Here is a 72089-nt window from a genome sequence, read left to right as displayed (position 1 = left end):
TGAGGAGAGATTGGCAACATTAAATTTAATCTCTAGTGACAAAATAGCTCACTATACACTTTTTAAGTTATACTTTTGACCACATAAGTCTTTCACTAGAAAAGTTTTTGAGGGGTGCTAAATCAGTAGAAAATATGTAATGATTCATGTATGTAGATGTCTCTTGTGTACTAATCTTGTATCCTGTGGAGAGAAGGTACTACATAACCATATCAAACTAAATGTCTAGTAATGAATCAAAGTCCTTAAATAACCATTATTATTTTGGACTGAGTGATAATTTTTTTCGACAGGAAGAGGTTTGTGTATGTAACTCATTGTCCAGAAGGTCCAGGACTTGAATGCCCCTTGGTAGTAGATACATCAGGAATGTATTTTCGTCCAGAAGGACTAGGAGGCCATTTTCTTCTTGGAGGAAGTCCATATGAGGTTTGTCAAATTTTTACATCAAAATATCCCTTTAAGAAAATTTGCTGATGCTAGAGTAAAACACAGGGAGTTCTAAGCAGAACAATGGCCAGTATGTCAGAATCATGTCATGGGTGGCAATTTCTCTGTACATGCTGAAATAAGCATACTGAAAACATACTTAGGTATCCCTGGTAAATACTACACTCAATAAACCACTTGGCTAGAGAGATCTTCTCTTTAGCAGCGTAATTTTAACAGAATATACATTTTGAACAAGTAACGCAATGATGCATTTCTGCATTCACAATAATTGCCATCTGATTCTCAACCTTATGAAATTTCAGTCATCTCGATCATATTACAGCACTGTATCTCTAGAACTCTAGCTCTGAAATAATATTGCTAAGATATGTACGTTTTCAGTATATGTAGATTACCAACACAACATAGCTGAAATACTGATGATTTACCTACATTTTTCCTTTGGTTTCAAGGATAAAGAACCTGATGCGAGTAATTTAGAAGTGGACTATAACTTTTTTGAAGAGGAGGTGTGGCCACCTTTGGCTCACAGGGTGCCTTCCTTTGAAAAGTTGAAGGTAACTTAGATAGATATTCCTACCATTTCAAAGACAACTGAAATCAAAGATTCCTGCATAACTTTAGTATAAACTATAAAATAGAAATATTTCCTGATAACCTCCCAGTTTTTGACTGGCATGTTAACAGAAACATGGGTATCTTTTAATGCTTGATTTTGTTTTCAGGTTAAGAGTGCATGGGCTGGATACTATGACCATAACACCTTTGATCAGAACTTGGTGATAGGTCCTCATCCTATTCACAGAAACTTTTACTTTGCCAATGGCATGAGTGGACATGGGGTACAGCATGCACTGTGTATTGGGCATGCTTTGATGGAGCTTATCCTTTATGATGAGTATAAGTTTATTGACTTGGATCTGTTCAAATTTGAACGAACCGAACCAGTGTTAGAGCTTGGTATTGTGTGAGGTGATGATCATGTGAGGATATGAATGAACACTTATTTATATACTGATTTAATTATATATTTGATATATATACAGTAAAAATTTGATCTTATTTTAGCTCAGGAAGTATTAAGCTGAGATATGATTGAGATAATTGCAGTTTCTCTGTGGTGTGGTGCACCAAATTAAGTATGTTTACAATATGTGAATCTTATCACATGTTTTGCTAAGGTAAAATATATAGGATCTTGAATGAGTTTCCATTTTTGCATGAGATTTTGTGAATTAAGTCTTGGAATTTTTTATTTCTTTGGGCCTTGGCTAGCAAGAATTTAAACTTTGAGCTGATTTTTAAAATTTCTTATGAAATCAAATCAAATTTTTAGATACTTTCTATCACATAACTCTGAAAAGTTACATTTTGACTAGTTTAAATTCAATTTGGAAGATGAAGATAAACAAAAGTGATCATTTTGTTGTTCCATTTTTAGTTATGATAATGATAAAAACTCCTAGGTGTATTACAATAGTGACATATAAAAGCAATATTAACAGGCGGGTTACGTAATTAAATGATTTGTATTCATTGATAACATACCTTGTTAATCTGACAACATTCCCATGTCAGGTAATAAGTTAGTACTATTTCAGTGTGCTATGATAAGCCAAGACTGACTGCAAATCAGAGATGGTGTTCTGTTATAAGCTCACTTCCAGACTCCGAGTAACAAGTAAAGTGTTGGCCTCCTGGTGTCCTGTGGTAAGCCCACCCCTTGACTCTTGAGTAGTAAGTAATGTGTAGGCCTGTTGGTGTCCTGTGGTAAGCCCACCCCCTCACTCTGAGTAGTAAGTAATGTGTTGGCCTTCTGGTGTCCTGTGGTAAACCAACCCCCTGACTCTGATTAAGAAGTAATGTGTTGGCCACTTGGTGTCCTGTGGTAAGCCCACCCCTTGACTCTGAGTAACAAGTAATGTGTAGGCCTCATGGTGTCCTATGGTAAGCCCACCCCTTGACTCTGAGTAACAAGCAATGTGTAGGCCTCTTGGTGTCCTGTGCTAAGCCTACCCCTTGACTCTGAGTAACAATTAATGTGTAGGCCTCTTGGTGTCCTGTGGAAAGCCTACCCCTTGACTCTGAGTAACAATTAATGTGTAGGCCTCTTGGTGTCCTATGGTAAGCCCACTCCAAGGCTCAGAGTAACAAGTAATGTGTTGGCCCCTTGTCTCTTAGTAGTAAGTAATGTGTTGGCCTCTTGGTGTCCTGTGGTAAGCCCACCCCTTGACTCTGAGTATTAAGTAATGTGTTGGCTTCTTGGTGTCCTGTGTTTATCCCAACCTTAGACTCTGAGTAACAAGTAATGTGTTGGCCTTCTGGTTTGGTAAACCAATCCCCTGACTCTGATTAAGAAGTAATGTGTTGGCCTCATGTGGTCATGTGATAAACTTGGTTTCTAGTTGCTTTTTTGTAAGTGCTTCGAATGGCCCCTTGTCCAGTTTCTTAGCTTATTTTAGAACAAAATGTTTGAAGAATTAACCAATCTAAATACATGGTGCTTTCTTTACACTATACATAAACATTGTTGATTTTCTGTCCATTGGCTGATAAAAAGAATGTTGAATTAATGGTTATTTGCTATATACAATGCTGATTTTATGTCAGTTCAGAATTGATGCTACTTGCACTGGCCATTTCAATATAGTGCAGTCCTATTGTCAAAGTCATTGCTTTATCATGTCAAGGAATATACTATTGATTCTTCCATTCTTTTGCCAAATATTTTCCTTTAAAAGATGTAATGATTTTCATAAAAGTATCATATACACTGCAATATTTCAATCATATGAGAGAAAATACATCTGTATACTGTTACAGATATTTCTGTTAGTATTATTTTTGTGTTGTGTTCTTAATTTTGTCTGTGATGTTTTTTACCCATCCTTATTCCAGTTAAACATTATAATCAGTTGTTTATAAATGTCCTGTTATAGTAATGGAATTGTAAAATCTTTGATTTCTTTGCATGTTTTTTCCTAGAGTTTATATTATGAACCTTGATAAGTGTACTCACAATGAAATCATTGCTTATTCTTAGTTATATAAAAGAAGTCAGAACATTATTTTATATAACAAATTTTAACTTTTTATTTGACAGCAGACACATACACAAGTACAAGCATATATGTATATGGTTCTGATGGCTAAGTGTCATGCTGTAAAACCTGCCTTTAAAAATGATTATTTTTTGTTGGGTGCAATTTTAATCTTCTTTTTTTGTTACTTTTTTGTTTCTAAATACCATTTTGTGAATATTTGATTTCATGTATGAAGAATAGCCCAATAAATCATCTTAATTTTTAACATTAATTAGACACATGTATTTGTGTATTATGGGTACCCATGAAATTGGGCCATGGTAGGCGAGTATTAAGGCCTTCGACTGTCTTTATCACTAGCCCTTCACCTCAGGGTCATGGGTTCAAGACCTACATGGGGCAGTTTCCAGGTACTAGCTGAAGGTCAGGGATTTTGATGAGGAAACTCTGGTTTTTGTCCACCCCTCCAAACCTAGCATGTCCTTACATTACAGTGATAATAGGATGTAAAGCAATAATAAACTCAACCATGAAATAAACGAAAATAATTCCCTCTCAGGAAAATAATGATTTTACAGTTGTTGGTTATCTATAGATATTACCTCCATAAAATAAAAGGACGGCATTAAAATCATGTTTAAGTCATTACATTTAATATGGAAAACTTTTCAAGAAGGCATTAATGATCATGGTTAAAAAATTATAATCTGAATTTATTTTAAACAAAATAGCCTGCTTTAATTTATACTGTAGCTGTTTATTATGCATATAGGAATTTCTCAGTGATATTTATATATGTACATCCAGGTATAGTCACATTTATTGTGCAGCTACAATTATGTGTGTACTATTTAAAATGGCATTAAGATACAACTAAGTATAATCACATCAATGTATCTAAACATACCTTGAAATTTGAGCTATTGGAATAAATACATACATTATGTGTATGTTATTCATAATTTTGTGTACAATATGTCTTTTGAGTGTTACTAGTAATGTTAATTTTGAGTGCTAGAGGGATGCATTTTGTAATGTTTTAAGTCCTGCAATAATACCTAACCCTATGAATGCTGTTTTTCGAGGTCAAAGACTTTTGCAGTTTTACAAAAGGTTGATGCTAAAGAGATGTGTTTTGTCCATGAATTCATGAAACAAACTGTGAATCTCTCAATTTTATTTTTTAGAATATCAATTACATTTATGTGATATGCTCATAATATTAAACTTTCGTTTGTGAATTGGTTGTCGATGATATATAAACAAATCTCTTGATTTGTAAAATGAAATTTTTCTTCTTACTTTCTATGGTCTTTCAACTCATCCACTTCATAGGCTTTTCAAGTTTCCTAAAACTAGATTAAAATCAATACATGAGGCTCATTGGGCATTTGTTCTTGAAATTTCTTGTTCTACTGAATCAAAATGCTACAGAGGAAATACTCACATGACATTAAAGATGGACGTCATTCCTACCATCTTGAAAATCATGTCTTCATTACTTCTTTGCTGAATGGAAATACATTTCAGGAAAGGATTTTTATTTATAGTTTTTTATGTATATTATAATATATATTCCAATGTATATTTCTCTTTTACGTCAAAAGGAATTTATAAGTATGGAGAAGGGAAAGAGAGGATTTTGATAGATAACTTTAACCATGAGGGTCTTAAAACTAAGACATTTATTTGTGATAGATCTGAAACATTTTATAGAATAAATGGCTAATACAGGTACAATGCTTTAAAGTATGTAAAACGGAGATAAATAATACAAAAAATGGACAGTTTATTTTGTTGACTGAATTGTTCTTCATCGTCCTTATGAATATATGCATGCACATGACTGCCACGCCTTATTTACAATATACAAAGTATCAGTATTGCCAGATATACAGTGCCTTATTGAAGCACCTCCATCATGGTTTGTGTTGCGTTGTCGTACACCAAGGTATGTCAAACCACTGGGTAAGAATATCAAAGTCCACCAAATAAGACACTTATCTACTTTTTTTCTGGCCTCTCTGTGGCTAAAAAAGATAAAAGAAAAGAATCATCAATTTTTAAACATTCAGTGAGAATTTGGCATTACTTGTTAAAATCTGTTATCAGATATCTAGGTTAAAATTGGTTACAGAATCATCTACACTTTACCATTATCATAATTATATATGTATAAACAATGTTTACAATACCATTTTCACTGATGAAATATATTTATACACTGTCCTCCATAAATATCAAACACTTTTTAAAGAAATATAAAAAAATTCAGGAAAACAAATATGATAGTCTGATACTGTGTTTTTCATGATAATGCGTTTAAACTTACTAGTAGTGTTTGATATGCATATGTAGCTTAGAGAGATATAAAAATGTATCTCAAATATAATTTTTCTGTAATATTACATGTTATATGTCATTTCAGAAATTTATTGAAATTTGGAACAAACAACAGGATGGATGACGCTAAAATTTGTTGAAATTTTCAGAAGATACTTGTATATTTTAATACAACTTAATGACTCAAATAAATACATAAAGTGATAGAAGCTGAGATAATGAGATTAATATTGCTCTCTGTAAGGTAACATATCTTCAACATACAAATAGTTATGTAATGGTATATATAAATTCACAAACATATCCTCTTTGCAAAGTGTTTTTGTGACAGATATCTGCCACCCTCTTGTTTTTGTTTATAATTTGGAAATTCAAAATTACTTGCTATAAGTATGCATTAAGAATGACAACATCCCATAATACCAATTAATTAACCATTTCATGTGTAAACACTTAAAATTAAAATGATAATGATGAAAATTTAAATGATCAAAGAGAAAAAAAATTCTTTATTTTTGAAAACAAAATCATATTTAATTGAGATCAGAGCAGGAAGTATGTGCAGACTGGCTGTGAGGATACAGATAATTCACCAGGATGTTGAGGGAAGTGGGGAAGATGTGACACATCAGGGGAAATACATGCAAAACCATTGCAAGAGCATGATGTTTGTTGCTCATGACACCATGAGAGAGATGAAGGACAGCATAAAGTTTGTGTCATTTGATCTACATGTGTTTGCAGTTTCCTATGATCAACTTTGTTTTATTCTAGCTTGTTCCCTTGATATACATTTGAAAGTAATAATCTGATGAGAAAACCATCACAACAAATGGATATTTTATGTGTTATACTCTGATGGTTACTTTACTCACAATAATGAACAATTCCTCACAATCATCAATATTACTTACTGATAACTTTTTTTAAAAAAATACTCAGAAACATTACACTCTGTAAAACTAGATATTCCTAGGGCTATGTAATTTGCCCAGAATGTAGCAAATTCCTCATTGTAGAATCTATTTGTTAAACATTACATTGTGTTGTCAGAAAAGTCCACATTGAAATGTCAAGTTTTAGGCAGAGTGCATGTTACCCTGGTAGTTAAAATCTTGGATCACATGTCTTGGATTATGATTAAGGTTAGATTAAACAAAATGTTAATTAAAATTTAGATTTTGTCTCTTGATAATGTGTTATTTAGAGCTAATAGTTTACAAGTACAACAACAAATAGTCATTCAATTAGACTACAATGTACTAAAATTGTCTTGTCATACAACATTGATCAGCAACACAACTACGTCAGTTACATATATAAATATTGGGTGGATAAATCTCCGAACTGCATGAGCTTCTACTTCAGCAACTGGCTATTATCAGTCACAGTTATTATAATAACATATTTGTTTAAATTAATTAGATTGTACTTCATTATTACAATGACACGAAAACAGATAACAAGAGTCCATCATGTTTAAAGAACACTACTTGTGCTAATCATAATGCATTCAACACTAGATTCAGTCACCCATTACCAGCCAATACATGCAGTAACACAAGCCTGACCAGTGGTACACCATTGATTATACAAATATGACAGAAATTAGACAAATTTCAACCACTTACATCAAGCCATGATTTTGCACAAAAAAAATTCTCAGCTTTTCCTTGCAAATATTGTAATCTTTCTTTTTTGCAATAAATCTGTTTTTTTTCAATTTTGATCAATGAAAAAAATTGTGATTTTTCTAAAATTCAAGTTAAGGAGTGATAATTGCTTCAATTTATCAATTAGAGATTCATAATGATATTTCACAATTTCAATAAACATTTTTTGCAATTTGTTTTTAATCAGCTCTGTTTAAATCTGCTTCAAATCTACATCTCCATATCAATTATATATTTACTATGAAATCATTGTAATATTGACACATTAGATTATGAAAACACACATTAAAACAGTACAATGTTATGCTGTGTTGCGCTTGTATACAAACGATGAGTTTATGAACCACACTAGATAATGTAGTACAATGCCACAAATGCAGACATTCAATAGTTACTTACTGTTTCCACTGTAGAGAAAGAAATACAACATTAATTTCTATCAATGTTTAACTTTGCCTTTTACTTTCTCATTCAAAATAAAATATGTACACAGTGGTGTATTTCACATACTAAAACTGTTCAATTTGCCAAAGAGGTCTGGGCTTTTTTGGTTTTTTTTATGATTTAATAAAGCAGGATGTTTTGCTCTTCTTGAAATACATTTTCACATACCTTTTGCTTATTGTAACTGTAGAAGTGTGAAACATCAGAGAAAATGTTCTTTACAGTATTAATTTTTTGTATCAAATAGGATATCTTACTGACTAATGATAACACAAGAAAACCAACCTAGACATTTTATGACATTAACCACATATTGTTAGTATATATTGTAACAGTATAATAATGATCCAATGCTGATTTTTCACTTTCCATTTAAATCTGATACAATTTTATCAATAAATCGAGGTCCTTGGTCTTACCTGCTTGAATTCAATATTTTTGATGGACTTAGTTTACTCTACCTTGATTTCATTATCATGTATTCATTTTTTAATTACCTGGTTCTGATAATTTCTGGTAGATCGGGGCAAGGATTTCATCAAAAGCCTGTTTCTGTACAAGGAAGTCCTGTGTTGTAGCATCAACTGTATTATCAACCCATTCAGTCTTTTCCTTACAGGTGTTCAGAGTCAGGTTCTGTACAGTGAAAAAAACAAAACTAACAAACTGACACATTATACAATACACTTGTAAAGCAGACTGATAAGGCACAAATAAATGTTTAAATATCTAGTATGGAATAAAGTTAGTACAATATACAATTTCTTTTAACCATACTCCTAGCTGTTTCATTCTTATATTCATTTCAGTACAAGTACACTGTACAATACATTTCTCTTTCCAACATAACTGTTCCAACCCAGAGTACTTTTTCCCCACACCATTTGTAAATGGGAATATGTACTAAATCCCATATAAACAATAATGTGTATATATGTATTATTTTACCTTGTCATCTTTAGTGAGTCTGCCTTGAACTTTCTCAGGATCTGCAATGGTCTCCTGGGCATTACGTATAGCATCCTGTAGAGCTACTTTAGCTTCTATAACAACACAGCATTATTATTATCAGACAAATGATTAAAGAATTTGAATACAATACATGCATAACAAAACATCAGATGAGCACTGTGAGTTTATCATCCTGCCACCTTATTTACAGTTTGCAGGTCCATTATTAAGCATCCTGTTTTTTTCACGTTAATGAATTTGACTTGGTATTATCCCTGCATATGAAATAAACGAGATAATAGGACACACATATAATTTTACTGTGATGCTATCTGCTACAGACTAGAATAATTAATATGTTACTTTTCTTATGAAATAATTTTGATAAAAACTGACCTGCCCAGTCTAAGTAATCTACACATTCTGTTTGATTATATCGTAGAGCAGTCTCTCTGGGACGTTCATTATTTGTATTCCTATGCTGTAGTCCAGCCTGAGCTTCAATGAGAACTTTCAGTACACCAATACGTCCCCACGCACTGGCATGATGAAGGGCACAATATCCTGAAGGTCAAAATATTTCAATATATAAATATATAATACATGTAATAGCTACCTATATGTAGTCAAGACTATTTTGTTATAGCTACAAAATGTAATTGGTTTCCATAATGACAAAGTTATGTTCTGCAAATTCAGTCTGTAATTAAAATAAAAATTATTGCATTTGATTCAACAATATTTAATCAATATATAAATATATAATACATGTAATAGCTAGAAACATAAACTATAAAATGTAGTCAACACAGACTATTTTGTTATAGCTACAAAATGTAATTGGTTTCCATAACTGCATTTTTGGCAGAAGAAATCTAAGGTCTTGAACGCTATCTGGATATCTTAATTTTGATACCTTTTGTTGTCACAGAATTAACATCAGCTCCTCTCGTAATGAGTTCTTTAGCAATGTCTACACGGTCTAACGTGGCTGCAATGTCGAGCGGTGCCTTTCCATCATCATCGCGCTGGTTTATTAGCTCGCCAACTGTCTCTTTATATGGGTCCTCGTCGCTCTCAAAACATTGCACAAGTCTTTCAACATCGTTTTTCAAAACACAGTGTGTTACAATAGTAGTATTTGGAAGTAAAACCTCTACTTCTTCTACTGGTTCCTCTTCTCCTGATTGGCCCTCATTTGTCGGTGTTTCGTTCGTCATCTTTTTCTCACAAAGTTCACTCTGCGTTTGTTTCCATCCAAACAAATGACGTTTCTGACATGGTCTTTGTGACGTTTGCAGAGAAAGGAAGTGTATTCAGCGTAAAGCGTCTATACGACAATAATGGGATACACTAATTTTAAAACTAACGGTGTCGATACGGTTAAATAATTCCGGCTCTCAACTGGTTTTAGTTTAGCATTATATCTAAGTCCGTGATTTCATTTTGAATTACAACAATATATAACAAATGAATAGAATTTTATATGGTCTGGGAAAATAGCATTAACCATAACATCTAACGGAGTCTAATATCAATTGATTGATGTTTTCACATATGGAGTATATGTTTAATTTCAAGGCCAATGTAGGGTAGTATTATTCCGGAACATGAACAATCAATTGTCCCAAATCACCGACTTAGGTAATGAATTAAAAACTGTTTGCAATTTAATTAAATTATCATGCCTTTTCTTTTTAATGTCTGAAATAAGATTATATCGCTACTTAATATTACACAATGAATTATTTAAGAAAATTATTTAAGTTATCTATAAAGTACAAATGCAGAAAATGAGAATTATTATTTTATTTTTGAATTTCTGCATTGTGATGTACATTAGGCCTGAAAGTAACAATCATCTAGCTGCGAATTATTTTTTAACAATTGATGAAACAAGATTGAAATGTGTGCGTCGTCTTTTGGAGGATACTGAAAGTAAGTAAATTTGTAGACAAGGATTTGTATAAATTATTTTTGTATGTCGCAATAAAAGAAAGCCTCAACACAAATGTATCTTTTTTTCACACTCCGAAGATGATAACTTATATGTATCAATGTGTTTGTCAATTAACACATGAATGAACAGTAATGCAATTATTAATGATTAGAAAAAGTGAGTTCACATCAACATTTGGGGAATTTGTCAGTTAGATATACAACGGTCATCTTACGACAAAAGTATTTCTTACAATTACACACGACATTAGGTACCATCATATATATCATATCAGAGAGCGTTGTTATTTACTTTTTTATTTATTTGAAAGGTCACACTAGGTGCAATATATAATAAATATGTAAAAAGGTGTTTCTGATACAAAGTCAATAAATGCAATAAATAAATAAATAAGTTACAATAAGAATCAATTCTATAAGATAAATGATCTTTGTTTCATTGAAAATGCATGGTTATCAATTGGCAGATTTAATCTACCAAAAGTTAAATGTTCTTGTATTCATTGAGAACATCATTTTGAAATAATATTTTCGGGAGAACCGATTTATTTTCTGCATAAGCAAAGTAAGCATCTTTCTCTTTACTATTTTTATTACTATTACCTTGTTTGCCATGAATTATGAAAAACACATAAGAAAACAGTAATACACATCTATTAAGATATAAAACTAAATTTTCTTACTGTCCTTGACTTATGTTCTCATTTGATTAACAAATAATCTAACAATAAAATGACAATTAAACTACTCAAAACATTTACACAATATGCATTTTACAATGCACTTGGTACTGGTTTGTTTTGATATTTTCGAATGATTAAATAAAATAATAAAAATAATTGGAAACCGGTTTATAGCTGAATCAAAATTGAAATATCATGTTTTATCCATATATAGTAATTATTCCATGAAATTTCCTCTCCTTGTACTTTGAAGGAGAGGTTTTAATATGTGAAATATTCAGTTATTGGATACGTTTATCATTCGTTGAAAATATGTAAAATTTGCATTATATATAGTGTCGTTTCGTTGCTCTTTGCAAAGTGATGCTGTGACAAAGTCATTATCATTGTCGATGTCCGAAAACAATTTATCAGAAACTTGAAATCCTCCAAAACACAAATATTTGTCATTGGTGTCCATATTGGACCGAAAACTCGGTTCGAGCCTGTTCTTTTATGCGGAACGAAACCGTGCCAACTGCGTGTCGTTACGACAGCGCCCCAGCTAACAAAAGGTGTGAATTTGCAGTTGCAAATCTCAGACCACCATGTCACCTATTGACGACGCATAGCATAGAGAAAATTATTTCAACCTAATTCCAAACGGCCAATCGGTTGAAATTATATCGTCACCTGAGACCATGGATTGTATACCCGCGATGGCTACCACAAGCATGTAGGTTTCTCTCTATTAGTAAGAAGGTTATATCGCTTGTCTAAGGACCGTGAGCAAGACAACAACCTAAATATCTCATTTGACATCGTGACATCAAATCATATTGCGGACAACCGTAATCCAATAATCGGACTAATAAAAACACACACCAAGCAATACCTCCAGTATAATTACGGTACGCTTTTGTACAAGCTATATAAGGTGCAAGATACGTCAATTGACTCATCAATGTCGTCTGTGTAACCGTAAACTATTACATAAACCTACAGCAAAGTTATGACATCCATACTTTACAAGAGTGAAAATAAAACATTATGTTAACTTCAATTTTGATTGACTAGTTCAAGTTCATTAGTATTCAAACCTATGATGTACACATACCTTTGTGGACAGTGTATTGAAATGCTTATAGACCTGTCATTAATGACAGCGGTGTCTGTTAACTCCGCCCCAAATACAGGTACAGCATCACTCACCATGTAACATGTAGAGCTCAATAGACTCATCATACGATGATGAACCTAATGGACGCAATAATCATGAAGTGGATGAAGGTGTTCCTGTTTATGGTAAGTCTGTTATTTTACACCTGTAAACTTTAGACACTCGATCCAGTGTTACTTCACACCTGTAAAGACACACTGTAGACAATCCCAGAAACACGCATTACAAAAGTGTCGTCACCTTGTTCATGTAACATTTATCAACGTGACTAATAACACAGAACTCCGCACATATACACACGTGTGCATATGTAATTATACTAGAAAGAAAAGTTTTACTTCTACAAAACTGAGACAAAATTCTGGAAATTTTCTTCAATAATTGGTATTTTACTAATGTTGAATACATACCGAAATTCTGATATCAATGTGGATCGTAATCTCATAAAGCTCGAGATGTGAAATTGTTAATCAAGTACAGAATGCAGGTATATCAAAACAATATACTATCTGTGAATGAGTACAATGGCTCATTATTCTAACATCACAAATTAGATGTAACCGAACCTCTGTGTCAATCCTTCAATGTTCTTTATCCCGAAGGCCATTCAAAGTTGACTTTACAATGTCTAATTGTTTGACCCTGAAACCGTTTTTAGCTTACGGAGAATATGAATCACTGTTACTCTATATAACGTGTGTAGTATATAATCTTGAAATAAACACGGAGGTGACTTTAATCGCCCGAGAACAATCAGCGACGACATTGTGACATGACATATTCAGATAGCGTAACGCGCGGTTAGTTTTTTGATTGGAATGTAAATTAGTTAGGAGTTTTTAGCTTCATCAACCATTCTGTTTTTAACTACTCCGATGTATACGTTTATACACATTACAGTATACAACTTTGAAAACAAGCTAAAGTAAACTACATGGACATCTCTCTCCAACACTACATGTTCATACGGGAACACCGAATCTGACATATAACAAATTGAGTAATAAACAACATTATCTGACCACAATCAACACAGTTATCTGATTTATTGTACAATTAAATGCTATTGCGCCATACATATCTATGGAATATACATTTGTACATATAAGCAAATCAAGCAATAGACAAAATAGGTTAACAAACAAACAAAAACAAACAAACAAGCAAGAAAAAAACCCGTGTCAAGCACTGGCAGTATGCCACCTAGTTAATACCTCGATTTGTGTGTCTATCTAGGTGGTGTCTTGTTTGCCGTCCAATCAAATACACACTTCCTCTATAATAGTGATGATATGTAAAACGATTTCTTTCAGGAACCAGTGTATTTTGTCGACGCACCAAATTAAATAAAAGTGGGTGGTATTTGAAGCACCTTGAGTGACTACCCATGAAATAGGAATAAAAATTTCAAAAGGTTCGTAAGTCCTGTGCTACGACCCATTTAGTGTCGTGGCCATAGGGGTATGAAAGGGTTCAGTTTTTCATCTGAAAAAAGGATTAAAACCACAGCGCACATTACCAACTGATATACTGTATAATAAACAAGGATCTGTTTGACAATATGATGGTAAATATGTATCAAAATATTGACCAAAAAAATCTTATAGCCTTAAAATTGAAAAAGTATGATTTCAGCTAAGACACTTTTTCATGTACCTCCAGTGTGCGTGCAGCAAAAATCTTTATACATCATTTGGCCCTTTATGTTAAAACATTTGGTGAAAATGTCAGGAAATTGGTAGGGAGACTTTCTTTGCACTTGCATGTCTTACATACAAAGTACAATAGTTTGAGAAAATACTGTTATGATTTTCTGAAGATAATTAACTATAGAAAATTGAAAAAAATTGAATCATGGGATTAGCGCACCTCCTGTTCTAAGTCCTTGCATTTATTTCAGCCTAATTTGACTTGCCTTACTTGCCCTCTAGATTCCCATACTTAAAGTTCCTAGCACCCAAGACATAGGTGGACGAAACTGTGGCATGATGCAGCGTTTTCCATTATTTGGCACATGTACCTACTGTACATGCAAATAACACTTTAGATTTAAGCATATTTATTTTGTCAAATAAGTACAAATGGGATTTTGGCACAAGTTTGCTAACTTATATTAAGCCCTTACCCAAAAACTAAAACAACACACATATTTACAAAATGGCATGTTACATACATATGAATCTAGGAGAGAGGGAGAGGGTGGGATAGAGAGAGAGGGGGGGGGGACAGACAGAGAAGTCGGGGTAATTAAATACACACAAAACTACTTTTTAACACATACAAATATACATACTTATACTTAGAATGAGGACAGTCTCCCTCCGACACCGACAGTAGAAGTTGACACTACACTTCAAAAACTTTCGACTTATCTATTTTTCATCACATCCCGTGCTTTGATTTGCGTGCTCCTTTTCACTCCGTTCGTCCTTTGAAATACGTTTCTCTTGTGCCGTCGGCATCGGAAGGATCGTTGTTTTAAACAAAGTTAAGACTTTTATACTTAATTAAAACAGTTTTCAACTTAACTTGAGAGAGAGAATGTGGCAATATAGATAAAATAATAATAATAATAAATGACTTTATTTAAGAGTCGATAACACTTTGAGTACAAGACTCTTCTAACAAGTGGTCGACAGTAAAATGTACAATATATACTACATTAAGATTACAGCATCACATATGATATAAAAATCACAAATATCACAGTAAACTAGCACAATCATGAAGGACTAAGATGTACATCAATAAAACAAATGTAATGATAAAGGCACATAGAGAAGAGGTATATAAAACGGTTATAGAGTGACTAATAATATAATAAAAGGACTAAATTAGGGAGGTTTTGTAAGGGATACAGGACTGATAATTAAAACAATTAATTGGCAACATTCATAAAGGTACCATATTATCTTAGGGCTAAAATAAGGTAAGGTTCCACATTGTCTGATATTTTCTGGAAGCTGATTCCACAAAGTTGGTCCAGTATCTAGGAAGGAATTTCTAAACTTTTCAGTTTTGTGTTTAGGTATGATATAGTTACCTGCAGTAGATGCCCTAGTTTGTCTACTTTGTACACTGGACACAAGCACATTACAGTCCAAGTAGTTTGGACACAGTTTGTTAGCTACTTTATACATTAGTATACATTCGTTGTAGTTCACCATTTTGCTAAAAGGTAACCATTTGAGTTTGGTGAATAGTTCATCCCCTGATACAGAGTAGTCAGCATCCATAATTATACGTAAAACTCTTTTCTGTATTTTCTCTATTTTTTTTTATATATGTCTGAGAACAATGTCCCCAAATATTTGAACAATAATCTAGGTAAGGTAGAATGAAACAGTTAAAATAAGTGATTCTTGATGAAACAGGTAAGAACTTTTTAATTCTGCATAACTATCATATTTTGAATTGACCTTTTTGATGACATCCTGGACATGTTTGTTCCAAGTAAGGGTATCATCAAAACACACACCTAGGAGTTTTTCATGTTTAACATTTTCCAATGTAAGATCACCAGAATCAGTACATTCAATACATAATTCCTTTGAAGTTTTTTGTTTTTTTTTTCTGTTTACTGCCTACAAGCATAACTTTGGTTTTGTCTGTATTTATAACCATTTTGTTTGTTTTACACAAGTTTTTCACATTTACAAAGTCAGTGCGCAAACATGTTTCAATAACAGTAGCACATTTGTCAGTTTTCTGCATTGTTGTATCATCAGCATACATGTAAAATTCTCAATGTTCACATTAAAAACATCAGTGGCCCAAGTATTGAGCCTTGGGGTACACCAGTTGTAATTTCACAGGGATTACTTAAACTATTTTTGAAGGCAACAGTCTGTAGGCGTTTTGATAAATAGGATGTAAAAAGTAAAAAAATGTATGGCACTGTCTGAACATCCATATAATTTCATTTTTTGTAGAAGAAAGATCAAAGGCTTTTCTAAAATCAATATACATAACACCAATAAGCTTGCCTTTGTCCATTTCTTCGTACCATCTATTTGTCAAGGCTGTTAGAGCAGTCTGACAAGAATGTTTACATCTAAAACCAGACTGATTTTCAATGAGTGGATTGTGTTGGTTTAAAAATCATATAAAGACGAGTGTACATATTTTTCTAAGATTTTTGATAAAACAGGTAAGATAGATATGGGTCTCTAGTTACTAACCAAGCTTTTCTCACCCTTTTTGAAATTGGATTTACTTTGGCATGTTTGAAATTATCAGGGAACAAATTTTGATTAATACACATGTTTCTTGAACAGATAATTCAGTATTACCATGTAGTAAATAACACTAAATTTGAATCTCTGTGTATTTTTAATACGAACGATAATTCATTTTGGTTTGATGAATTATTTTGGTGGTTCATTCTCTCTCTTTGCTTCCCGACTCCTGTAATAATTTTGAATTTCTCTTCAAGAATTATATCGTTGATCAAAATATATATCTTTCTCGTTTTTATTTCTCATATCTGAATTTCTAATATATTGAACAAATGTCTATTTGGTCATATAGCTGTCTGAAATAAAAGGAAGTTGTATATTTTCTATTGATTGCAATGTATAAACAGGATGTTAACGCCGCCGTAGGACGAAGTCTGTATATAAAAATGCATGTTAATTAGTCACGTTATATCTTTTGAAGTAACCGTCACAGGTTGCGAAACGGCTAGCTGCGCAGTAATTCTAAAAACGTGTTAAGGATATGTCCATTTTGTGTGAAATTGTAAATCACATTTTAATTAAAAGCGGTTTAAATGTCTCATTGAAATATCTGCCTTTGTAATATTATTCATTAATTTTCCGTATTTTGTTTTTTGTTATCACTGTTATAACTGTTTTGTTAATATCAAATCATCGAATCGATATGTTTTTCGACAGTCACATCCATATTCAAAAGATTATATAACATGCATGGTGTTTATGGCTCGACAGCTTGAAATCCTCCGAGCGACAGCATATGCATGTTTATAAGCATTCCCGTGCCTTTGAGGAAATGCACGATTTTATATGCATGAGGTGATGACAGATGAAATATCGACTTCCTTGTATGTAATATATTCGCTGCCTTTGGACAGCACGGAAATTTGATACACGTTGATTAGCTCTCTTGCATATTCCAAAACGTTTACTTGGAATTTGAATTGTGAATGTCTCAATGGATACTATATAAGCTCTAACCTCGTTTTGTTCTATTGTCATATTGTGTTCAATATGGGCAGTGACATACAGAAAGGAATCCTTTTTTGTTGCTATGCGCTCTTTATTTTTAAAGAAGCGACATACATGTAGTTATAAGCGTGTTATTTTAGAGCATGTTTCAGACACACGTAAATTGATAATACATACAAAAATATGAAAACGATTCCTAAACCTCAATTTTGAAATTTTTGGCTCTCGGTACATCCATTAGACCCTATTGTCTCATTCTTTTCTATAAATTGAAAGAACTTACCGGGTCCTGTAACTTAAAAAAATCATGTTTGTATACATTATATCAAATGACATTCAGTTATAGCTAGTGGTTCTTGTTGGTATTAAGTTAGAATAAACATGTGTGTAAAGTATTACTGACCATGTCGAGAAGATGTAATCTTCTAAACAGAAAACCGTTGTAATTTATAAAAGTGCACACAAAACAACCACGTGAAGAGCACCTCTCCATGTAAAAATAGACATAATTTAGGGCTAAATAATGAAGCACACCGCATCATACAGCTGTGAGGCTTTTTGTGCACTACATGAAACAGTGGTTGCCCATTTACATAAATACTCTGCAAATACTAAAAAAATATTTAATTGTTTGGTTTTGATGGTTTTGCGGTTTTCTGTAAAAAAATATTTTACCACGGATGTAATGAAGTAACCTGACTTATGTGAAGTTATTACTATTTCTAAAGTGTTATTTGTCACGATTTGACCTTTTAAAGTAGTGTTAATATGATAACATAGGCCATGAGTATTTAAAATAATACAAGGTACAATTGATGATTAGCTTAACCTACCTACCTAAATATGTCATTGTTTCTGATATTCAGGTGTCGTTTACTTGGTAGACAGATTGGTCTCGTTAATTCCGTACAGCAGTCATATTGGAAAGGCGCCCGCGGATAAAAAAAAAACTTCTTATAAATCGGATCTATTAGTGTAAACATTTGAAACTAATTTCAACACGCAACAGATAGCGTTGTCAGGAAATTCTATTTTAATGGATGTCAGAAACACGATGTTCTTCTATAATGTCATTTTCGTTCCTAATTGAAACTAAATAAAATATTAATTTTTTTCAATTAATCCTTTAAGATGATGTGAATGAAAATGAATCGCAAATCGCAAAGATAAACGAAATCCTCCCACACATAATTAATGTAATTAATATGATTGGAAATACCACTATGAGGTATATAAATGAAATTAGTATTTGGTGTTTGTTGTGTACCTGAGATGATTGAAAATATCCCTTGTTTGCCCTCGATTTGAACAATATCTTTTGCCAGGCTAATGTTTATCGAATGCGATTAATAACTTGCTCCTACCTTAGACAGGTACTGTGTACGCTTCCTGTCCCCATGAAGATCCTGCACTAAGACCATGGTCCAGTCCCTCGAGCTGGCCCAGCGGATCGGTAGGTCTTCTATGCGAGCTCAGACCCTGACACCTGTGTCAGGATTCTGTCAGGTCATTATGACGTTTGGTTTCAGTAATATTCAAAATGATGACAACATGCTTTTTAAAATTTCATTCAAGAGATCCTGAAGATGTGTGTAGATGTACAATTATTAATTCTGACAAATACTTCCATTGAAATATTTCCAAACTTCATTAGTGATGATATTTTTTGGTTTATGATATTGTTATACTATTTCTTGTTTCTATCACTTATCTGTGCTGATAAGATGAACTAATATTCTGTATGAAATGTATCATATTTATCATTTTGCTAATGTGATTTACAAACCTATCTAATGCTTTTCTTTATAGACCCCTGGCTTCATGGAAGAGGTGAAGATTCATACAGCGATTTTGTTGGACATCACCCCGCCAGCATTAAAAAGCGTGACAATTACTCATGGTGGCCGGCTGGTATGGAAACCGACTGGAAGTGTAAACCTGACCTTGGGTTTCCTTCTGATAAAGGGACGGATGGATATTGGGGCTGAGGACTGCAAGTATGGTGGTCAGGCCGTTATCACTTTCACAGGTTGGTCACAACACAGACGAGTTTTGGACTTATTCTATATCAGTAGTTGAAATCTTTCTGTAATTATCTTTTAAATTTTAAAGTAACACGTGGCTTTATCAAGACAAGAACTTACATTTATTTGAAATATTATTTCGCGTTTATCAGTTACAATCGATTGAGATGCAGATCACAGCGTTTGTTTTGCCAGGCTCATATTTTACATTTAACAATCGGAATATCCAATTTCTGCCATGTCATACTTTCGCCATCAAAGTACAAAAACTAAAATACATGTATGTGATTTCATTCTTAAGTTTAATTTATCAATTAAAACCGCAAATATTGAAAATTTGGTACCGATAAAACATCCTCGTTTTATGATATTTATCATCAAGCATTTTCTTTTAAGTTATTGATGCACACTATGTATGCCACACGAGATATTTGACACCAAACCATGAAATACACATAAAGCTTACATTACAATTTGTTCAAACTTTTTAAAAAGTCATTAAACGTGACATATTTACAGGCAAGCGCGGTGAATATGATATCATTGGTTTTGGAGAGAAATTTATCGGTGTGGACACTGGAGGCATTCTTGAACTTCATGGACGGGAAAAGTTGTCATGGACAAAGCTTAACAGGACTGTTCCTAAACTAACACAGGGACACGGATACATATACAGTCACAAGGTAACTAGGAGTGACAACAGAATGGAAGATATTCATTAAATGTGTAACCAACAGCTAAGGGCAGGACTACAATTGTATTGATGTCTTTTAGTTCGCTTGTTGTTTCTGTTGTTGTATACCCTGTTCTCATTTGAGGACGTGACCTTATATGCATGGCTCCACCTAGATTTACATGGCGGGTGTCGTCAATGAAACAGAAGAGGCTTACTCTTCCGGAACACCTGTTCTTATTCTCCTTGTACTTTTTCGGGAGTCTGAATAAATCTTTCTTTTGTTCATATTTTCACGCAGTTTTATTGAGGTTGGAATAACATGTCCAGCTTCATATCGCAGAATCCTGGTAGGTATATGCGATGGACATGGTCAATACATTCCTCGTTATCTAAAAAGAAGTCATCAATATACCTGAAGGGAAACGACATTGTGTAAAGTTTGATACATCATTTGTAAGGTGTCTTATTCATGTAAAACAAATTATTGTCACAGCAGGCAACCGTTCGTATTTTCTCTAAATGTGTTAATGAGAAGCGTTGGCATTTGTTAATTAGACAAATTATATAGACTTTGACCAGCTCCGTAGTCATAGTACCTTCATACACATGTCACTGCATTGTTATACGTTATTATGTTATATAAAAGAGGTTTCAAGCAAATGCTATTTGATGGAAAATTTGATATCACAATTATTCATGTTTAAAGGAAAGTCAGTTGTGGAAGAAGGAAGATTGGATGGAAGGGTTTGCTGCCTATGTGGTTGACCCTACGACGGATGAAGTGGATAAATTCCGCATGTTTTATCTGAGTGGCAGAAATACAAAAATGACGAATTATCACATTAAGGATGTCCAACCTTTCTTGAAAAGTACGCATTTTGATTTTTTTTTCATAATGACATGATAAATACTGCTGACGGAATAAATGTTAAACCGCAAGAAAGATATTGTTTATTTTTTAAAAATTCTCTCTTTTAGATATTACTCCCGGAAAACTCCTCTTCCTCTCTGTACAACATTCCCTCGTAAGCTCTTCAAACTTATCTTGGGTCTTTGATGAGCTTGAGGAATTTGCGTTAGGCTCTGTCACCGGGCAGGGGTTGTTCCGAACAGTACAGGATGGTGACGCATATGTTATGATTGCGAAAGCAGGTAAGTGACCGTTAGCCATTCATCCTCTTTATTTTGGATTGTAAACAATTTCCTTTATAACAATATGTAGCATTCATTTGCGTTTAGTTCTTCTGAATACTCCGAATTTACGTATGCTTCAAAGAAACCAAAATAGTAAGATGTGTTTGAAGAATTTCGCATTTAGAATATCAGTGAAACATGCACCAAACTCATAAACGTAATAATTATATCGACATTTTTAACAATGTCATAAAAATAATTCAAGGTGTTCACGCTTTCGTCACGCGTGTCTAGTAAGTTAAAAATATATATTGTTTCACGTTATCAGAATAAATTTCGAATTCATAGCAAAACAGGAAATACCAACATTCAACAAAAGCCTAACCAAGATTAAAATGAAAGAAAACTATGGAAAAATATATGAACAAATAAAGTTTACACGAATACTCCTGAAAAAGTAAAAGGATGATAAGACCAGGTGTTCAGGAAAAGTAAACGTCTTCTGCTCAATTTTGATATGTTATCATGTACAATGTATGTAACTGAGAACCACACTCATGAAGTAGCTTGCACGTTTTGGACATTTCTGCACCCAATTACACCAAATAATTTTCCATTAAACTTGAAAAACTTAGTTGTTGGAGAAAACGCCAAATGAAACATGTTGAAAAACGAAATTCGATTAACATTAACTTTCATGAATTAAATCACGTTTTGAAATAAAAACCAAAGCGGAAGCAGCAAGTAACGGTTTATGAGATAGAATATTTAATTCTTGGTTGTGGATGTAAATTGTATATAGCCCAATACTGAAGTATTTGCATTTGTGTTACTATGTAAGGAGAGTCCGTTTATGAAATGAGTATGAATACGAGCATGATATCAATTTAAACACCTTATATCCTTGTTTTGACGAGAAGTTGTAGAAACTGTTATGACAGCGGGTGTCATAGAAGAAGCAGAAGGCGATTACTATTCCGGAACACATGATCTTATTCTCCTTGTTCTTGTTAAGGAATCTCCGTGTAAATCTTTGTTCATATTTTGCCTAATTTCATGGAATTTGAGTGTGGACTATGTTTCTGTTGACATGTTGGTGTTTTCTTATTATTTTTTATTCGTGTTTTGGACGAAATCAATTCAGCTTGTTTATAAACTCTCGGTGTTCGCTGTTATGCAAAAACTGCGGAAAGATCAAGTCTGAAAAAAACGCACTCGGTACTCTTTTTTACAATGGAGTCGACCAGCAATATCATACCTCTTAAGTCTTGAACGGATTACTTTTAACACTTGTTTAATTAATTTTAACAGAAACGTCAACTTTGACTGTTGTTACAGTCTCATTACTCAGCTTTTAAATGGCCGCAATGTGACATAATAAAAACACGATGTCGTTTATAATGACAATCATCATTAGTGTGGTCTTACTGAAATTTGAAACAAGGAAAGTACTAAAAATGGAAAGATTTGCAATGTTTCTTGATAAAATTCTTTTTACGATGACTGTTTTCCATTAACTATAAACGTGCGACAAGTTCTCGTCCTAGGACAGAAAGAGAAAGTAATGGACGGGTGCCACCAATTCAACATTTCGAAGGCTCTTTCTTGATGTTTTAAATTTTATTTTCAGTCGTACTTATTTTTTGTGTACAGTAAGGATTGGAAATGCAAATGTAGGGTATTATGACATTCTATTTCAGAAAGTAATGTAATGCTTTAATATGTGAGATTAAAATCATTTATTATTTCAGGAGATCCCTCTTTCACAATAGAACGTAAACACAACGGTACAATGAGCAAGATATCTGCAGTATCAGCGAAATGTACGAACTGGAACAGGCGAAGGAAGTACATCGTAGAAAGTTATATCGACAAGTCAGAGAAATGGAAGTCACATATTGACCTTCGTATCTTAGATACTGATTACGCTTACCCAAAACTGGATGTCATTGATGACGTCACTTCCTGGGATGTTGGTAAGAAAAACTGATATTGCAATTGCGAGATTTTCGATTAACAATATACCGTTCTGAAACAACATCTCTGATGTTGGATGTTTAATGTTTTGACAGGCGATTCCGTGGTGCTGACTTCAACTGATTTTAATTGGAAACAAGCTGAGGAGGCGACGGTGGTACCGTGTTTGGAGTGTAATGCTCATCAGCTGAGAGTTGATTGTATGCACCCCTCTTGTATCTTAAACTTTATAGAGTATCTGTCAGATTTTATGACATTCGCAAATTTAGCGCCCCTATCCAATTTGCAAAATTTAAATCTTAAAATTCATCTGTGTCTTTTATATATCACCGTATTTAAAGACCATTTTGAGTTCCCGTGTATTGATCCAGTTTATTTATATTTAAATCAATTTTAAATGATCAAATGCTATTTACTGCTGTCCGTACTTCTTATATGCTAAAGTTTATGTATGTGTTTGTAGTAGAAACGAAGTACACACATTGGGGAGAAATTATAAACAATGTGGACTGCCGGGGGGAAGTGGCAATGTTGTCTCGTAATATTGTCCTGCAAGGACAAGTAGAAGAGGATTGTCCTCCAGAGAATGGGAACTGCGAGGCATACCCCTACGACACATTTGGAGCACATATGAGAGTAAGCAATAGAAATATGTATCAAAATTGAGGTCATTTCGTACGATCTGTTGTATTGAAATTGAAGATGTATTTCTTAAAGTTAAGTATATTACGTATAAATATTGTAGTATATGCATTTACCTAACGGCATAAATTTCTTTTTCTCTTCAAAGCGTTGACCAATTATAGGTAAACTGAAAATATTTCATCACGACTTGATGGTATTTTGTAGTATATTATACGCTTGCTTTGAAAGCAAAATATTTTGTAAATACCTGAGGGGTAAGCGGTTGTGTGATCAAGTGCCACTAATGAAATGATAAAGGTACACTTTTTTGAAGATTCAACCTAATTTCTGGAGTGTCCATCTACAAGGATTGGAATTGAAACATTTTGGATCACAAACTGACATAAGTAAGTATTTCTCAGTATATATACAATTATTGTTTCGAAGAGAATACGTTAGAAATTCCTTCATTTCAGATGAATTCTAGGCAATCATTACTTACATTATTTATGCGTATATATAGTAAAATGCAAGATTTTAGCAGTGCTATTATTTTGAGAATTGTGTTTGGGTAGACACCTGTATAACTATGCAAATTTATAAAATAATAATGGATATTTGTCTGCAAGGAAGATATCCTATCCATTTCCACATGTCCGGCGATGTGGACGATCAAGTGAGGTACCCACATCCGCCTTATGTAGTCAACAACTCCATTCATCATACCTTTGCGAGATGTATTGTCGTTCATGCTACACACGGCTTACAGGTAGGAACAAATCATACATCATATAGGTTAATAAAACTTTCGAGACTTTTCAAGAAAATCTCACAGATACGAGTGGAATTTTTATAACAAAATATCTGCAGCATTTTGTATTTGTTAAAGGCTGGTATTGGTTTTATGATGCATTATTCTGTCTATCAGATAATCAGAGGTTTGCTGCACAAAAGATGAATATATATTAAGTTTGTTCATTAGACCGATTCCATAGATGACATTACATTGAAGTAGTACCGCGAGTTGGTAGTAAAAGGTTATACAGAACAGTTTGGTAACAAAGGGAAAAAACTTTGCGATTATACAGGTCAAAGACAATGTATGTTATGACTGCCTGGGACATGCATTTTATATTGAGGATGGAGGGGAGAAGAGGACAGTATTGGATGGTAACCTTGGAGCTAGCACCAAGAAAGGATCTCTGATCCCAGCAGATACGTAAGATAGATAAAGAAATATAAGCATGGTTGAACTTATCGATGACTTATTCCAGTATGCCATTCAACAGCTTGGATAATGATTTCAATTTCTTTGTCAGAACTCCATCGACATTCTGGATCACCAACCCGCTAACTTTTGTACGCAACAATGTTGCAGCTGGAAGTGAGGTAGGATGTATTTTTTTCGTTGCCTTTATATACTTGAATATACAACATGTCCATTAGAGGAGAGTTTCAAATTTGGCTATCGGCCGTTACGTTTAACTATAAGTTGGCAATAGGAGAGACAAAACAAATGTGGATATCCCAAACATTAGGTTGGGTGGAATATAAAGTTAAAGAGAAACTCAAAATCGCAAGATAAAATATTATGTTATGAAAACATGAAAAGCGTTAAGTGATCATTGATTAAAACGTAATTTATATGAGATGTTAAAATGTTTAATTGAAATAATCAATGAAATGATATTGGAGAAATGTGAATACGTGAACAGTTATCAAATCAAGGAAGCAATAAAAGTATCAGGATAATAACAAATGCTTCAGAGCTTCAGAAGAGAAATATAAGATACAAGAACATATCCTTTCAAGAGGAAAGGTTGATACTGACCTGTAAATGATCGCTGCATCACAATACATTGTATGTTGGAACCGACTTAGTCGATAATCTACTTACAGCATACTGGTTTCTGGTTTGTTTTCCCGGATTCTCCAATAGGACTTTCACAAGGACTTGGTTTCATGGCCAAGGATGAGGCGAGAAGAACAGCTTTAGCTGATTTTTTTAACAACGTAGCTCACTCAAACTACGTGGTAACTATGTACACCACACAGTTGAAACACAATCACACACATACTAACATTTAATCATAAGACATATCATTTTTTATTCGTAACAAGGCTGTTATGTGCATGTAAGGTTACATATGATAGAATAACCAGACAAAATATCATGTTCACGTTCTAATTGGATTAATTACTAGAAAATCAAAATGATTAGCTCTCCATAAGTAAAACTATGTAAATCCGTCATCGATACAATGTAATGATACTAATTGCACAACAGATATGATAATTTCACATCAGTTATAACAAATAAAAAAGTAAATATTAACAGAGCTATTAAAAAAAATCAGCTGTTAGCATACAGCAGTTTTATCAAATGAAAATTTTCACATAATACCATTACGAGTAAAATTTCATTTATAGTTTTAACAAATAATCATACTGGTGTTTATACAAAAAATCTAAAAAGTAATAAGAAAATTTATGAAACAATAGCACTGCTTGTATAGAGTTACAGAACTACCTTTTCATAATTGTACACGAACATCGTAGCTTTTCATATATCACGGCTTCATTTTATAACAGCATGGAGTAAACATTGATCAAAAGCTGCTGGCTAATTTTTCCATCGGTTCCACCAATGCATATGAGCCGAAAGAGGACCCTCTGAATGAGATGTCGCCCGACAAGGAAGTAATTATTGATAGACTTACCTGTACGTTGGTTTTAATGGATCATATAAAAAAGTATTGATGAATTAATCGACAGGAGACTATGTTTTGAACAGATTGATTTTTATATGAATAAATGTTGTTCTGTATAATGTAACACATGCACAGGAAAAATATATTCGTGGTTTTTCATGTAAGTAGGTTTGGAACGGTAAAATATTAATACAAATAATATATCTATACATTATCGGATATCGATGTTTACACTATAAAACATATCTAAATAGCTTCAAACCACAATTACCTATGCATATTCATTGATCAGAATAAGCATGAAAGGAATTTGAGAAAAACTATATGTCAATGCAATATGTAATAAACACCTTTAGATAATGCATATTTTGTAGACCACACTATCTCTGCATATCTTATGAAATTGCTTTCCATTATTTTTTTTCACTTACATATAACGTGTTGCAGGTTTTAAGAATAACATGCATAATGCCTGGATACGGGGAGGTCAAATACGTATAAAAAGATCATCGTAAGTTATTTAATACATGCGAAAAGAAATGATTATTGTTTCTCTGTGAAAGCATCTGTATTAATAATATTACTTATAATATAAAAAGTACTATTTTAAACAGGATTTATTAACAGTACAGTAAACATCGAAGGTCATTACATACCAGCGCATTGGTAGTATAACAATGTATCTCTTCTATATTCATTACCACGAAAGATTTTATATATTGTAAAAGGTGTTTTATTATGCATTCAAATTAATTTCAAGGTTTGCAGATAGCGCTAAGGCATTAACATTTGCTAGAAATGGAGAACAAGTGCAATTTTTAACGGACACAGTAATCATAGGGGAAAGTGCCAACATTGGTGATGACACAAAGTTGTACAATATGTCCAGTAAGACATGGTTTTCGATGCCGCGCTCGATGCCTATTCCATGGGATATGTAAGTATACATTGTTTCTCCATTTAAAACAATGCATCTATTCATGTAAAACGTACATTTTTCAGAGGTCATATAATTTTAGAGCGTTTCTCGCAAAAATATGAGTTAGCCAATTGCAGCCTCTATATGTCTTTCATATATAAATTACTGTAAAAATTAGGATAAAATTGATATTGCTGAAATTTTATTATGCTAAAGTAGGTACGCTTACAATAGCCAATTAGTCTATCTATTGGATCTCTTCAAATATTATGCCAATAGAGCGTTCTGTTGTAATGTGTTTCTTATTCTAGTGAAATTTTACACAATTCTTATCGTTAAATATGTATATATTTATCTATATATAAATCAGTTTTCACATTGTCCAGTTTAAATTATTTTCAAAAAAAGTTCATACGACGAAGTTTTCGTAAAGCATTAGCGCTTTCAGTATTCATCTTCAAATGCTCAACATTACATATTTACAATGTAATAAGACAATACGTTTTGACGTCATAGATTTGATTACGTCACAGTATGCAAAGGGAGGTGAATCTTACATAGGACTATTTAGTTTAGGTTAGAACAATTTGATATAACACATTTCTTACTTCTTTTCTTTCTAAAACAGTGTCCTTATACACTATATAGAAAGGAATGATTTAAAACTTTTTTGTCCACATACATTAAGATATTAACCTAGCTTGATTTTGCTATATTGAGGAGAATGTATGTGTTCTTTATGTACTCAGACTCTACTTCTCAATTACTTATCAGTGTCTGCTATATAGCATTCATTACAACCTGGTCACATTATTACATATTGTACATTTTATGTATTGCATGTCATTGACGAATTTAAAAAAGAGTTTTTTTATTCTTTAAATATGGCTTGTACTATAAATTCACATGTGGAGTCCTTACATTTTCTGACTCCAAAGTAATCACCTTGTTGTAATTTTGATTTTCATAGTATTCGTTTCAGATTTTTCGTTTGTCTTATGCTGTTATGATGATTTTTCTCTTAACATTTTTCATTTTCTGGTCGTTACTAAATATGTTAATAAAGTTGTTCACTGTTCGGTATATATTCAAGTTCCTTATTCAAGCACCTCATTGATTTTTAAAATTGAAGTGAATTATGTTGAAATGTAGATGTTTGTACATATCAAAGAATTTGAAGTTTTGAAATGTGTTCACGGAATATGAGTCCATGTACATACATGCAGACATAACAGCAGCACAAAGCGCGATATGTGAATGAATAAATAATATCATTGTTTTGTTCGTTACTTTCCTTTAGACATCATCCTATCATGGGATTCACTGTGTATGACGGTCCTGTTCATCTTAACAACGTATGGTTCGATGGTTTCGGAATTAATCCAAATTATACTTTGAGCGCCATTGGATTTCAGCTCCAGAACAAGTTTCCCAGTTCTCCTGTTACGTCTGTTTCCCGGCTGATGTTTGCCTTCAATGATGAGGTATATTGTAGTTCAAATGCGATTTTAGCTAATAATAATTTTCCAGAGCGAGAACATTTCTTGTTTTGCAGTACAAATTCAGCTGTCCTCAGTGCAAACCATTTTTAGTTAGACACCTGCTATGTTCCTAATATATGAAGGCTAGGCTTAAATCATGGTTAAATTGGGATCAATCAGTCATCATATGCAAAAATGTCGATCTAGCTAAGAAACCCTCACAAGAATCTGATGCATTTTAAATTACTGGCAGGTAAAAACACATTATATAATGAGTTTCGTATTCCATCAGGTACGCGAGTCTAAACTAGGTATGAGATGATATATGAATATGTATACTATAAGAAAACTTAAAGCGACATCTTGACGACCCCTGTATATCTTTATACACACAGACTTTGGTGGGTAAACGGATATATGATGGCAATGCACAGAAAGCAGGCTATGCTACGTATGCTGGTGACCAGGGGGCAACCTGCAGGGACACGGATGGGTCTTTGACCTCTTTACCAGGTACACAGGTGGTGAAACCAGACCCGTTTTACACGACACCGTCCTGTCTTTACCGTAGTAACTGGAACATGGCGATTTGTCCCCACAGATATGGTAAGGTGAATATCCGAATTAATGTTACATTTAGGTACATAACTGCGGAGTTTCAAAGCTTTCAGGATTTACTTTTTTGGTGATGGCACAGATTTGAATATCTGCTACTCCATTGTAAAAAACAAACAAACAACACTAGAGTGATAGTCACTGATTGGTTTCAACGATGTGATCAGTTACATTTCACAAATAGTCTAAAAGAAGGAAGCAAAACTCAGATGTCATAACATCGTATACTCTGTAGATACCATTAAGCAATTGTCAATTTAATACACATATATACCTAGAAAAAGAAATTGCCAAAATTGCCAATATATTTCCAATAGATTGCCATCAACTGGCATCAACTGCCAATAGATTGCTAACAGATTGTCTTGTATTGCCTTTAGTTTCCTATATATTCGCACCATGCCAATAATATCTAATGTGTATAATAAAAGCAATGTACTGCCTTATCTGCAATTAATTCATGTACTGCTGTTAAAACACAACTTAGACATAACTTAGAAGTAAATATACAATTTCAATCTGAAAACAAAAACATATGGGGATATTTTCTTGTTTTAGGCTGATTTGAGAATAGAATATATATATATAATGTATCTATACATACCGTTTAAAATGAATTTTTTTTCAATACACTTTCTAGAAACATCTGGTATTGTACAAGTGTATCGCCAAAGATCAATAGTCACAAAATAGCAGAGCCTTCTTCACTGTTTACATAGAATCACTTACATACACTTATTAAACAGTTTGGCATTGGATGGGAAAGGAACTTTCTCTGTAGGGAGCCTTTCCCTAGATTTCTATATCTGAAGAAAAACGCAGATGTTGGTGCTGACATGTTCTGACACAAAACATTATGGGTAATATTTGGAAAACGAAACCGAAACTGCTACAGCAAAATTGGTCACGAATGATAACAAGTACCATTTACGCAAACAAATTTGCCTTTATTAACAAAGGTTTTGGAGCGTATGTAACTGATTCAACTGTCTGTCCATTTCTCCATTTGTCAGTCTATGATACACAGAATAATCTTCGAACGGTGAGCTGAACATCCAACCTTTTAAAAATCTATATTAAAGTGGTTATTTTAGCCTTGGCTTTGAAAACGTGATTACTTTCTCTGTCAAGTTATTACAGGATCACAAGCTCTTTTTATGATTTACAACTAACCTGTCTAATTATATTCCATCCGACTCCCAGAGAGGCATATTTTAATTCGGGGTGGAGCTATACCATAGTTAGTAATAGGATAAAAAGATATAAGAAACATTATTATCGACATTGCATGATATGTAGCAATTAATTTTGGTTTCACTTTTGTATCTTTTGAACAATCTTCGAAATTGCAAATGGTAGACACTGCTTATGGACTTTTAGTCCTTGAAGTTTGCTATAACCTGCTCACAACATCTTCATTTCCTTCAGTCCCCTCCTAGGTATTAACAATGTAGTCCCTGAGCGTCACTGAGAAGTTCTGGTAGGACGAAACAGCTGTACACATTTATATTGCAGTATAACTTTTTATTTTACTATTTATTATTGTACATATCTAATTCTGTATTTGTATTTAACATTGATATTATCTTGCGTGTGCTTTGTTCAATCTCCGTATTAAACGTTCGTTTTACCATCAGGTATATTTAAATATAATGATAACTCACAAATGACATACCACGCCCTTTATGTTGTTCACAGCTTATGATTCATATTCCAAATGTCGGTGACAAGGATATACATCCCATAATGGTTCGTGACGACTTGCCAGATGTGAGTGAGACCATCAACAAGTTCGCATACAACCCGCAATTTCTAGTGGTTCTTGGCGGGAACTATAGCTACACCTTGCATTGGAACTCCCGTGTACCTCGCAAGTTTGTGTTGGAAGGACTTGGAGTGGAAAAGTATGCTTTTTATGCTCCCCGAAAGGAGAGCCGTCCGTCTGTCTGTCATGATGTTATCCAGAGCTTAACACAAAAATCTATAAGAGGTATCAACGTAAACTTCATTGGTAGATAGATTTCAACAAGGAATAGTGCAGTGCAAACGAACCATTACTCCCTTTTGCATTATATAGGAGTTATTGCCCTTGATTATTTTTCATACTTAATTTTTTTGCAGGATCATTACGCTAAAAGTGTAAGAGGTGTTAACATGAAACTTCATAGATAGATAGATCTCAACAAGGCGAAGTGCGATGCACAGGAACCATCCCTCTCTTTTGCATGATTTAGGAGTTATTGCTCTTTGTCCCATTCGGGGAGCATAACCTGTCTCTGACGGACCTTGTTTTGTTTTGATATAGTTTTGCCCTGGTGAACCAATACCGTTAGGTAAAATTCGAACTTTTGTGTAAAGCAAGGTCTGTACATAGTATATGATGAATTAGAATGCAGAGTCTGGATAACAAAATGGTACATAATGAGTTTAAAAGAAATATGACTCATGACCTGAGCTTAAACTCCGTCATATGTTTTTGGTATGATGCATCGTGCAATTCCCCACCTTCACAATTATACAAGCCACCTTTTGCACAAACCATGTCCTTCATTAGGAGGTAGCATGCTTGTTTTTATAGAAATTCCACAATTGCGTGACCAACTCCACATCTCCGACATAAATATTTCTATGTCTAAGAACATCATTCTAGATTTGTTAGAAAACACAGCATTCTCTAAATGTATCGGCAGTAGTTTTCGGTGAAGCAGAGTAGCACGTACCGCCTGTTATATCCTTCAGACAGACAGTAAAGTCATGAACAAATTACATCGTTAGAAATCAGGGATTGTTGGAAATAAATTCGTTTCGATTTCCATGTTTTTAATTTATTTTTGTTGGTGATATAACATTTAATATTGTATGCAATGTTTTAGGGACCATCCTTTACCACTCGGGGTATGTTTACCAAGGGATGCGACATTTGACTTGAAGTCGTGGGCTCCGGTGTGGCGAGCGGATTTATCACAGTGGATACAGGTCAATAGTACCAGTGTATTATCAAATGAAACAGATGCTGGTCAGTATTACTGGGATAGAGATGTCGGGTAAGTAATCTAACCAGTAAGGAAAGAAAATTTCCTCTTGGTATTTTAAAATCGATTTTCCTCTGTTTGTCATTCTGTGTTTAATCCACACTTTTTTTGCAAAAGCTTGTTAAATGGGATGTATGTAAGCTTCAGCGGTTGTAATATTTGAAATTAAATGACAGCCATACAGGATGACATATGTTTTAGGTATTCATTGCATATACAATTATATACTTCCTGCTTTATTTTGCACTTATTTCAAAATGATTTAGACTAACTAAAAAATTTAACAGTTATTTAAACGACATCTTTAATTTCAAAATAATTGTTTGCTACCATCTCGGTGTGAAAACATATTATGATTATGTAAAGCAGTGATAAGAAAACAGCGTTTAACGTCAATAATTGTACATTAGGATTGGTAATAGCACTTTAAAATACCAATTTAGAATTCAGTATAGTCATATGTAGTTTTGAACAACATCAAATACGGTTTCGTCCATTTAACAATACTGATAGAGACCTCAATATTTGAATTCTAGGAGGCAACTAATGAATATGAAATTTGGCATGACCAAAAATGTTAAAAAAACGTGAGTTGCACCAGTAACAAAATTCTAATCTATATATTTTCTGAATTCTCCATATTTGATTTCAAATTTATGCTAGTATATACTTACTTTAAGATTTCGGGCTAAATGTAATAATGACAAAAGTTAATTCAATCACTCCTTACAAAAACTTTTAATAAGCGATACTAGAACATTAGTAAGATTATTTTACGTCCGTATGATATTGATTTTTTGTCCTTGACTAACAAACAATCCATGAATGAATTAATTTGTAGATTGGCAGACAATTCGCAGACAATTTATTTTTCAGTTCATAGGAACACATTGACATAATGATCATACTACTACAAAACTCCTGTGACAAGACACTTCAACTTACATATACATTTTGATTGGCTAGATTTTAATAGTCTGTGTTGCTTGACTCTGGGGACATCATGGCTAGCGTCGTCATGTTTACCGATTTAACACCTATCAAAGTGTTTCATTAGGAGCGGCTACAATCTTTTCGGATCACGTAAGCTACCTTTAAAAATCTACATGAGGGACACAATCTTTAGCGAGAAAAATTATCGTAATCTACAACTAGTTACTTCATTTATCTGATATCGCGGAGTGTATCATAACCTCCTGTGTACGTCATAGCAGTGTCGTACGCATTCGTAATAAATACTATAACAATTAACCTTACGCTTTAAAATATTAATATGAAAAGTAAATTCTGTGGTAGAGAAAACTATCTACTATTTTAATTTGTATAGATATAAGTCCTAAATACGTTAACAAAAGCGAGTGCGGTATCACATGTGAAATGGGAGTCTTCTTATAATCATTGACATTATTTTTTATTATAAGCGAACCGGTAATAAGTATTTAAAAATTACGTATGAAATATTTAGCTGGATAAGAAATTATTTTTTCTTCAAAGTATCCTAATATTGGCCAATGAGTCCAGTGACACATGATATAGCGGATTTGGGAAACGATTTTGGTTCAGTAAATGATGTGGTACTCACCAGTCGCATAGTAAAACGTATTAGACTCAATGACAAAAATGTAAATGAAAATCAAACAATAAGGTATACTAGCTGAGTTTTGAACTCCATCCATAACCGCGTTCCTTATCTAAAACCGACTGCAGTACCGTAAATCTATCGACAGTTTACTACAAAGTGCATTAGCAACATACCCATAAATAATCCGGTTGTGGATTTCTAATTAAGGAAAAAGTAGGCGATACGAGTCGTTTACTGGCTCTTTCATAGACAGTACATGAGGTAATATTTTAAACAAAATGGTGGCTTTGACGGACCAAGGACACCGGAATTTAATGGGAAATATTTCGGCAAGTAAAACTTGTACATTGTCCCCGTGTGGTCAGATTAAGTCGGTATGTACTCCGATCAGTTGTTGTAAATCGCTAGTCATTAACATAAGAAATAGTATTATTTATAAATACTTAATTACAAGTTCACTGATCTGTGTGCACATTAGTGGGTCTAAAACTGTTTAAAACTATATAGCTAAGGTACCGTAAGGAAAAGTAGTCTCGATTTTGTTTTGAATCTTTGCATTAATGACTCCTTCAAAGAGTCATACCAGCAAATTCATGATGCATTTTTGTTAACATTTGCGGCCTTGAGGAACAGAGGACACTGAAATTTTATGGTAATCATTTCGTCAAGTAAACCTTGTGCAATATTCTCGTTTAGTATGATAATCTAATTTAGTCAATATGTACTCGGATCAGTTGTTGCATACTCGCAATAACATGAAACTTATATACTTATATAAATACTTACATTATCATTATCATTTGTCCGACAAGTGCATTCAAATGAAACTTTGTGTGTAGACTATGCGGAGTTGTGCATTCTTTCGGCTATTTTTTTTTCGAGCAGACACCGAATAGGTAGCCAGACCCTCTGACTAGTTAAGATTTAACAGGCTATAGCTCAAAGGCCGTAGGTTGGATTGAAATGGTGTTGATATTGATGACAAAGTACAAAGTTTGCTGCAGACTTTCTTTATCAACATTCATGATGGCCGCCACAGGAAGTGAAATTTTAATGGGGTCCGTATTTTGATGACAATAAATACATAGATTTTGTTTAATATAAGGAACCAAAAATGTTAAAACTTCGAAACTATAATATTGTTATGAGTGTATTTTTAGGCTTTTCCAGCCCTGACCACTATATAGGTGTATCAGTTATCTATTTTTCAGTGTTGTCTGTTAGAGTCTACTGACTGCCATTGATTTACATGAGACATGCATGACTGATTTTCTGGTCCTGAATATGTACATTTGAGGTCAGGTATCTTGCTCTAATGTAGATGGGCTTAGCTGTTGAGTAGAATTATTTCCTACTTCAATTAGCATTACTTTGCGATTTCAGGGGTAGTTTGGGAGAGTTATGTAACGGTCTCCGTTACAATTAGAACCTGTTTACACGTATTTATTTACGTATATTGAGCAACTTATGTAACCCTGTTATTGAGTTTATATATGTTAAGCCGTTGTATTGAATGTACTAGTGCTTGTTTGTCATTTGCTATTCAGGCTACTATTTATACAACTTCAAAGTTTAACAAGACGTACGGAGACCGTGGTGAAAGACTGTAATGGTCTGTGTCCAGTCGTACAGATAACAGTAATATCAGGCAACCTAAGTGATGCCGACTGCAGGACCAGAGCCTACCCGAAATACCTTAGGTTAATGGTAAGAATGACAATACCGGCTTGCCAACAGAATATTACTCCAATTCATGAAACTAAGGCAAAATATAAAATAGAATGATTTATACAGATAATCCTTGAAAACGTACAATGACAAAAATCAAGAATACCCATCATATTTTGATCGATCAAAAAGTCAGAAATGGCACGTCCCCAAATGAGACAAGAGCGAAACCTCCAGGCATACTTACCGCCATCACTTTATATCGCACAAGGTAATAAAATATTTCCCAATGAGATCATTTTGATGGATGTAAAACGTCCTCTTAATTTTCCCCAACCCGCATGTCTCGAGACCTACTGTTGTAACTTGATATCGCATAGAATGTTAGAGAGATCCTTAAGTAGGAGGTTAACAAAACAGGCCACAAAGACCTTACTAAGTCGTTTTATTTCACTTTCAGGAAAATAACATGAAGTGTATTCACCACGTCTATTGTATATACTCACAATAATTGGAAATCAAAGACACACATATTCATCTACATCAGTCGCTTATCTCGATCTTTTCCTACAACGAAACCAATATGGAAGCTTTCCTTCAATCTGTATGATAAGCGTGATGGTCTCGGTTTCCTCATTGTGAATTTTCCATTTCTAGATAGCAATACCCTACATTCCCAACCTATGGCGTGTACATGTCGCAGTCTACTCCATTTATCACGATTTTCGTACGAGATGTCGTCAACTGACCGTGAACTCGTAGCGCAGGATTTCAAAAGATGCATACTGACAAAAATTATAGGACTGTTCTACGGTCGTCATGATGATCTCGTTGAGAAATATTCTCTTTGTGCTATATGTCGCTGGACGTGTTCTTTAGTTTGACTGTTGGTTCCGTTGTTGTATACCTTGTTCCCATATGAGAGCGTGAATGTGACCGAAGTTTACATTGCGGATGTCATCGATGAAGTGGAAGACGCTTACTCTTCCGAAATGCCCGGTCTAACTTTTACGCAAATCTGTCTTTGGCTCACATTTTGCATTAGTTTGATTGGATTTGAGTTTAGGTTATAATATGTTGACATTTTTATTTATTAGATAAGCTGGAAATGTTTTAAAACTTTGCTGAACTCTTACTGTATTAACAACGCTAGATGTAATAATTATTACATTAAGCTTTGCTACTGTTTCGATTATTGTAATAACGACAAAATTATTACATCAGGCTTATCAGCTGAAACGCTTATTGTAATAAAAAAAAGAAGTTTATTACAATAAGCGTACCTGTCGTAACGCTTTATGTAAAATTATTTCATTTAGCGCTGTTTTTACAATTAGAGTCGCATCAGTGCATTGATTGAATATTTCGGTTCAGTGATCAATCATTGGCCGCCGAATTAATACCTGACAGATAGTCCTATCGCTATCGGTTAGAGCGTGAAATAGAACCAACACCAATCGTGATCTCATAATCATACCTATACAAGGTATAAGATAATTACTTACGAAAACAATAATTATGCATGGAGAAAATTACGAGTCGAATACTTGATAAATTTTCTATCCTACAACTGTCGCTGCCGTATATATATAAATATTGCTCCAGAGACGGAAAAAAGTATATTTTGCAAGACAGAGGTACTTCGGATATTTTGAAATACCAATAGCTGTTTAAATAAGCAGTTTTATTTGTTGTAACAATCAAGATTATTAAAAAAAATAATGAGATTGTTGTTATATCAATTGACGTTTGAGTCGTATACTTCCACGCGGAGCAATTGTTTTGGACAAATTTTCAGGCATGATTCAACGTAATTCTATCGTCAGTCAAAAGGTAAACAAATATTGACCAAGAAGATGTTGAATATATACTGACGACGAGTAAAGAATTAATATCATAAAACATCACGAGTAATAGATCAGTAAAAGTAATTTTTGATATGATCTTATTACAAATATTTAGTTCATCCCATGTAGACTTTTGTAGCTGCGTGTAATGTATGTCACGTTATACACACATGATTATTGTCAAAATAATAAAATTGTATTACAGACGGAAAAACAGAAAGGACCATTCGAAACGACATTAGAAGGGACACATCTCAAGCCCCCAATAGTAAGTGTTGTAATAATGCTTTGAACACCCAGCATCACATTTATTCGTTTAAGTTTCATAAAATATCTTAAAATACTCTATTTGTCTTGACATATTCATCATTTGCAAATTTCCTGACAAGTTGCCTTACATAGCTTTGCATCGTGAATCCATGAAATCATATGCTTCTTTAATGCCTCTTAAGCCATAGAAGAATTGAAAATAAATGAAGATATAATTGTTCCAATTGAAAGTGAAATAACACCAAAGCATTTTTAACTGCCCCATATATCAATTGGATAATAACTAATTCCGAAAAATGTAATCTTTTCTAATATGCTGTGATATAATCTAAAGCTAAATCTAAAGATGTTATCTAATTTAGGGCTGGCTTCTTGAATTTCCATTTAAACAATTCAGAAACTTCTATAAAGACCTTCATGTTTACATTCTTTCATCCACAGAATGTCGGTGCGGGTGCATCAAAACCTTTTCCGTCAAGAATGTCGGGATTTGGGAGAAATTGCTGCATGAACAAAAACAGATGTAAGAGCCCATGAGATCTTTTTTTTAAATGAAATATGATATATATAGCATTTATACTTGAGAGCAGATTTATATTAATCTTTTGTCTTGTTGTCAAGCTTGATTCACGATAGGGACAAACTTATTCATGATTTTTTATTTGTTTTTGAGGAAAACCGTTCTATTTTCAAGCTTTCTTTTTCAGAAAATACCAGAAATGTTTGAAGCAAGCTATTCCTGTGCTATTTCAAAAGTGTTTGCTCAGAAGCAATTGGCTTATAAAATATTTCAAAGGATTCACTCAATTCCAGTGCCTGTTGTGTCGTATTTTTGTTTTTCTTGTAACATAATGTAAACTCAGTCTTCGAATAAAATAAATAAAAAACATCGAATGTAGGTTAATGCTGCTTTTTTGTTTTAATACTCACGAAAATGATACATTTTGAAAACGACTTTCGGATATTTTTCTACTGTTGCTGTTTTCCTAATTTTATCATCATACATGATGTCCAAAACTACTACCTAGATGTATGAAGTAGTCTGTACGTAGCAGTTAGTCACGTGAGACCAACTTAACACTTGGTCGCCAACTCTTGCCGGAGCACCCGGTTATTGACATGTTTCGACAAAAATGATCTTCCTTCAAGCGAATAAAAAGTGCTGTACTGAATATATACATATATCAGCGTTAATATAACGCAGTAGTGCCAACTTTGCCGATATTTTAACACAGCATTTCCACTTTCAAAAACTGTTTTTTATCCAATATGATTCCGTATTTCTTTCAGTAATATATCTGGTGCGATTTATAGAGCAAGTGTTAATATTGATCTGTCAACTTTGGAACTCTTCACTGTTTTCAACATCACAAGACCAATGAAAAAATCAGAACTATCAAATAATCATTGATGGACAAAAGCCTTAAACAGAATTTCTATTGCATTTATCTTAAGATGATATTTGCAACAAAGATGAAATATCGTGAAAATCGCTGAAGGCCTTTGGTTATAATGAGATGTCCGGCGATTTTCGTACAGTAGAATTATACACCGTCTTCACCGTTATCATAGCAGCCGATCACAGCTGCGATCATTGAAGAGGAAGTTGTCGCCTATGTGAAACTTACTTGCCGTATTTCATGAAAGTTACTGTAGTGTTTTTTATTGTTTGATCATACCTGACACCATCCAATGAATTTCGACATAATTACACAAACGTAATGAAAAACACTAAATATAACCAAACTCTCAGCCAGTGCAGTTACTCCTCAGACGATATAAACATTGTGACGGCATCAGAATTTTAAAATGTCAACAATGTATCTTTTACAGGAATTAGATAATTTAGCAACATTATGAGATGCAGCATTAACCTACATGCGATGCTATTTTTCTGCTTTTTATGTTCGTAGTAAAAAAGGAAATACTTAGATCCTAGTCTGACATTACAAAAAAATGATGAAATAAAATCCGTGAGTGTATTCGCCATTTCATTTCCTAACTATAAAGTATAGAAATAAATGGGATATAAATTTCATAATTGGCATCGGATATATTGACGTATTCTTCATCATGCTGAATGAGATCGCGCTTCAACACAAATATGTCTTAGGGATTCATGAATGTATTGTTTGACATAAAAAGTAGGATATAAAACTAGGACATAATTCAATGTAAAATTATTGCTCTAGAATAAAGAGATTTCAATTAGATTTTGAATGAACTATCATCACAAATCGTACATTTGGAATTCGTGATTTCGGACTTGGTGGACTACTTACCTTGATCTTTGATCTTTTAGAGCATGAAAATAAATGTTAAGCTTGATTCATGATCTAGAAAAACTTTGATGTGATGAATTTCTTGTAATGAAGCCCAAAGGCTGGGGACTTGTCAGACTACAAAAAGCATAACACTGACGTTTCATGACACTAAAATACCCAACCAATACGGTTGGGTGTCCCCGGGAAGGACGTCTATCAATAAAGAAACATAAAGTAACTGACAAGCCCATGACACGTTTTTTCCTCCGTCAGCGGCAGAACCTCTTTTCATTTATTTCGTTGGTACATTTAATAATTTTACAAACGACAAACAAGTGAAATAGTACCTTTCAATAATTTATATAATTAGTAGAGCCAAACAATTAATCAAACTGCATTATACAGATGTTTTCTTCTAAGACTCATCATTGATGCTACGGGCCTAAATTTTGAAGCCTAGCAGACGCCTGGGTGTAATTTAAAATGAACGGAAGAAAAGTCAAAATGTAGACAGGGAGCTCTATTATTTAATAAATCCGTAATTTTCATAAATCAGATGATTTTAGAACAGCGCAAAGTACACGTGTATATCCTGGACTGTGCCACTATTCAGTTGAATTGAAACGTGGCATGCAGGTTACGGTAAAAATCTGGGACTTAAAGTCCACCAGCAGTGTCTACCATCACGAATGCATCTGTCCAGGAACTCTTAAACAGAGTATAAGTAGACTTACTGAGTAATATTTATCCACTTCTTCATAAGAAAAATCCTTAATCACTAACCCAGAACTTATTCCGGCCAACAAGATGGTTAATTCCTTATTCCTGTTTTAATACAGATTACTATGAGCCAAAATAACTCCACAAGACTTAGGAAAGCATGTTTCCGTATTGATAGATTGATATTATATTCTTTTACGTTTTATGCAATGGATGACAGTTTGCAGAAAAAAAATGAAGAAAACCTAGGTTCGTTTCATAACCCTCATGAAAATAGTCACCTATGCATTCAAAATGTCGATTTATAAGTTCATATTTCTATACAGTTCACAATATATATTATTGAGCCCGTGTGAACCTAACTTTGCCAATGTTAATTGAATAAAAATTCGTCTAAATCAGATAATCAAATGAATCATATAGATAACACTTGAGAATCATTACCATAGCCGACAAGAATATTGTCGTACACTTTTACACCAGTAATATTTATTTCCACATTATTCGTATAGTTGCAGTTTGCTAGTTACGACAAGATAGACTAATCTTCAAAATCATCTTTGAAGTGTACTATGTAAAGATTTCGAAATTGGGAATTGTGATTTGTAATATGGGAATTGTACAGTTAATTAAATAATCGCGAATTGCGGTCTATTTCAAAGTGAAATGTCAAATAGTGCGATTAAATAGTTCTGACAAATGTCACTATATTTTCATATTATTCATATTCGCCTCTGTGAAACATCTTACCGTACCATTTGTTTTATAAATGGTCGTCTAAATATGAACCACAGCTACAATTTTGTAATAATTAGAGAATCCAAAATGTATTTGGCTTTCTTTTACAAAAGTTATTGAGTCTCTTCATCCAATATCATATCCTATTTCGGTTTTCCTCAGTCACCTCCCAAAGTATCAACGCTTTTGATCTTTAGCAGAAAGGAGTTACAGAAGGATTAATCATCTGTATAATGCAGCTTAAATTATCATTTGGCTATATCAATTCTTTGTAAACAAAAATGCTTGCACGTGTGTATCCTTTTTATAATCATTACAATGTTATTCTGTATTTTGCAGACGACAAAATTTGTTTGAAGAATTTACTAGGCATTTTTTATATAGACGATGAAGTGGTTGTTTTTCCTCTTCTCTTTCATTATGCCACAATTAGGTTTTGCCCTTCATCACATTAGCGTATTCTATATGAACATCCGTTGACAGAGATGTTGGAAGTATTTGAGTGCATGTGATAATCTAATCACTAATGTATGTAAACTGAAGAAATGCCATCGAATTGCATTCCATTTATATCATGATTTCAATTACAGCTTGAATATTGAAATTTTCACAAAATGATAAAATACCAACAAAATGTATATCTTGTTATGACAGCAAAAGGTTTAATTGGAAAACAGGAGCAACGATATAGTAGAAGTGCAAAACAGGAGCATTGTTGGGAGTTCGTGTCAGCCAGTTTGAATCATTTCACTTCTGAAATAGAACAAACATTACTTATGAAATCGACATTAGCATTATGACATACATGTTAATTCACAAAACTCATTTTCATAATACAGCTATCCTAATTAGGATGTACATGTAGATCCATCGTGTACGCCATTTCGCTGAGTACATCGAACAGCTATTAACCAATACTAACAATAAGCAAATGGGAAAAAGTTTTCAAAATTTATGGATGCTAAAAGAAAACTTCCCTCAAGCATTTATCGAAATTTCTGTTATAAAATATATTAAAGGCATGCATTGACCGCAATCTACATAATTATGTAGGCAGATGTAAAAGGTAAAACGGTAGACTAAAAACTACTTACTCTATTTGTCATTAAGAAGGAACAGGAGGAAAGCTGAAATCAAAATGAAAATGTTTTAATAGTGAGAAGTGTTTTAAACTGTTAGATATCTCCAAACCAAAGTGTATCCTCCTTTCCATTCTGCTTCTACTTCAAACCTTAATGATGTCTACGATATTTGTTTTTATTAACGTGTAGAAGTTAGAATTTTAGCTTTAATACAAATAATTAAAACACCATTAGTTAATTTCTTATTTGATTGATTTAACAACGCTCAACTGTAGTGCCAAGAAATGATGAAAATGTTTAAAAAGATATCCAAAAGGTATGAAGATTTATAGCATTATCAAAATAGAGAATTTTATTGATACAACACAATTTCTTTAATAAAGTATATTCTCTATCTCATAAAAATCGAACGACTATTTCATATACTATTTCAAGAGGGTCACATATCAATTAATGATCAATGCTATTGATAAATGTGTGCTTAATTGTGAGTAATTCATTGTACCGTGTACTGATTTCACTTCGTATCATTTCCTTTTTTAAAATGTGTATGCGTAAAAGAAGCATGTAGTGATAATATTTCGCATAACATTCCTGCTTCTTGTCAAATATGTCATATTTAAGTTATTTTGCGTTAAATACATGACTAGAGTCCTGCTCATGCCTTCCGCAGAGGTTAGTTAAGACAGCATATTTAATTTTTCTTTGGTACATATTCTTTTCACTACAAAGCTCGCTACAAAGATCTTGTTCTGATATCCCGATATTCACATATGTGCAATTAAGAATGATTACACGAAACACTTCACAAAAAATTATTACCTTACAAAATGGAAATATCTCCATATATGCTTACTTCAAACTTTCGGTACAGATTCATTATTAATTAGTGCGTCTTAGCGCAAATGAGGACGAGGATAATTTCAGAGGAAAGCGATTCGAGGAAAATAAAGATTTCTGTTAGTAAATACATCTGTATTCTCGGGATATGACTATTTAAGATAAATCACAGTTATATTACATTTTGACAAAAGAAAATTGATATAAAAGTTAAGTTAAGCGGAAAGTTATGTTAAAATATTAAACAATGTAACATTTATGGAATATACAAAACTACAAAGATGTTTACAAATATATATTCAACCGACAACAGATCGTGTTTCATATTTGCCGATTGTTGAATGCTTACCAATGATGAGTAACCACCAGATGAAATTAATTCCAGTGCCGATCCCGGCGCCTACGGCGGATCCTACTCCACCATAATTTCCCCCATATAAGCCACCTGCGTTATATCCGAAGCCACCTGCGTTATATCCGTAGCCACCGCTTCCTGGGTGAATAAGGTATCTTTGCCTGTAAACTCTGTAACCATAAATTGGCCTTTGGTAAGCAGCATATGACCCGTAGTTTCCGTGGCCATAGCCTCCCGCCGAAACAGACTGAGCCAGACAGGCTACAATGGCAGCTGCCAATGCGACGACTACGTACGAACGCATGATCAGAAATGATGATGTATGATGTGATTTCGCGAGCTTATATACACATAACTAGCCAATGAAAAGAAAGGTCAAAAGTCAAAGTTGTCAATATCGTATGAATGTTTGATGTCATGAGTTCTGTTTAAAGGATTGGGCGGGTGTGCCAACCGCACATTTGAAACACTGATCGAACGTAATCCGTTAGAATACTTAGATGTTGTTATCCATACAAAATAGTTTTTAAATGTTTTGAATTAAAACAAAACTACATCAAACTATTGGCAAACTAATGTAGACCACCACATTAAGGTCTTATTGTATTTCAACTGATATAGAAAACACTATTTCGCTGGTTCAGTGACTCGGTGATATGAATTGTTAAACAAGCAGTACATTGAGTATTATCTGAAGTGTAGTTTAATTCATCTGCAAGCAAAACAGCTCCTTTATTTCATTTGACTATTTATTTCTCATCATCAAAGTTCCAATCACTATCAGTTCAAATAACAGTATTATGTTCTATTTCTAACTGTTATTAAGACTTTTACAAGAATGATTAATAATTACACTTACCATTTTAATTGACTTTACAATCTTTGTAATGCTTTATATCATTATTCATAGTTATGACACTACCTCCCGCGCAACGTCGTATGACACACGGGTATTGAATTGTTAAACGTTCAATTAATATATGAGAAGAATCAATTTTTAGTTTTTGTTTGTTTTGTTTTGTTTTGTTTTTTTTTTTGTATTTTGGTATCAGACAGACTGAAAAAATAGACTGTTCTATGATGGTAGTTTTAAGACTAGATAATTAAATGTTTTTTGTTATTTTCGTGTATACATATTTCGGAATGTATTCATTCGAACTTTATCCTAATGAAGAAAAACTGTTAACATAATGATCAACGTACCATTTTGTCTAGTTTGTCCAGGATAACAGTAGTTGAATTTTACAAGGTAGTTTTCCCATTTGCTTGAGTTCAATTGTACTTATTCCAGTAACTCAAACAATATAAAAAGCAAGAAAATATCAACATAACCAAGGCAAAATATGAACAAAAGAATCATGGAAAAGTAGAAGAAGAGTTATGCAAGGTGTACCGGAAGAGTAAGTGCCTTCTGCTTTATCGACGACCCCGCAATATAAGTCTTGGTCAATTTAAGTTAGTTATGTCACGTTCTTAAATGAGAACAAGGTATTCAACAACGGAACCAACTAGGAAACTAACGAGCATTATACACATTACCATATAGCTTCATATCGCACAAAGAAATACAATATCTCTCAATGATGTCACTATGACAACCGTAAAATCTCCTAATAAATTTCATCAACCTGCATCTTTTGAAAAACTGTGTTAAGAGTTTGTCCATCAGTTGATAACTCCAAGCACGCAAATTGTGATAAAGGCAAACGGTTCTTGAATATCGAACTACCTGCGACATGTAAACATCATCGGTTAGGGATGCAGGGATATTGATATCCAGAAATGGAAAAACTCACTGTAGGGAAACTTAAATTATAACACATATCATAAAGAGTGGTGGAAGGCTACAGCTGTTGATTTCGTTGGTAAGATCGAGATAAGCTGCCAATATGTAACGGTGCATGAATTTCAGTGTCATTTGGTTTTGCGTCTAATATGAAAATGTTTACACGTCTACAAAGCAAATAGAAGTCCTTATATATGAGATATGACATCACTTTTTGTGCATTTCAATATTACATTTCTTTTGCTTTCAATCTTGATACTTGTTCTGTAAACATAATGCAAAAGTCACTATTGTAATTCCAGAGAAAGATATAATGCGTTTTACTCCATTGTAATGGAAACATGAACACTTTAATATCTTAGAAATGAAGTTACATCTTATGCTCGGAACCAAGTCCTAGATCTCTTGAAAACTTCTTTAATATGTTCTGGCCACCTCAACAACATAGTTTCATTATGAAGAAGATCAGAATAAATTACTCTCATTCATCAGATGTCATCAATATTTTAAACTGTTTCGGGGCATGAGGATACACAATTGTTGATGTATTTGTTTACAACATTCGTATTATTGTATCATGCTGCAGATTTATCTAACGATGCAGGTTTCAGAGATGTAGGTTGCAGAAAACCATAGGAGTGTGGAGGACGGTGTTAGTCTTAGTTCCGCGCGTGATTTTATTTGAGAATAATCTTTTTTTCTCTCTCTATTTTGTTGTCTTTCTTCGATTTTAAATTAAATTTTTGTATGGATGATCTTGTTGTTTTACAGACATTAGTAATATATATATAAGTTTTTTTCTGATGCAATTTGACGTGTTCATGCTTGTTGCACAACTGCTGGTTCCACTGTTGTTACCATCTTTCCAATTATAGACTGTGACATAAATTATTTCCCTGCGTAGAACATGGTAATAAATTCCACGTTTAAGTGGTCGCCGTGTAAATTCTCATTGGTTAATCGAATTTAATTTTAAAGATTCTGCTTTCAGGTCAGTTTTTTATGCAAAAAGTAACTCACTTACTTTGCATTTAACAAACTACTGTTATAATAAAAATTAATCCTAGAACTGGATAGTCCGGTGGCGAGATGGTATCGAACTCGCCTTCACCTAGACATTCAGGTTTCGATTCTAGGTATGAATGCTGTAAACTAAAATAAAGATCAATTATTAAAACTACTAGCAAGACAATTTAATCGTTTATAAAAGATCTAAAATTTTACATTTCATGAAGAACGCCTGTTACTGCATGTCAGATAGTTTTTCTAGTCTTTTCAAGTCTAAAGTTTGGAGAAAAGTTCAATTGACATACTATGACACTCTCTTTTTTTCGAAATTTCATGCCCTATCCTTAACACCCAACTTTTTTGAATGTTAGATTAGTCCGACTATTACTTCGACTGAACGTGCTCTGTATCTCAAAACTTCTATCAACTAAAGGATCTCGATCATATCAAATTGTATAGGTTTCTGTACTCACACTATCAATTTGGTTGTAAAATATATGACTTCGGGAAAATATAAGTATGTGAACAAATTTAAGAGATGATTTTGTCCATAGTTACGTCTGCTGAAGGCCCGCCATTTCGTAAACAAAAGGTTTGAGTGACTCGGACGTATCAAATTATAGTGTACAATTTTAACAACGCCAAAAACTAATCGTAATATTCATATGTTACCTGCTTACTACAGTATGGAGCAAATAGTCGACAAATTAACGGTGCCGTAGCTGTCTAGTTTTAAACAAGGAACCGCATTATCCTTTCGATTATGGCTGAAGGGCTCAAAGCTTAGCAGGGACATTTTTCATTATTATTAATTCAAATTTAATTTAAGTAATTTTACATGGAATAAGAACTAAAACCGAAGCCTCAGATATATTAATGCTAATATAGCGAAGACAGAGAAATCACCAGAATACATGCTTATATATAGCATACATTAGAAAGGTGAATTTTTTAGAAATGTACATACCAAAGTAATGCTTTTATGATCTCTTTCTAAAAATGATGATGACTTCCGAAAATGTAGTTCTGTCCTTAGTGATGTACAAAAGTTGCTTTTCTGTCAGGCATGTGACTCTAGAATACACATTGTTAACAGTATTAAAATGAGAGCATGCAAAATCAAGAACAAATCCATTTTCACATTTTAAAGTAATTTCTGTACTGTATATATAAGTCAATAGGTATCCATTTTAACTGATGAAACATGTCTTTTGACGATGTGTCAAATGGAGCATCTCGGATGAGGCGCTCTGCACGATTTTGAGATTTACATAGCTTTTTCATTATACAATCCATGCATCCTACTCAAACAGTATAACAATACATAAGATGTGGAAATACGCAAAAAATGAAATTTTACGTAGTTTTTCTTTCTAGATGAAATGACGAACAACATCTCAGGTCAAACGAAAAACATATCTGATGTTTGATAAATTAGAGAGACCTAATTAAAGGAGTCCCGGATAACTGTTCGCGTTTAAAGAAGACAAAATCTTCTGATATCCGAGATATATAAGTTGATGTCGACTATTGCAGATCGTTGATGCAGGAAATTGTGGTCACCATCATGACCTAATTTTGAATTATTATACCGGTATTTCAATTTACGACATTTAGTAAAATGTAGATAATAGTACGTTTGCCATGTGGTTTCGTTCTTGTTCCCATTGATCATATTTGAAAAAGTGATTTTACGTACATGGATTGACCTAGATTGACATGCAGTGTGTCATCGATGAAGCTAAAGACACCTTTCTTATCGGCATTTCGCACTGGTCTTGCTTGTGTAAATCTTTCTTTCGTTCAAATTTTGTTATATCGATTTTGATAACCAATTTAGATGTTTACAGGTCGATATTTTCTTCTTTTTTTTTGTAGAAAAAATATAATGTAACGAGTTTCTTTTAAATATTTACAATACTTTTATGAATTATAATTATTTCATATTTCGTCTATAAGCCATAATTCATTTCTACATTTTGTTGATTTTGTCATTAGATTTAAAATTATATTCATAATAGCGTTTTAATAACTGCAGAAACATTTTAGGTGTTTCAAAACTGTCCGAAAAATATCTTAACTTACATTTCAAAATGGTTACAATTAATGTTCAAAACATATGATATATATATATATATATATATATATACATATATTTGCCATCATGGGATTTGTATATTTCATTGACCATATAATCGAAAATTAAATGATTTCAATTGAAACAACATTATAACGCTGTATTTAAGTAATCAATTTTAAGATTTAGAGTATAGATTAAAACTTATTAACATGTTTAGATATTGATACTTTCAGCACGGGTCATTAACATCATACATATTTCGTAATAGGTAATTCAAAATTTGCATTCATAACATTCTATCAATTAAAAAAAGTTTGAAAATATTGGTACCCAACTGATTTTTTTATGCCTTATCAGTTTAAGATATATATTTCCGGCAACAATTTATTCGCATATTGACTTCGGTATCAGGAGAGAATATGTGCTCACATCAATCTAAAACTGCCTGTGGAAACGCAATGATAGAGGGGTATGTTGTTTATATGACATCAACCACAAAGCTGTTCAAACCAATCAAAGACGAGCTGAACTAAGAAGTTCCTGGTATATGCCCTACATCTACATAACTTGTAACGTGTATATTTCGCCGTCTCATTCTCAGATAATAAATCACAAATAAATAACCTCAGGTTGAGTTTAAATATTTTCTGTTCATAGTGTTGGGAAATGACACATAGATAACCTGCCTGTTCTATTAAAAATATATCTACTGCGACATGTAAACACCATGGGTTTGGGATCCAGGTATAAGGATTTCAGAGTTTGTTACATGTTCCATAACGGGTCACGCCCATCATGCTGTCGACGGCCCGGTCCCATTGTTTATATAACATTAATACTCTTTCATCCATAGACGTTTTTGACAAATTGGGAAGAATCAAAGCATTGCTGCAAAAAACAAAATATCTTAAATGACTTTCTCCATTCCCCCTATTGAGCCGCGCTTCAACGAAGGAGATTCACTATTAATACTAAATTAATTTCCCTTCATCCAAGGCCAAATTAGGACAAAAATATCATGCCTACAGATGAGGTATTTCACAGAAAATGAAAGTTGCTTCCGGCCTAATTTGGTCAAAATTCGTTCAGCACTTCATGACTGATTGCAGACTCCGGACGACGGACTCACCGTCATGGCATAAACTCACTTGTTCATCTAGCATTTTTGTCGTTTCTTTTCCTTTTTTCACACTTCGTTATATAAATGTAATGTTTTCTCAATATTCATTTTCATCGTCAAGTATTTGTTACGCCAAAATGTAATCATATACGGTATCCAGAAGTTAATTTTAATGTTTCACTTAACATTTTTTTATATTCTTTGAAAGTTTTGGTCCATCATTCAATCACATTGTAGCCAAGGATTTCTAATTGATTCTTTTAATCATAACATCCAATATATTCCAATGTACGCTTTCGGTTTGCGAGATGTTTAAAACACGGCATATACAGATGCTTCCACCTCATTAGAATGACATTATACCGCAATTAAGAAAATAATTGTGATAGATAAAATAAATAATAAGTTTACTTTTTTGCCTCCATATTATATATTTCTACTAACAAACACTGCCTGACTATTTCTTTTGTTGAGCACAAATACTGATATCACATAAGATATTTATAGTGCTTCCTTAGCCATTAGGTTATTAGCTAAATCCACCACAGATTTCAGAATCGGAGAAAGTTGAGCGAGATTCGCAATCAATATACAGATTGGCCATATCGCGGCTCTCTCATGACTTTACTTCCATTTCAAACAAATTCTTCGACAAATGGCGATTTCAAAGTAATATACGGTAATATAGTGTTTCAAAGGATTTTTGGTAAATGCATACAAAATGATTTTGTTTTCAGGTTGACCTTGAATTGCGTGTTTGGTAATTGACCAAGTGAAGTTATGATAGTTAAAATATTGTAGTTTATTTTTTCCATCTCGATTTGGCATTTGTCTCTGAATTGTAATACTTGTTGTGCAAAATAAAATAAACCTACAATACCCGTTATTTAAAGACAAGACGTCATCAACATATCTGAAAGTGAAATTGAACATTTGTGCGCTAAATTCTGCCTCTTATAAAAACAAGTCAGCCAACAGAGGGGCGCAGTTGATTCCCATATTTATGCCAAGAGTTTGTTGGAAGATCTTACCAAGAAATTCGACGAAGATCCTGTCAACCAAAAATGGGTTCATTTCTATGATATTGTCTTCCGTATATTTCGTCTATGATTTGGATGTAAAACTTAAAATACGCCTCAGTATAGTTCACAACCATATATTTAAACCGCCTTTTACCTTTCTTGGAAAGGTCTTATAACAAGAGAGTGTAGGCGTTCCATTGGAGTTCTACAAAATCCACATACAATTAATTCCACTTTTTGTGTGAACAGTATCACAATGAGACTGGGGACTGTGAACCAGATTTGATAGTACTTAGAATAATGTTTAGTAGTTTAGACAAAGCCTTGGTTCAGGAGTTAGACGAGCAAGCTATCAAACGTTGTTGATATTTTCGATGTAAAGCTGCAAATTCTTTTACGAATGATGGACCGAATGGCCTCATAAAGTGAGTCCAGCGAAGCATGATTTTGTTTCGTCCATTATCTGGCATAATTTTCAACAGAATCCATAAATGTCTTGAAATTCACATTCCGAATAACGGAAGGGGTTTCACGATATTTAGGAAACTTTATAAATAGCTTAACATTATGAGTAATTTTTAAATAATCAGTGACTATATGCCCAACTGGATAATAGTTTTAAGTAGGAGTAGAACAAGAACAAGTTGACGGAGGACTAGTTCTAAAGTCATCTACATTCAGTTGCTGCAACGTTTGTTTGTAGTTGAAAAATTTGAATGCAATGGGCTGAACGAAATTACAGGAGTGTTGCTACGTGGACCCTCAAAAGAAAATTACTTTTGACCATAACAATGCCTTACATATTCTTTCCCTCTGAAGGAAAGAATTATTTTCAGATATGATTTGTTGTGCTTAGTTGCAAAGGCATTAAAGTTTGTTAAAACGTTGATCTTTTGGTGACTCAAACAAGATAAGCAGTTTAAATATGATTACTCAAACAGCAGAATGGCATAGTAGGTTATTTCAATATTTGTTAGACCACAATGAACAACGTCATTTATTCGTTTTGTGAAAATAGCGGCCTAGTAATTTTATATTATGGGACGCAACAACCGTGCAATGCAGTTTTATTCTTTTTTTGGTTCTATTATATCTGATTCTAACTTTGTATAAAAGATGTTATTTGCTTGTTTACATTTTCTACAATTTCTGAACAAATCTCTCCACTGATATTGAAATTGTGAAAAATGATATCGACCCTTTCGCTTCTTGTATATCTCATTACATTTTGATTGTAAAACAGATTCAACATAATAAGGTTAAGTCAAAATGATGTGAAACTGTGACACCAGTTTTTTTTGTTTTTTGTTTTTGTTTTTTTTGTTTTTTGTTTTTTATTTTTTATTTTTTTTTAAATAATGAATAATATCTTAATGGCATACCCCATCTTGACATTATAAAAAAACAAATTTTGTCACACATTCAGTTATTAATGCACATCGCCAGTACAACGATACGATTAAATATGAATCTAACAGGAAGAAATGTAAATATATTTCTGTCACCTATGAAACCATTCAAGAAGTTTTGATTAAGATTGATTTAATTCCCATATATAGTTGTTAGTCCTTCCTGAATTCGTTGACATTTTGTAGAGAATTGCACTAATTTCTTCTTCGATCCTCTTTTCACTATTCAAGGACAGCTCGTTCTCATGTTTTATTTCAGTTTTAAATGGTTCTTTACCTCGAAATACTAAAAGATTTCGTGAAGGTTCTTATACTCTTCGGGTAGATATGAATGAATATATATTGTTAAATCAGAGATGCAGTAAATTTGCTTTTTCATTCTTTCATTCTACAAATATTGTCTCAAGTTTGTGCCTGGCTGTTAACTGTATGGACCAGGCAAAGGTTTGTGAGAGTGTATGAGCAGGTTTGAATCTGTGTCTGCGTATATATGAGGAGGCATTTGGAATTAATCTTGAAATGTAAATGTTCACACAGTAATGATGACTGATTGTTATGTTTTCTTTAAAGGTGGTTTGATGACACAGTGGTAACGAATTTGCTTTTCACCAGGACGTTTGGAGTTCGATTCCCGGAACGACGTGAAAAGGTATTGGGTCACTTGCCCGACCACGTAGGTTTCCTCTTATTGTAAGACTTCGTGAGTGCTTCCATCCGGGCAAACAAGAGTGATTAATATAAGTTGGAAAAACTTGTTTCGCAACTTATGCAGTAAAGTTTCCTCTCGCATTGAAACATATATTCAGTGGTAAAAACATTACATCAGCCATTCTGTACAATTTCAGACGTGCCAATTTTCTCAAATACATTTCATGATTGGTCTGAATCTGCAACGGTTCTAGACAAAACAGAAAAACAGGAGAGAAAAAATAGAAAGATCGCTAGTTGTACGCTATGTGCCTTTGATTTCTCTCTTTAAAATAAATCAGGAATATAAAGGCATTAAAACAATGCTGAGTTCTCAGACAATGGAAATATGTCCTTGACAGTAGATATACCAGTCCAGTAGTCCAAATTGTTCATGCGCTGGTAACCTTATCTTCAACAGACGGACCAATGGGATGGTTGGCATGCAGCACCACGTTAGGTAGATTATATATTTATCTGAAAGGAATGGTTGATAACTTTATTTTAAATATTGGAAACCAAGGTTTTGCTGGTTCTCTGAAATATCCTTGTTAACGAAGTTAAATTTCAATATCAAACACTGTAAATATATGTGATATATTCAGTCGATATATAAGGATGGTTGTGACGTTGTGGCTTGGGATTGACTAATACCTGTGGGTGATCATCCATCAACAGGCATTCTAGGAAGCCGTTCTGTCTATAGAAGGTACACTCCTACACACGACTAATTCCATAAGTTCAAATAACCCTCATAACATCACGTGATGTATAATTGACTGTACTACATAAGAAAGGTTCGTATATTTGACGCACAGCTCGCGCCGAACTCTGTGGAATAAACATAGACAGGGCTCCTTTATATACAAAGTAAGTAAAACTCCTTGTATATATAGGTAATACAAAAGATGTCTCCAGCGGGAATCGCTTATAGCAGGACTTAATCTAACTTAAGAATTAATTCATGGGTTAAGAAAAGATCAAGATCCATATATATGCTATTGATCAAGCATTAAACATAGCATTAAAGAGCAAGTGTAAATATTTGTTTCATTAGAAAGTATATCTAAAGCAGCTATTGTGTGCGTGTGTTTTTAATTAAATTTCAATTATGTTATCAAAGCAAGCTACATGGTTGATACAGAATGACTTCAATGAATTATCGTGCAATATTATGAATACAATATATAATACTATCTCATATTAAAGTCCAAACTATTACTATTAGAATACAACTGAATTTTTATTCGTGAATACGACCATTTTGGTATTTCAAACATCATTCTGCATTCTTCACCGGCATTAACTGTTACTAATGCATCATTGGTCTGATATTTTTTCAGAAGGTAGAATTTCGAACAATGAAGTAAAGTGCTCAAGCTAATGATATTTATTTCGATATCCTTACATTTTAAGAAGGTTATTGAAATTCCGTGTTTTTGTATATATTTCTGCAATTACTGTGATATCAAATATTTCCGTTGGGATCAAATATAGGGTTCTATATGTATGGTGTATGATTTGTATGGGATGTGAGATTTACGGGTCATATGATTGGGTTGATAATGATGGGGTAAGTATTGATGGGGTATAATATTCACGGAGTATGGTATTTATATGGTATGGTATTTATAGGGTATGATATTTAATTCTTTGTATGCCAGTCCATATAAGTATTGTTGTTTTTGCAGAGACTGCGTATTGTGTTGTTGAAACAAGTTATACACTGTACTTACAAGAACAACAAAAGGATAATTCTTGTTAAAAAGTAATTTGTTATTGTCAAAGTAAATGGGACAATACACGATCACAGTTTTTTAGTACACCATATAGAGTTATAACATTTATTTTTTTCATTTTTGTTGTTTGCAGGTGTGTAAACTGCATTTTTATAGGTTGGACTTTTCTTTCGATCACTTTGGATTTTCCTTATTTGCCTCCTAGGCTTCAAAATTTTATGCCCTTAGCATTACTGACAAGCCCTAGAAAGGGCGAAACAGCCGTATAATGCAGTTTAGTTCATTTTTGGCTGTACTGTATCTATATCTATCTCTAAATTTTTATTGAAAGGTGCTATTCACTTGTGTGTCTTTTGTACAATCTTTCATATATCTGATAATATTAGAACGATTACATGTGCTGTTCATGAATCGTGTAGTTTATTGAATTAATGTAAACGTGGTACGCATGCTTCGGAAGAAATCGGGGACAAAAGAGGCCACCAGTGTCTACCACACAAAGTCACATAAGCTGCATATTTAATAGAAAGAAATGATATTTTCAAAACCAACAATGGGAATACCGACTTATTAACAGGACTGAATTTAAACATACTCAATGAAACTATAGCAATATCAGAGGGAAACGGTTAACACTAACTTAAAGTAAAATTGTTCAGAAAGGTAAAGGTGTTTTTCCTCACCGCCATCTTCTTCAATCACCCGCCATGTAAATCATGGTTAACCTGTCTAGCTTCATATTACACAAATATATAGTATATTTTCGGCTAGAGCATAATAGAGACCGTTAAACATCCCCAAAATCTTCATCAACTTGCATCGCTTGAAACCTTGTCGTGTGAGTTTGTTTGCCAGTTGCCGATACCTTTTACGAAAACTGTCATATTGGGAACAGGCCATGCAATATCGAATTCACTGTGACACGTAAACCTCATAGGTTGATAAGCTTTGTCTGTAAATACTGTTCATCTAATGATAGATATTTAGACGATTACAGACAGAAAAATCAATACAAGCTAAACAGAAAAATAACAAATGAACTCGCATCGTATTAAGATAAGATTATTTTTTTTTGCATAAAAACGATATCATTTATTCGAAAAATATGTATTTAAAAAAGCAACAAAATTGTCTTTTATCAATTGTAAACGTCCAAATAAAAGAACAGTGAAGCAGTATATTAACAATGTCTTCATTCAAAATTAAGAAACAAAAGATGAAACAAAAGATGAAACAAAAGATAAAAAATGAAATATTTACTCGTACAACTCTGAAAAGGGCAATGAATAAAAAAAACTAGGTGTTCCATTGTCCACGCCAATCCAATGTTTTGATTTTCATTAGATTTTGTTTGTTTTTATTTATAGACAGGAGGAAAATGCGTACATATCTAGTAGCAGCACTTGTAATTGCGGTTGTAGCATGTCTAACATGCGAAGTATCCACTAAAGGTTACGGGGGTAAACAAGGCTACGGAGGTAAGCAAGTCTACGCACCATACCGTCCCCCCCTATACGGCTACAGGTATTACCGACAACCATACTTGATCGGTGGGGGACCCCAAGCATACGTCGGTGGATACAACACCGGCATCTACGGCTCGACAGAAAATTATGGCATTATCTGGATTTTGGCCCTTATTTGTAAGTTATATTTAATTTGGAAGATTAAGAATATGTAACCAGATTTATATTATATTATGGTTTTGTCTTCACACTAATCCGTTTAACCAGTGCTATTTTAGCATTGAACTTTGTATTTCACCAATGTAAGTGTTATTTTACGAAACCGTAATGCTATACAACATGTTAAGAAAAATTTTCTGCATTTCCACATTTCTAATAATGATGTTCAGTCTTAAACGTCTTTGAAGCATTTTCTGGTTTGATTGATGAACCTCATTATTCCTTTTAATTTTTCCACAGTCATTGCGTTTGCTCTACTTTCTGACAAGTAGATTAAAAGTGAGTATATTGTGTACATACACACTTTATCATGTTTTAAATTGACAGAGCTTGTGTTTAACACTACTGTCTATAATTGTTTTCCACTGTAGTGCCGTTTATGTACTTGGCCTATACATATGCTGTTAACATAATGCTATCTTATATAACAAAGATCTGTACTTTTCTGATTTGAAGAATCTCCGACGGAAAACAAATTTAGTAAACATAGATCTGGTATTCAAAAGACATGAAATAATCACAATTTTTTTCTCTCTTTTATTTTTCAATCTTTTCCCGATGGTATCTGAACACGTGCTACTGACGTCATACAATAATTCATAAAGTATGTCTCTAAGGCAGTGTTGACTAATATCTGATAAACAATGTGTTCTTCTTTTCAGGAAGAACCTTACTGCCGACATCAACCCAATGGTTTTTTTATTTGAATATGGTCTGAATTTTCGCTCCTGTTTTCCAATAAAGCATTTATTCCATGTACCGTGTGTAAAGTTACTATTGTTTTATGCGTGTTTATCAATATCACGACAAAAATCAGAATACCATTACAGAAAAGCTAGCCTGCATGTATGTGTTCCACAGGGTTAAGCATTTTCTGTTTCATCAATAATACTAGCTACTAGTACAATTTTACCCATTGCACCTCACACAAGATGATCCCGACATCATCGGTCAAGAGATGTCACGTGGTGACCTTCTAGGTTTCTATAGGGGGGTCAGTTTAATTCAATTGAGGGCAAAATGGTGAATTCCAAGTCCATTGCTTGTAATTTGGAATTATGGCATCTTAAATTGTTACATTAAACTCGAATATTTTGTAACTATGATGTATCTAGTAAATTTATCAGAGTTGTCTCCCTTCACCGATTAAAAAGTAACAAGCCGATGTACGTATTTTGACAATCTCTACCACAATTGTCGTTCGTTAACAGAACTCGCGGCCAGGGTCAAATTCGACGTCGAGTTAAAATATGACGATATCCATTACAAAACCAAAGAAAACGACACATTTAGACCGTTTTGTATGCTATCGACCAGCATTAACAATGATATTTGCGTTTTCGGTGAGGAATTCAAATGTGCCAGTATTGTAGTAAAATTATCATCAATTATCACTAATGTCACAGGGTAAGAACCTGTATCTCGAGAACACGTCGGTAGCTAAAAAGTGAAAGTACAAAATGTAAACACAACGGTTGGTGACTGTCACGTAAGTATGCATATATGGTGGTTCTTCATTTTATTGTACGAGGTACGTAACCTTAATAGTTGAGTACCTTTGGCCGGATGTACGTCACAGGTATTTGGGGGACACGTGATGGACTTTAGCTTTTGAACGGTCATTGTTGGAATTCGCATACGCGATATCTTTGTATATTGGGATTTTGAACCATGTGACCAGAACCAGCTGAACGGCCCTGACATGGATACCCTGTATCTGCTAGTCAGCAACGGGTATCGTAATGGTGGCACAGGTTGCGTGTTGCGTCTTGAGAGGACGTCGTTCATCCCTGCCTCATACGTGTTACACTGGAGACTGAGGGTTGTGGTGTTCCAAGGCAAGAGTTCTGCCCGAGTTGGCTGAGGTGATACAGCCTACTTTGTTTTCCCAAACATGGTATTGCTGCTGCTCTGAATTGAGCGTCTGGGACGTATTCTAGTGACTGAGTGCTACGTGACGGCTAGGAGTCCCTTCATGTCTGTGTCGGCGGTTGGTCTCTACTGGAGTTACTGACAATAATAATGTAAATTTTCACAGAGTAATGATAACTGATGGTTATGTTTTCTTTAAAGATGGTTGGGTGGCACAGTAGTAACGAATTTGCCTTTCACAAGGACGTCTGGGGTTCGATTTCCGGAACGACATGAAAAGGTACTGGATAACCTGCCCGACCACGTAGGTTTCCTCTTATTGTAAGACTTCGTGAGTGCTTCCATCCGGGCAAACAAGAGTGATTAATATAAGTTGGAAAAACTTGTTTCGCAGCAGATGCAATAAAGTTTCCTCTCGTATTGAAACATATATTCAGTGGTAGAAACATTACATCAGCTATTCTGTACAATTTCAGTCGTCTTTTTAACACCTGTAAAGCATTCAACACCCCTCACTTTGAGGGGGTGAAATAGTAGTATTCGACAGGATTTGGTGGTCGGCGCTGATTAACCATCAAATGATGACCGTTTAAGTACACGTGCCAGTTTTCTCAAATACATTTCGTGTTTCGTCTGAATCTGCCACGGTTCTAGACAAAACAGAAAAACAGGAGAGAAAAAATAGAAAGATCGCTGGTTGTAAGGTATGTACCTTTGATTTCTCTCTTTAAAATAAATCAGGAATATAAAGGCATTAAAACAATGCTGAGTTCTCAGACAATGGAATATGTCCTTGACAGTAGATATACCAGTCCAGTAGTCCAAATTGTTCATGCGCTGGTAACCTTATCTTCAACAGACGGACCAATGGGATGGTTGGCATGCAACACCTAGTAAGGTAGATTATATATTCATCTGAAAGGAATTGTTGATAACTTTATTTTAAATGTTGGAAACCAAGGTTTTGCTGGTTCTCTGAAATATCCTTGTTAACGAAGTTAAATTTCAATATCTAACACTGTAAATATATGCCATATATTCAGTCGATATATCAGGATGGTTGTGACGTTGTGGCTTGGGATTGACTAATACCTGTGGGTGATCATCCATCAACAGGCATTCTAGGAAGCCGTTCTGTCTATAGAAGGTACACTCCTACACACGATTAATTCCATAAGTTCAAATAAACCTCATAGCATCACGTGATGTATAATTGACTGCACTACATAAATAAGGTTCGTATGTTTGACGCACAGCTTGCGCCGAACTCTGTGGAATAAACATAGACAGGGCTCCTTTATATACAAAATAAGTAAAACTCCTTGTATATATAGGTAATACAAAGATGTCTCCAGAGGGAATCGCTTATAGCAGGCCTAAATCTTACTTAAGAATAAATTGATGGGTTTAGAAAAGATCAAGATCCATGTATATGCTATTGATTAAACATTAAACATAGCATTAAAGAGCAAGTGTAAATATTTGTTTCATTAGAAAGTATATCTTAAGCAGCTATTGCGTGCGTGTGCTTATAAGTAAGTGTTCAATTATGTTATCAAAGCATGACACCAAGCTACATGGTTGATACAGAATGACTTCAATGAATTATCGTGCAATATTATGAATACAATATATAATACTATATCATATTCAAGTCCAAAATAACACTATTAGAAAACAACTGATTTTTGGCATCTTTGGCCTGATACTTTTTCAGAAGGTAGAATTTCGAACAATGAAGCAAAGTGCTCCAGCTAATGATATTTATTTCGATATCCTAACATTTTAAGAAGGCTATTAAAGTTCCGTGTTTTTGTATATATTTCTGTAATTATTGTGATATCAAATATTTCCTTTGGACTCAAATGCCACAGTTTCACAAAATCATTTTTTTTTAAACCTGATTTCATGGATAAACCCAGTAGTCCATTAGTTGTTAAATCCAATCTATTTTGTAAAATATATATATAGGATATGATATGTATGGTGTATGGTTTGTACGGGATGTGAGATTTACGGGTTATGTTATTTATAGGGTATGATATTATTGGGGCATGATATTTATGGGCTGTCATATTATTGGGTTGATAATGATGGGGTATGGTATTGATGGGGTGTCATATTATTGGGTTGATAATGATGGGGTATGGTATTTATGGGGTGTCATATTATTGGGTTGATAATGATAGGATATGGTATTAATGGGGTGTCATATTATTGGGGTATAATATTCACGGAGTATGGAATTTATATGGTATGGTATTTATAGGGTATGATATGTAATTCTTTGTATGCCAGCCCATATAAGTATTATTCTGAATCGTATAGTTATTTGAATTAATGTAAACGTGGTACGCATGCTTCGGAAAAAATCGGGGACAAAAGAGGCCACCAGTGTCTACCACCGGCAATCTCGACGAATGTTCAAAAGCCACACAAAGTCACTTAAGCTGCATATTTAATAGAAAGAAATGATATTTTCAATACCAACAATGGGAATGCCGACTTATAAACAGAACTGAATTTAAACATACTCAATGAAACTATAGCAATATCAGAGGGAAACGGTTAACACTAACTTAAAGTGAAATTGTTCAGAAAGGTAAAGGTGTTTTTCTTCACCGCCTTCTTCTTCAATCACCCGCCATGTAAATCATGGTCAACCAATCTAATAATGTTACGTTACGGAACCAGTAGGCAAATGAATATCATACACGTCCATCTTCATATCACACAAATAAAAAGGATATTTTTCACCGAGAGCATTATGGAGACCGTTAATCTTCATCAACTTGCATCGCTTGAAACCTTGTCGTGTGAGTTTGTCTGCCAGTTGCGGATAGCTTTCACGAAAACTGTCATATTGGGAATATCGAATTCACTGTGACATGTAAACCTCATAGGTTGATAAGCTTTGTCTGTAAATACTGTTCATCTAATGATAGATATTGTGACGATTACAGACAGAAAAGTTAATGTAAGCTAAACAGAAAAATAAAAAATGAACTCGCATTGTATTAAGATATTTTTTTTGCATAAAAACGATATCATTTTTCCGAAAAATATTTTTTAAAAAAAAGCAACAAAATTGTCTTAATCAATGCAAACATCCAAATAAAAGAACAGTGAAGCAGCATGTTAACAATTCCTTAATTCAAAATCAAGAAACAAAAGATGAAACAAATGATGAAACAAATGATGAAACAAAAGATGAGACAAAAGATAAAAAATGAAATATTTACTCGTACAACTCTGAAAAGGTCAATGAATAAAAAAAACCAGGTGTTCCATTGTCCACGCCCACTGTGTTAATGTCGGTGAATCCAATATTTTGATTTTCATTAGATTTTGTTTGTTTGTTTGTTTTTGTTTGAAAATGCGTACATATCTAGTAGCAGCACTTATAATTGCGGTTGTAGCATGTCTAACATGCGAAGTATCCGCTAAAGGTTACGGGGGTACGCACCATACCGTCCCCCGTGTACGGCTACAGGTATTACCTACAACCCCGTGGAGGACCCCGTGCATACGTCGGTGGATACAACACCGGCATCTACGTTTCGTTTCGTTTCGTTACGAAATAAAATTTGAATTTCCAATAAAATTGTGTCATTCAAAAGCACCACGTTTTGTCTTCACACAGATCGATATATTTCTGACTTCTTTTGCGTTCTCAAAGTGCAGTTTTAATAAATTCGAAGGTATCTATTTTAACCAGTGCTATTTTAGCATTGAAAGTTGTATTTCACCAATGTTAATGTTATTTTACGAAACCATAATGCTATACAACATGTTTAGAAAAATATTCTGCATTTCCACATTTCTAGTAATGATGTTCAGTCTTAAACGTCTTTGAAGCATTTTCTGGTTTGATTGTTTAACCTCATTATTCCTTTTAATTTTCCCATAGTGATGTTGATTGCTCTACTTTCTGACAAGTAGATTAAAAGTGAGTATATTGTGTACATACACACTTTATCATGTTATAAAATGAAGGAGCTAATGTTTAACACTAGTGTCTATAATTATTCTCCACTGTAGTGCCGTTAATGTACTTGGCCTATGCATATGCTGTTAACATAATGTTATTTTATATAACAAAGATCTGTACTTTTCTGATCTGAAGAATCTCCGCCGGAAAACAATTTTAGTAAACATAGATCTGGTATTCAAAAGACATGAAACCATCACAATTTTTTTCTCTCTTTTATTTTTCAATCTTTTCCCGATGGTATCTGAACACGTGCTACTGACGTCATACAATAATTCATAAAGTATGTCTCTAAGGCAGTGTTGACTAATATCTGATAAACAATGTGTTCTTCTTTTCAGGAAGAACCTTACTGCCGACATCAACCCAATGTTTTTTTTTTTATTTGAATATGGTCTGAATTTTCGCTCCTGTTTTCCAATAAAACATTTATTCCATGTACCGTGTGTAAAGTTACTATTGTTTTATGCGTGTTTATCAATATCACGACAAAAATCAGAATGCCATTACAGAAAAGCTAACCTGCATGTATGTGTTCCACAGGGTTAAGCATTTTCTGTTTCATCAATAATACCAGCTACTAGTACAATTTTACCCATTGCACCTCACACAAGATGACCCCGACATCATCGGTCAAGATGGTGACCTTCTAGTTTTCTATAGGGGGTCAGTTTAATTCAATTGAGAGCAAAATGGTGAATTCCAAGTCCATTGCTTGTAATTTGGAATTATGGCATCTTAAATTGTTACACTAAACTCGAATATTTTGTAACTATGATGTATCTAGTAAATTTATCAGAGTTGTCGCCCTTCACCGATTAAAAAGTAACAAGCCGATGTAGCGTATTTTGACAATCTCTACCACAATTGTCATTCGTTAACAGGACTCGCGGCCAGGGTAAAATTTGACGTCGAGTTAAAATATGACGATATCCATGACAAACGAAAATAACACATATAGACTGTTTTGTATGCTAACGACCAGCATTAACAATGATATTTGCGTTTTCGGTGAGGAATTCAAATGTACCAGTATTGTTGGAATTCGCATACGCGATATCTTTGTATATTGGGATTTTTAGAACCATGTGACAGGCGCAGAAGACATACAGCGCTCTGCATTGTGGACCAAAATAACCAGCGTCTACTTCTTGGCGACCAGAACCAGCTGAACGGCCCTGACATGGATACCCTGTATCTTCTTGTCAGCAACAGGATTCGTAGTGGTGGCACAGGCTGCGTGTTGCGTCTTGAGAGGACGTCGTTCATCCCTGCCTCATACGTGTTACACTGGAGACTGAAGGTTGTGGTGTTCCAAGGCAAGAGTTCTGCCCGAGTTGGCTGAGGTGATACAGCCTACTTTGTTTTCCCAAACATGGTATTGCTGCTGCTCTGAATTGAGCGTCTGGGACGTATTCTAGTAACTGAGTGCTACGTGACGGCTAGGAGTTCCTTCATTTCTGTGTCGGCGGTTGGTCTCTACTGGAGTTACTGACAATAATAATGTAATTGTTCACACAGTAATGATAACTGATGGTTATGTTTTCTTTAAAGGTGTTTGGGTGGCACAGTGGTTACAAATTTGCCTTTCACAAGGACGTCTGGTGTTCGATTTCCGGAACGACGTGAAGAGGTACTGGGTAACCTGCCCGACCACGTAGGTTTCCTCTTATTGTAAGACTTCGTGAGTGCTTCCATTCGGGCAAACAAGAGTGATTAATATAAGTTGGAAAAACTTGTTTCGCAACTGATGCAGTAAAATTTCCTCTCGTATTGAAACATATATTCAGTGGTAGAAACAATACATCAGCTATTCTGTACAATTTCAGTCGTCTTTTTAACACCTGTAAAGCATTCAACACCCCTCACTTTGAGGGGGTGAAATAGTAGTATTCGACAGGATTTGGTGGTCGGCGCTGATTAACCATCAAATGATGACCGTTTAAGTACACGTGCCAATTTTCCCAAATACATTTCATGTTTGGTCTGAATCCTAACAAAATCTTGAAGTCTCTTTGGAGGAACGATGCTGCGACGCGGATAACGACTTTCAGGTGTTGACACCTTTCCTGTCTCAGTGACTTTTGGAGATGACGAACAGACTTCAGTCGATGACTTTTTGATGTATAGTCGACGGTACTGAAGACGCATGGCTGCCGACAACTCCTGACGCGTCACTTACAGGTTTTTCCATGACAATTATTGAAGGTTTCGGCTGAATGTCACCCTTCGTTTGTAAGTTAACTTCCAATGTGTTCTCGTCTACTTCGGTGGAACGAATGTGGTCCAAGTGTCTGCGCCAGAGAACACCAGGAGCAATTTCAACAGGATAAGAAACGGGTCCAGTCTTTTCCGCGATTTCACCATAAACCCATTTTTGTGAGTCTCTATAATCACGGACAGCTACCTTTTCTCCCACGAAGAATGACCTGCAGAGAACTCATCGTTTCGACTCTTGTTTCCATTGTTGTTCATTAACGCGTCGTCGGACATCAGGTTAGATCAAATCCAGCCGTGACGGTAAGTTGCGTCCCATGAAGAGTTTTGCCGGGCTCTCATTTGTAGACATATGTTTCCTGTTCCTATATGCCGAATATTGTCGAATTCATAGCAACCAATTCCGGCCACTTTGAATGAGCATCTACAGCTACGAAAAACATCCTGTCGAGAAATGGTCCCGCAAAGTCGATGTGAATGCGTTGCCACGGAATGGATGGTCATTCCCAAAGATGGATAGGTGCGGCTGGCGGTGAATTCTTGATGTCTTGGCATCCTACACAAGACTTACAAACATGCTCGATGTCAGCATCAATGCCAGGCCACCATACGTAGCTTCTGGCGAGGCTCTTCATCTTAACCAAGCCAAAATGTCCTTCATGTAGTTCGTCTAACACTCTCCTTCTAAGCGCCTCAGGGACGATAACACGTATTCCCCAGAACAAACAGTGCTGATGAATGCTTATTTCAGTACATTTATTGTAGAAAACACAGAGGCATTTGTCTTCACCCTCGTCCACCCTTGTACGGTGGTGTACACCCTTGATAAGGTTTGGTCCTTCAACGTTGCATGTGCGATTTTCTTACTGGTCACAGGGAGTGTGTTCATGTAATACACCATAAAGGCATCAACAGTATCTTCTTCCAGTACTGGCCTTATGTCTAGGGGTAGACGCGATAATCCATCGGCGTTTGCATGTTTTGCTGTACTTTTGTACTTGATGTCGTATTGGAAGCCTGCTAAATACAGTGCATAACGCTGGAGTCTTGCCGCGGTTGTCACTGGAATACCTTTCTCTGTGTGAAAGATCGATGTCAGGGGCTGATGATCCGTCAGTAAAATGAAATGACGCCCATATAAATATTGGTAAAATTTCTTCACACACCAGACAATTGCAAGCGCTTCCTTGTCAATCTGCGCATAGTTGCGTTCAGATTTTGAGAGCGAGCGTGACGCGAACGCTATCGGCCTCTCGGATCCGTCTTCCATAACATGCGATAATACCGCGCCTATGCCGTATGGAGATGCGTCTGTTGCCAATTGCACTTTCTTGCCTGGATCAAAATGAGTCAGTACTTGTTCTGATGCCACAGCTTCCTTTACGCGCTGAAATTCAGTATCGCACTCTGCCGACCACCCCCACTTCCGGTTTGCCTCCAGAAGGTGGTTCAATGGGTTTACCATTGATGACAAGTTTTTAATGAACTTAGCATAGTAATTCACTAGTCCCAGAAATGATCTGAGCTGGTTGACGTTTTCTGAGCGCGGTACGTTAACAACAGCTTCCACCTTGCTAGGTATCTTGTGTAGTCCATCTTTGTCAATGGTGTGCCCACAAAATTCGATCGAGTTTTTGAAAAACTCACACTTTACCTTGTTAACGCGCAAGCCGGAACGGTCTAAACGCTCAAGTACTGTTTCTAGATTTGCCAAATGATCTTCGTCGGTCGTGCCCGTAACGATCATGTCATCCAGGATACACTGCACGCGTGGAATGCCTTGAAGAACTTGGTCAATGGATCTCTGCCAAATAGCTGGCGCCGACGCAATTCCAAATACCAACCGATTGTAATGAAATAACCCACGATGTGTGTTGATTGTCAGGTTATGTCGGTCCTCTTCGCGTACAACCATTTGCAGATAAGCATTCCTGAGATCAATCTTCGTGAAATGTTGGCCTCCAGCAAGTGTCGCGAAAATGTCGTCAATCTTGGGCAGTGGGTACTGGTCTACATCCAGAACCGGATTTATTGTGACCTTGAAATTCCCACATATGCGGATGCTTCCATCCCGCTTTGGTATGGGAACAATGGGGGTTGCCCATTCGGAATGCCAATATGCCAGCGCTCACTAAGCGGTCTAGTTCTGCCTCAACCCTCTCTTTCATCGCAAAGGATACGGTCCGTGGTTTACAGAATTTTGGATTGGCTCCCTCCTTAACCTTGATCCTGCCAGTGATGTTTCTTAGAGTGCCTAATTCATCCTTAAATACACTTGGAAATTTCTGAAGTTGCTGAGCCACACTCAGAGGGGGTTTCGAACCACTGCCCACTGCGACAGACTTTATCTCGTGCCAATCCAATTTTATCTCGCGCAACCAGTCTCTACCGAATAAGGGTGGTCTTCCATGTTTCACTACATACATGTCCAGACACCTATGCTGATTATTTAGATCAACTTCCACTGTACATATTCCAAGTGGACTCAACTTCTCACCACCATAAGTTTTAAGAATTACTGAGATATCCTTGAGGTCATGCTTTCTCTTGGGAAAGTACTTGTCAAATGCAGATTTGCTGATGACGGACACTGCTGACATAGTGTCTAACTCCATTGCAAGTTCCACCTGGTCTATCTTTGGGTATAACCAGATGACATCTGAGCCACCCGATCTGTCAGAAATGTTAAATATTTCCAGTGAACTGATAAGTTCGGACTCAGACCCACTATCATCTCGCACTTTGTGTACAGGAGCACTTCTATTTCTAGGCTTACCAGAGCTGCAAGCCTTCTTGATATGTCCCTTTTTATTACACGCGTGTCAAATCGCGTCCTTGAAGCGACAATCATCTTCTTTGTGTGCACCCTTACAACGGTAACACGCTGTCCCATTATTTTTTATGAACAAATGGTTTCCGTGCAGTCTGTGGCTTACTTTTCCGTATTTTATGAACAGGGACCTTCACGTGCTGTTTCTGTAGCTCTACCGCATCCCTTGTTGATGTTTCCACGGCGATAGCAACCTCTAACGCCTTCTGGTACGTTAAATCAGACTCGGTTAACAACTTTTTCTGTATGTGTTCTGCCTTCAGTCCACAAACTAACCGGTCCTTCAGAGCATCATTGAGGTTATCCCCAAACGCACAATTTTCGCTAAGTTTTGTCAGGGCTGCGTTGTAATCCCTAATATTCTCCCCATCCTGCTGGTCCCGTTTGTGAAATCTGAACCTTTCTGCTATCACTATCGGTTTCGAAGAATAATGTTCTTGTAATACCTTGGTCAACACGGCGTATGTTTTGGTGGCTGGGAGCTCAGGGGCGGTCAAATCACCCAACAACCCATATGTCCTTCCGCCGATTAAGCTGAGGAGCGCGGGGACTTTTTTTTATCTCCTTCAATAGAGTTTACAATGAAATATTGGTCTAGCCGCTCCTTAGATGCCTCCCACCTTTCAATACCCTCGTCAAAAGTGTCAATTCTTCCCACTTTACCTGCCATACTGGTGTAATTTACTGTTGGGGAAATTCACAAAAGCCCGCACCGACACACGTGGTCCGACAAATGAAATCTACCTCAAACAGAAAATACCTTAAACCAGCGGTCTCCGGCAATAATGGAATGTCTGTACTCAGCGGTAACTTCGCTCACACATTTCCTGAACGATTTCCGCCATCCTCGTTGCCAATATGTCGTGTCTTGACCCAAAACGGTTTTCACAGAACATACTACACAACACAAATCATGGCGGTACAAACAACTACTTTTTATTATTGCGCTGGGCGGGACTATTTTCAGGAGCCGGACAAGGAAATTCCGGATTTACATGCATGATATAGTAAAATACATCACAGTCACGGTTCTAGACAAAACAGAAAAAACAGGAGAAAAAGAATAGAAAGATCGCTAGTTGTAAGCTATGTACCTTTGATTTCTCTCTTTAAAATAAATCAGGGATATGAAGGCATTAAGAAAACAATGCTGAATTCTCAGACTATGGAAATAAACAGTAGATATACCAGTCCAGTAGTCAAAATTGTTCATGTGCTGTTAACCTAATCTCCAATAGACGGACCAATGGGATGGTTGGCATGCGACACCACTTAAGGCAGATTATATATTCATCTGAAAGGAATGGTTGATAACTTTATTTTAAATGTTGGAAACCAAGGTTTTGCTGGTTCTCTGAAATATCCTTGTTAACGAAGTTAAATTTCAATATCTAACACTGTAAATATATGCGATATATTCAGTCGATATATCAGGATGGTTGTGACGTTGTGGCTTGGGATTGACTAATACCTGTTGGTGATCATCCATCAACAGGCATTCTAGGAAGCGGTTCTGTCTGTAGAAGGTACACACCTACTCATGACTAATTCCATAAATTCGAGTAACTCTCCTAATATCACGTGATGTATAATTGACTGTATTACATAAGAAAGGTTCGTATATTTGACGCACAGCTTGCGCCGAACTCTGTGGAATAAACATAGACAGGGCTCCTTCATATACAAAGTAAGTAAAACTCCTTGTATATATAGGTAATACAAAAGATGTCTCCAGCGGGAATCGCTTATAGCAGGACTTAATCTAACTTAAGAATTAATTCATGGGTTAAGAAAAGATCAAGATCCATATATATGCTATTGATCAAACATTAAACATAGCATTAAAGAGCAAGTGTAAATATTTGTTTCATTAGAAAGTATATCTAAAGCAGCTATTGTGTGCGTGTGTTTTTAATTAAGTTTCAATTATGTTATCAAAGCATGACACCAAGCTACATGGTTGATACAGAATGACTTCAATGAATTATCGTGCAATATTATGAATACAATGTATTATACTATCTCATATTCAAGTCCAAAATAACACTATTAGAATACAATTGATTTTTTTTTTCGTAAATACGACCATTTTGGTATTTTAAACATCATTCTCCATTCTTCACCGGCATTAACTGTTACTAATGCATCTTTGGTCTGATATTTTATCAGAAGGTAGAATTTCGAATAATGAAGCAAAGTGCTCCAGCCAATGATCATATTATTGGGTTGATAATGATGGGGTATGGTATTTATGGGGTGTCATATTGTTGGGGTATAATATTCACGCAATATGGAATTTATATGGTATGGTATTTATAGGGTATGATATGTAATTCTTTGTATGCCAGCCCATATAAGTATTCTTGTTAAAAATTAATTTGTTATTGTCAAAGTAATTGGGACAATACACGATCACAGTTTTTCAATACACCATATATAGTTATAACAAAATTATTTTTCTTTTTTGTTGTTTGCAGGTGTGTAAACTGCATTTCTATAGATTGAACTCTTCTTTTGATTTTCCTTATTTACCTCCTAGGCTTCAAAATTTATGCCCTTAGCATTACTGACGAGCCCTAGAAAGGGCGAAACAGCCGTATAATGCAGTTTAGTACATTTTTGGCTGTACTGTATCTATATCTATCTCTAAATGGTTTTTTTTTTTAATTTATAATTTTTTTATTCATGTTTTCGTCCATACATAGTACAATACACAAGATCATTAATATTCTTCATCAGCATTTACACACACTTTCACGCTACACATCGTAATATCCTAAATTTTAAAGTTGTACATATGTATTTCATGATAGAAGAATTTTTGAAGAAGAAGAAGAAGAAAGGCATAAGGTAGGAGAGTTGAAGAAGAAGGAAGAAGAGCATACGACAGATGCTTGGGAGAGTGAGAAAAAAAGGATTAAGGAAGAAAAAGAAATTAGGAAGATGTTCCATTTTATTTGTCTGCATTGCAGCAACAACAACAAAAAAGTTATCCTACACATTTTTACTTAAAAGAAATAATAATAATAATTCTATATTATCAGGACAGTATCGGCTTAGCACTGTCATGCAAGTAAAGAAAGAGTAACCTTCATCAGAAAGTTACGATTGACATGAATACATACTATAAAGGTATCCGATTACAAAACTATGAAAGTAAAAACAAAATAACAAATAGTCTCAGAGTAATGGAAATCTTGCAAAGTCTTGTTAAAAAAGGGGGGGAGGGGGGGGTAAGAAGTGAAATCATAACTGAAGAAGGTTAGTCCACTTTCCCCATTCATTTCGGAATTTTCTGAAAGAAGATTCACCTTTTCTAAATAAAGCATATTTTTGCACATGATAGTGATCCTTAATATTATTTGATAGAGCATTTACTGAAAGTGTATTGTTAAGACATCTTGTTTTGTAAATATAGTGCTTAATTATAAGTAGGATTTCATTATCAAGTCTACAAGTTGCCCCTGACTGTGTTAAAAAAACAAAAATGAATGATTCTTTATTAAAATAGAAAGGAATTATCAATGCCTCCAATAGACTTTCTAAAGATTGCAAAAAGATCTGTACTTTGTCACACTCCCAGACAATATGTATAATTGTCTCTCTCTCTAAATTGCAAAAAACACATAAAGAGGTATCAGAGATATGAACCTTATATAAGTAAGCATTCGTAGTTAAGATATGGTGTATAATTCTTACCTGAAACCATTGGAATTTTGTACTATTAGTAACATTAAAAGGAATTAAAGATATTTTTCTCCATTTTTCATCATTAAAATCAAACAATTCTCCCCATTTTCTTCTACCAGTTGGCAAACTCTCATTTTGTGTAAGTACACTGTAAAAATCTTTAGTTCCTTTTTTATGTCTGGAAAAGATCTCAAGGCTTAATGGTAAGAAAGGACGCAGAAAGTCAGTACCTGTATTGTGGGGGATATTGTTTTGTCGAAGATACTTTCTTATTGTTGACAAGATACCATAATACTGTAAAAAATCTGTCTCAATGTTGTATTTATCATTGAATTCATTTTGAGTATAAAATAATTGTGTGCCTCCATCCTTTATCAGATCGCTTACAATAGTAATTCCACAGTTGTTCCAATCCTGATAGAAAATATGTGTTTGGCCTATTTTCAGATTTGAGTTGTACCACAGTGGTAATTTTAACCAAGTTTGTTTCTTGTCCCTT

General features: G+C 34.3%; 2 protein-coding genes and 1 pseudogene across 2 annotated transcripts in view; 2 read left to right on the top strand and 1 right to left on the bottom strand.

Moving 5' to 3' along the window:
• The window catches only part of LOC132563477 (FAD-dependent oxidoreductase domain-containing protein 1-like), a 12216-nt gene extending 6929 nt beyond the window's left edge, over positions 1-5287 (top strand). The window contains exons 8-10 of the mRNA XM_060228235.1: positions 294-429; positions 906-1010; positions 1179-5287. Coding sequence (XP_060084218.1) covers positions 294-429; positions 906-1010; positions 1179-1424 — 487 coding nt within the window. The 3' untranslated portion in view covers positions 1425-5287. The remainder of the gene's footprint in view (positions 1-293; positions 430-905; positions 1011-1178) is intronic.
• A 214-nt stretch (positions 5288-5501) lies between these two features.
• Positions 5502-10128, bottom strand: LOC132563466 (ankyrin repeat domain-containing protein 45-like). The gene is made up of 5 exons (XM_060228224.1): positions 9825-10128; positions 9305-9472; positions 8906-9000; positions 8455-8593; positions 5502-5527 (listed from the first exon to the last, which is right to left on the bottom strand). Exons 1-5 carry the CDS (start codon positions 10126-10128, stop codon positions 5502-5504), a joined length of 732 nt encoding a protein of 243 aa, XP_060084207.1.
• Positions 10129-12789: 2661 nt separating this feature from the next.
• LOC132563465 (protein DDB_G0287365-like) lies at positions 12790-64198 on the top strand (annotated as a pseudogene).
• The last annotated feature ends 7891 nt before the right edge of the window (positions 64199-72089 follow it).

This window comes from Ylistrum balloti, unplaced genomic scaffold, assembly GCF_031769215.1.
Source record: "Ylistrum balloti isolate Yb309-2 unplaced genomic scaffold, AGI_CSIRO_Ybal_v1 Utg371740, whole genome shotgun sequence".
Classification (NCBI taxonomy): domain Eukaryota; kingdom Metazoa; phylum Mollusca; class Bivalvia; order Pectinida; family Pectinidae; genus Ylistrum; species Ylistrum balloti.
Note: the sequence above shows the minus strand (reverse complement) of the source record. Positions and strands in the feature narration are given on the sequence as shown.

What these genes read in the sequence shown, in the direction of transcription:
- LOC132563466 (XM_060228224.1), bottom strand. Translation starts at nt 10,128, where the DNA reads ATGACGAACGAAACACCGACAAATGAGGGCCAATCAGGAGAAGAGGAA. An exon ending in AGATTACTTAGACTGGGCAG is followed by an intron (nt 9,001 to 9,304) that starts GTCAGTTTTTAT and finishes GTGTTGTTATAG; the next exon opens with AAGCTAAAGTAGCTCTACAG. An exon ending in CCAGAAATTATCAGAACCAG is followed by an intron (nt 5,528 to 8,454) that starts GTAATTAAAAAA and finishes TATCTTTTTTAG; the next exon opens with CCACAGAGAGGCCAGAAAAA.